At 42.4% G+C, this 67,400-nt stretch overlaps 2 protein-coding genes across 3 annotated transcripts; one reads left to right on the top strand and one right to left on the bottom strand.

Moving 5' to 3' along the window:
* The first annotated feature begins 13,724 nt into the window (after window positions 1-13,724).
* Window positions 13,725-33,580, top strand: CLBA1 (clathrin binding box of aftiphilin containing 1). Of its 2 annotated transcripts, XM_083357386.1 has the most exons (7): window positions 13,725-13,765; window positions 20,908-21,577; window positions 23,960-24,108; window positions 26,390-26,519; window positions 30,541-30,651; window positions 31,687-31,799; window positions 32,381-33,580. In XM_083357386.1, the coding sequence occupies exons 2-7, from the start codon at window positions 21,101-21,103 to the stop codon at window positions 32,400-32,402; spliced, it is 1,002 nt and encodes a 333-aa protein (XP_083213512.1). In that variant the 5' UTR covers window positions 13,725-13,765; window positions 20,908-21,100; the 3' UTR covers window positions 32,403-33,580. The 2 variants fall into 2 exon arrangements, with proteins under 2 accessions (XP_083213512.1, XP_083213511.1); XM_083357385.1 differs by having other exon boundaries at window positions 31,687-33,580.
* A 7,662-nt stretch (window positions 33,581-41,242) lies between these two features.
* Window positions 41,243-59,768, bottom strand: LOC310637125 (SERTA domain-containing protein 2-like). Its single transcript, XM_083357406.1, has 2 exons — window positions 59,477-59,768; window positions 41,243-42,108 (listed from the first exon to the last, which is right to left on the bottom strand). Exon 2 carries the CDS (start codon window positions 42,102-42,104, stop codon window positions 41,250-41,252), a length of 855 nt encoding a protein of 284 aa, XP_083213532.1. The 5' UTR covers window positions 42,105-42,108; window positions 59,477-59,768; the 3' UTR covers window positions 41,243-41,249.
* Window positions 59,769-67,400: the final 7,632 nt, after the last annotated feature.

The raw sequence follows: 67,400 nt of genomic DNA, 5'->3' as shown, positions 1-67,400 counted from the left end.
AGAAGAGGGAGTCAAGCTATTCTCCAAAGCACCTGAAAGCAGGACAAGAAGCAACGGATGGAAACTAATCAAAGAGAAAAGCAACCTAGAACTAAAGAGAAATTTCTTGACAGTCAGAAGAATTAATCAGTGGAATAACCTGCTTCTAGAAGCTGTGAATGTTCCAACATTGGAAGTTTTTAAGAAGAGACTGGCCAGCCATTTGTCTGAAATGGTATAGGGTTTCCTGCCTGAGCAGGGGGTTGGACTAGATGACCTCTAAGGTCCCTTCCAACTCTGTTATTATTGGGCACTCCACCCAAAATATCTAAATAAAGTTCATCTTCAGAGGCTGAGTTTGTCATGGTAGGTAGGAGAGTTGTTGTTATTATTATTATCATTATAAACAAGGCAATGGAAACAGCAATGGGCAAAAACTATGAGCTTCGGTAGGGGCAAAAACTGATCATTCATTGTGATAGGAAAAATCAATGATTTTTTTATTAAAAGTGGGAGAGACCATATTGGAGGGCAGCACATATAAAAACATTCTAGGTATCTTGATGGATCACTGATCAAACTGTACTTTGTCCAACTGTGGAAATCTCATTTTAGGAAGGGCATTGATAAACTGGAGCATGTCCATAGGATGAAACTAAGATGAAAAAAGGCATGGAAAAAAGCATCTAATTGTTGCCAGGGTGGTTCTCCCCTGGACAGAGTTAGTGCACAATTTGGGAGTCCTCTTGGACTTGCAGCTGCTGGTTAAAGAGCAGGTGACAGCATGTCTGCGATGGGATGGGTGACTTTGTACATATTAACCTTGTGTGCCAATTGTGCATATTTCTGGATGACTGATAATCTAGACTGGGAGACCTGGCTCATTGTCATTCATGACCTACTCACTTCCTGGCTAGATTACTGCAACATGTTTTACAGGGGACTTTCCTTGTAGATCATCTAAAAATTACAGTTGATAAAGCATTGCCCAGAAATGTAGAGCATCCTGAGTATGGTATGGAGCTGATAAGAACTTGATCCTTGAATGTGAGACACTTTTATTTTTGCAAAGGGGCTTTTTCACCTACCCCAAAATATGAATCACTAAGAATTTAGTACAACTAATATACGGGGGGAATGATATTCTAAAGGACAGGGATCACAACTGTAAAACTCCCTTGATGGGCCTTGCCAGACCAGCATTCCTGAATTGATGGGACCTGGAACATGTCTTTCCTGCTGGACCTAATGGGAATGGGGCAAAACAGTTCCTCAAACAGCAGATCAATGAGAAGATTTGAGATTTGAGTGTAAAATGGTCTTCCTTTCACCGCTAGATGGTACACTTTTACTAAACTCTTTGCATCATATTCTTGGCCAAGAGCAGAAATCTTGCCTGTCTACTGACAGAGGCTATTCTGCATCAAATAATGTAGTCTCGCCACACTAAACAAAGGCGTTGGTGTTCTAAAGAGCTAAATTTCTTCCCTTCAAAATCATCTCCTTTGTCTGGAAGGTAAGGTTGGGATGAGGAGTGTGAGATTAGTATTAAATTTAAAACAAGAAAAAAACAGAGCCATACCTATTTCTGCTAACAATGCTTTATTCAGATTTTATTTCTGCAACGCAAGCCATAAATGTGCAACTTTCAAGAGCAAATGTGGTTGCCTCTTGTTTATTTTACTCTGTTGCTATACATTCAACTGCAGTGAAAATGATATTGCTCTTTTCTTTAGGTGCCTTTGAGGAGACATATCATCTTTGTGTCATACAACATACCGTATATACTTGAGTATAAGCCGACTCGAGTATAAGCCGAGACCCCCAATTTCACCCCCCAAAACTGGAAAAAGTTATTGACTCGAGTATAAGCCGATCCGCCGTTCTGCAAGCCTCTGCCGCCAGCAGAGGCTCGATCCGCCATTTTGCAAGCCTGAATACACAGGAATACCCTGTGTAGCCGCGGCTCGTCGGCAGGTCTCCGTTCCTCCTGCCGACCTTTGGGGAGGTTTGGGCGCCTCCCCAAACCTCCCCAAACCTCGGCAGGTCTCCGTTCCTCCTGCCGACCTTTGGGGAGGTTTGGGCGCCTCCCCAAACCTCCCCAAACCTCGGCAGGTCTCCGTTCCTCCGCGCAGACCTGCCGACCTTTGGGGAGGTTTGGGCGCCTCCCCAAACCTCGGCAGGTCTCCGTTCCTCCTGCCGACCTTTGGGGAGGTTTGGGCGCCTCCCCAAACCTCCCCAAACCTCTGCAGGTCTCCGTTCCTCCGCGCAGACCTGCCGACCTTTGGGGAGGTTTGGGCGCCTCCCCAAACCTCCCCAAACCTCGGCAGGTCTCCGTTCCTGTTTGGGGAGGTTTGGGCGCCTCCCCAAACCTCCCCAAACCTCGGCAGGTCTCCGTTCCTGTTTGGGGAGGTTTGGGCGCCTCCCCAAACCTCCCCAAACCTCGGCAGGTCTCCGTTCCTCCGCGCAGACCTGCCGACCTTTGGGGAGGTTTGGGCGCCTCCCCAAACGTCCCCAAACCTCGGCAGGTCTCCGTTCCTGTTTGGGGAGGTTTGGGCGCCTCCCCAAACGTCCCCAAACCTCGGCAGGTCTCCGTTCCTCCGCGCAGACCTGCCGACCTTTGGGGAGGTTTGGGCGCCTCCCCAAACGTCCCCAAACCTCGGCAGGTCTCCGTTCCTGTTTGGGGAGGTTTGGGCGCCTCCCCAAACCTCCCCAAACCTCGGCAGGTCTCCGTTCCTCCGCGCAGACCTGCCGACCTTTGGGGAGGTTTGGGCGCCTCCCCAAACGTCCCCAAACCTCGGCAGGTCTCCGTTCCTGTTTGGGGAGGTTTGGGCGCCTCCCCAAACGTCCCCAAACCTCGGCAGGTCTCCGTTCCTCCGCGCAGACCTGCCGACCTTTGGGGAGGTTTGGGCGCCTCCCCAAACGTCCCCAAACCTCGGCAGGTCTCCGTTCCTGTTTGGGGAGGTTTGGGCGCCTCCCCAAACCTCCCCAAACCTCGGCAGGTCTCCGTTCCTCCGCGTAGACCTGCCGACGTTTGGGCAGGTTTGGGCGCCTCCCCAAACGTCCCCAAACCTCGGCAGGTCTCCGTTCCTCCGCGCAGACCTGCCGACCTTTGGGGAGGTTTGGGCGCCTCCCCAAACCTCCCCAAACCTCGGCAGGTCTCCGTTCCTGTTTGGGGAGGTTTGGGCGCCTCCCCAAACCTCCCCAAACCTCGGCAGGTCTCCGTTCCTCCGCGCAGACCTGCCGACCTTTGGGGAGGTTTGGGCGCCTCCCCAAACGTCCCCAAACCTCGGCAGGTCTCCGTTCCTGTTTGGGGAGGTTTGGGCGCCTCCCCAAACCTCCCCAAACCTCGGCAGGTCTCCGTTCCTCCGCGCAGACCTGCCGAGGTTTGGGGAGGTTTGGGGAGGCGCCCAAACCTCCCCAAAGGTCGGCAGGAAGAACGGAGACCTGCCGAGGTTTGGGGAGGTTTGGGGAGGCGCCCAAACCTCCCCAAAGGTCGGCAGGTCTGCGCGGAGGAACGGAGACCTGCCGAGGTTTGGGGAGGCGCCCAAACCTCCCCAAACAGGAACGGAGACCTGCCGAGGTTTGGGGAGGTTTGGGGAGGCGCCCAAACCTCCCCAAACGTCGGCAGGTCTGCGCGGAGGAACGGAGACCTGCCGAGGTTTGGGGAGGTTTGGGGAGGCGCCCAAAGCTCCCCAAACAGGAACGGAGACCTGCCGAGGTTTGGGGACGTTTGGGGAGGCGCCCAAACCTCCCCAAAGGTCGGCAGGTCTGCGCGGAGGAACGGAGACCTGCCGAGGTTTGGGGAGGTTTGGGGAGGCGCCCAAACCTCCCCAAACAGGAACGGAGACCTGCCGAGGTTTGGGGAGGTTTGGGGAGGCGCCCAAACCTCCCCAAAGGTCGGCAGGTCTGCGCGGAGGAACGGAGACCTGCCGAGGTTTGGGGAGGCGCCCAAAGCTCCCCAAACAGGAACGGAGACCTGCCGAGGTTTGGGGACGTTTGGGGAGGCGCCCAAACCTCCCCAAAGGTCGGCAGGTCTGCGCGGAGGAACGGAGACCTGCCGAGGTTTGGGGAGGTTTGGGGAGGCGCCCAAACCTCCCCAAACAGGAACGGAGACCTGGGGAGGTTTGGGGAAGCGCCCAAACCTTCCCAAACGTCGGCAGGTCTGCGCGGAGGAACGGAGACCTGCCGAGGTTTGGGGAGGCGCCCAAACCTCCCCAAAGGTCGGCAGGAGGAACGGAGACCTGCCGAGGTTTGGGGAGGTTTGGGGAGGCGCCCAAACCTCCCCAAACGTCGGCAGGTCTGCGCGGAGGAACGGAGACCTGCCGAGGTTTGGGGAGGCGCCCAAACCTCCCCAAACGTCGGCAAGTCTCCGTTCCTCCGCGCCCTGCCTGCCTGCTTCTTTCCGCTGCGGAAAGAAGCAGGCAGGCAAGGCGCGGAGTTTGGGGAGGTGCGCGCGCACCTCCCCAAACCTCCCCAAACTTCGGCAGGTCTCGGACGGCGGTGGCTTGGGAGAGGTGCGGGCGATCCCGGAAGCACCAAAGCCTCGGCCGCGCACAAGTCCTCGGTAAGTTTTTTTTGTTGACTGGAGTATAAGCCGAAGTGGAATTTTTCAGCCCAAAAAGTGGGCTGAAAAATTCGGCTTATACTCAAGTATATACGGTAATCAGAAACCTTTAAACTAATGGCTTATTAAATATTACCCAGTGGGCTGGGTTCCCCCAACATATTAAGCTGTAAGCCATAATCTACAAACTGCATGGGATGAATTTACATGCCAAGCCATAAACAAGTATTTCATATTACGGTTATCATGTTGTATGAACTCAGTCATTAAAAAGCAAACACGTAAGAAGTTGAGCTTTTCCTTTCACTATATTAGGTCTATAGTGTACTAAGCCATGGTTTGTTTTGCTTATTAAACTCAAATTGATTGATATATCACTCTATGTCAACACTGAACAAATATAGTTTGATGCAATTTTCCCTGCAGGTACTACATTCAGTTATACGTGTATATTGACCTAATTCCCATATCATCCCAAATTAGAATGCAATTTGACTTAACTGTTGCATGTTTGTGAACAAGATGACATTGCTTAGTATGCCAACTCAGTCAATTATGACTTAATCATAAGTGACTTCCGGCGCGACTTAAAAACATATCTATTAGAGCAGTCTGACCTGGTCTGATGGGTTAGGGTTGGGATTTTAATATGTTTTAATACTGTTTTAAACAGGGCTAAATATTTAATCGTTTTTTAACTTTTGTATTCCGCTTTTTTATATTTATTGCCCTGTACGCCGCCCTGAGTCCTTCGGGAGAAGGGCAGTATAAAAATATAATAAAATAAATAAATTAATTAAATAATCTAGCACTTGTGTGAATTCAATCACATACATGCTTGAATAGATATGTGTATTTTATGTTTTTCCAGTTTAGTAATGAACTATAGTTTCCTCTGTCGCACAGTGTCACAATGCTGGGGGTTTTTTACCTGAAGCTGGGTCTTTCTTTCTTCTTCCCCTCCTTTGTGCTGATACTAGAGTACAAAGCAGCTAAAACTGCTCTCCCAGTCCACTGGCAGCAAAAGAGTTTTAGAAAGCACAAACTGTAAATCTGTGCATACTGTTGTTGACTTGGAGGTACATCTCACTGGCCTAGTTTGGTAAAGTTAAATTATGTTGTGAAGTGTTGGATTGGATTGTTTAACATATTCTATGAATACAGCCATTCTTAGATAATGGCTGTTTCCATATATCTAATCAGTTATGGTGTTACTTAATGACTAAATATATACAGATTAACCTTGTGACTGAAGTAAGAGCAAGACTAGGAGAATGAGTGATTGAATCCGGGTCATGGAAAATGCTTGCATGTGATGGAATTAGTGATAAGGTAGGATAAAACTGTTTTGCCCTCTAAGTAGGATGGAAAGTCTTTTTCTATGAAGAGCTTTTGACCAATGGAAAAATTCTATTAGGGCTGCTGCAAGTGAATGGAGTCAGAGCCAAACATGTATGGAATTTGCAGCATTGTCCAGCTCTTTCACCATGGGCCTTCCCAATCATATACTACTTTTCACGGACATACATGAATTTGAAGAGAGTATAGTTTCTAAGCAGAAGGCAGTTATTATGAGTATTCCCTATCCTGAGCCATAAAGTCATGTACTATAGATGCTAATTCTTTGTTGATCGTGTAATTATTTAGCTATATAGCACTTTAAAAAAGGGAATTCTTCTCTTCCACTGTGTCCTTATGTAGATTTTGCTGAGCTATATTTTTATGTTACTTTGTGTACTGTGTACTTCCTTTCAAAAAGCAAATAATGAGCTCGCAGGGAAAAAAGAAAAAAATATAATAAAAAATGAGGAATGGGGGTCAAATAAGATCTAATGTTTACAGTTGGATTAAAGAAAAAGAGCAAATGCAGCACAGGACATATATGGGACAATTCATTCTGGGCAAAGAAAGACACAGCTTCAGGCAAAAAAAACAACCCCAGCACTGTGATATTGTGCAACAGAAGAAACAACAGTTCATTACTAAACTGGAAAACTGTTCAGAGAGTGCTGTATACCGCTATAGAGTGGTATATAAGTGCTATTACTATTAGATAAGCTTAGCCCAGAAAGGTAGGGAGGAATGAGAAAAAAAGGCAGTGACAAAATTTAAATGAAGAGTCAGTGTCAATGAAAAAGAATTCCAGACACCATTTACCCGGAAAAGAGGGACGCACTTCCTCATCTTAGCAAAGAGTTGGTATATCAAATTCCTGGGAACAGGAAAACAAACTCCTGGGGTTAGAGAAAAGATTCTGGAAGAATGAGGATGTTGGTTGATGAGGCAAACATTTAAAGTAGCAATGTGTAAAATCACCGTTGTTCAAGGCAGATAGCCCAGTAATTGGTAAGATTATAAAAAAAGATCCAAAATAAAAGATTCCAGTGGAGCTTCTCTATTCAGATGTTGTGAGAGTCAGATGAGTGATTGAAGAAATGAGTATGTGAGTGAATGCGAAGACAAAGAAAATTGTATTTCAATAACCTTTTTTTTAACCAATGGACAGTTTTGCGTTCATAACTTGCTAAAAGATTTTTTCTAACCAGTGCTTAAAAAAATAAAATAAAAAGGAGCCTCACTGATGATTATTGTATGCAAATTAACCTTTCATAAATTCCCACGTTCTTACTTGAACCAAACAAAATGACCTTCTTCAAAATTCCTGGGCCACTTGAGCACAGTTCACGCTTAAGACATAGAAGAATGCTAGGTTATGGGTGAGTCTTTAAACCAAAAGGTAGTCAGAATATGAAAGGAAAAGTGTGTTAACAGTTGAAAATCGGCCTACTTTGACTTTCTTGGGTATAAGAGAAAGGGAAAAAAAACTCTGTCAGGCTTTTAAGATTGATGTCAGTCCTTTAAGGTAGATCAGGTCAGGAAACGGGCAGCACAAAAAAATATTTGATCTCTGTTTCATTAATATACTGTGGGCTACAATAACTGAATCTTGAAAGCCTGGCAGTTTCTCTTTCCTGCCTTCTTATACTGAAAATAGTTCAGGTGGGCAGTCTTTTTTAAACTGCTTCCTATCTTTCTGGTTTAAGTTGACGTTTTTGTAACAGTCTCTACATATATTCTTCAAAGCTATCTCCTCTACGCCAGTATTTCTTAAACTATTCCTGCCAGGAAATCTTCCCACTTTTAAAAATTATGGAGGACCCCAAAGAACTTTTGTTTGTATATAACATATTTACTGGTATTTACTGTATTAAAAATGAAAATTGATGCATTCATACAATATATGTTTGCTGAATAATTAAGAATAACATTAAACTATTATATATTAACATAAATATTTTTCATAAAAATGTCATGGATTGTAAAAATAATGACATTGTTTTAATTTTTTACAAATAACTTTATATCTGGTAAATAATTTTGTGGCTTTCTGAAATGGTCTTGGGGGACTCACCAGGAATCCTCAAACCATACTTTAAGAAACATTGCTTTTAGGCTGACCAAGAAAGTTTCTTTTCAAATGACTGAAAACTGTTGAGGACAGAAGTTTTATTTATTTTTTTTAAATTTTTTATCATGTCTATTATTTTTAAATAACTTGAAGTGGCAAACATACCGTATATACTTGAGTATAAGCCGACTCGAGTATAAGCCGAGACCCCCAATTTCACCCCCAAAAACTGGAAAAAGTTATTGACTCGAGTATAAGCCGATCCGCCGTTCTGCAAGCCTCTGCCGCCAGCAGAGGCTCGATCCACCATTTTGCAAGCCTGAATACACAGGAATACCCTGTGTGGCCGCGGCTCATCGGCAGGTCTCCGTTCCTCCTGCCGACCTTTGGGGAGGTTTGGGCGCCTCCCCAAACCTCGGCAGGTCTCCGTTCCTCCTGCCGACCTTTGGGGAGGTTTGGGCGCCTCCCCAAACCTCCCCAAACCTCGGCAGGTCTCCGTTCCTGTTTGGGGAGGTTTGGGCGCCTCCCCAAACGTCCCCAAACCTCGGCAGGTCTCCGTTCCTCCGCGCAGACCTGCCGACCTTTGGGGAGGTTTGGGCGCCTCCCCAAACGTCCCCAAACCTCGGCAGGTCTCCGTTCCTGTTTGGGGAGGTTTGGGCGCCTCCCCAAACGTCCCCAAACCTCGGCAGGTCTCCGTTCCTCCGCGCAGACCTGCCGACGTTTGGGAAGGTTTGGGCGCCTCCCCAAACCTCGGCAGGTCTCCGTTCCTGTTTGGGGAGGTTTGGGCGCCTCCCCAAACCTCCCCAAACCTCGGCAGGTCTCCGTTCCTGTTTGGGGAGGTTTGGGCGCCTCCCCAAACCTCCCCAAACCTCGGCAGGTCTCCGTTCCTCCGCGCAGACCTGCCGACCTTTGGGGAGGTTTGGGCGCCTCCCCAAACGTCCCCAAACCTCGGCAGGTCTCCGTTCCTGTTTGGGGAGGTTTGGGCGCCTCCCCAAACCTCCCCAAACCTCGGCAGGTCTCCGTTCCTCCGCGCAGACCTGCCGACGTTTGGGGAGGTTTGGGCGCCTCCCCAAACGTCCCCAAACCTCGGCAGGTCTCCGTTCCTCCGCGCAGACCTGCCGACCTTTGGGGAGGTTTGGGCGCCTCCCCAAACGTCCCCAAACCTCGGCAGGTCTCCGTTCCTGTTTGGGGAGCTTTGGGCGCCTCCCCAAACCTCCCCAAACCTCGGCAGGTCTCCGTTCCTCCGCGCAGACCTGCCGACCTTTGGGGAGGTTTGGGCGCCTCCCCAAACCTCCCCAAACCTCGGCAGGTCTCCGTTCCTGTTTGGGGAGGTTTGGGCGCCTCCCCAAACCTCCCCAAACCTCGGCAGGTCTCCGTTCCTCCGCGCAGACCTGCCGACCTTTGGGGAGGTTTGGGCGCCTCCCCAAACGTCCCCAAACCTCGGCAGGTCTCCGTTCCTGTTTGGGGAGGTTTGGGCGCCTCCCCAAACGTCCCCAAACCTCGGCAGGTCTCCGTTCCTCCGCGCAGACCTGCCGACCTTTGGGGAGGTTTGGGCGCCTCCCCAAACGTCCCCAAACCTCGGCAGGTCTCCGTTCCTGTTTGGGGAGGTTTGGGCGCCTCCCCAAACCTCCCCAAACCTCGGCAGGTCTCCGTTCCTCCGTGCAGACCTGCCGACCTTTGGGGAGGTTTGGGCGCCTCCCCAAACGTCCCCAAACCTCGGCAGGTCTCCGTTCCTGTTTGGGGAGGTTTGGGCGCCTCCCCAAACCTCCCCAAACCTCGGCAGGTCTCCGTTCCTCCGCGCAGACCTGCCGACGTTTGGGGAGGTTTGGGCGCCTCCCCAAACCTCCCCAAACCTCGGCAGGTCTCCGTTCCTGTTTGGGGAGGTTTGGGCGCCTCCCCAAACCTCCCCAAACCTCGGCAGGTCTCCGTTCCTCCGCGCAGACCTGCCGACCTTTGGGGAGGTTTGGGCGCCTCCCCAAACCTCCCCAAACCTCGGCAGGTCTCCGTTCTTCCTGCCGACCTTTGGGGAGGTTTGGGCGCCTCCCCAAACCTCCCCAAACCTCGGCAGGTCTCCGTTCCTGTTTGGGGAGGTTTGGGCGCCTCCCCAAACCTCCCCAAACCTCGGCAGGTCTCCGTTCCTCCGCGCAGACCTGCCGAGGTTTGGGGAGGTTTGGGGAGGCGCCCAAACCTCCCCAAACAGGAACGGAGACCTGCCGAGGTTTGGGGACGTTTGGGGAGGCGCCCAAACCTCCCCAAAGGTCGGCAGGTCTGCACGGAGGAACGGAGACCTGCCGAGGTTTGGGGAGGTTTGGGGAGGCGCCCAAACCTCCCCAAACAGGAACGGAGACCTGCCGAGGTTTGGGGACGTTTGGGGAGGCGCCCAAACCTCCCCAAAGGTCGGCAGGTCTGCGCGGAGGAACGGAGACCTGCCGAGGTTTGGGGACGTTTGGGGAGGCGCCCAAACCTCCCCAAACAGGAACGGAGACCTGCCGAGGTTTGGGGACGTTTGGGGAGGCGCCCAAACCTCCCCAAAGGTCGGCAGGTCTGCGCGGAGGAACGGAGACCTGCCGAGGTTTGGGGAGGTTTGGGGAGGCGCCCAAACCTCCCCAAACAGGAACGGAGACCTGCCGAGGTTTGGGGAGGTTTGGGGAGGCGCCCAAACCTCCCCAAACAGGAACGGAGACCTACTGAGGTTTGGGGAGGTTTGGGGAGGCGCCCAAACCTCCCCAAACGTCGGCAGGTCTGCGCGGAGGAACGGAGACCTGCCGAGGTTTGGGGAGGCGCCCAAACCTCCCCAAACGTCGGCAAGTCTCCGTTCCTCCGCGCCCTGCCTGCCTGCTTCTTTCCGCTGCGGAAAGAAGCAGGCAGGCAAGGCGCGGAGTTTGGGGAGGTGCGCGCGCACCTCCCCAAACCTCCCCAAACTTCGGCAGGTCTCGGACGGCGGTGGCTTGGGAGAGGTGCGGGCGATCCCGGAAGCACCAAAGCCTCGGCCGCGCACAAGTCCTCGGTAAGTTTTTTTTGTTGACTGGAGTATAAGCCGAAGTGGAATTTTTCAGCCCAAAAAGTGGGCTGAAAAATTCGGCTTATACTCAAGTATATACGGTACTTAATATTCCTACCTCCTCCTATTTTCCCCCAGCAACTCTATGAGGTGCGAGTGAGTGGGCTGACAGGATGGGGGGAACAGTTCACCGAGTACCCAAAGATGCTTTTTTTCACAAGGCAACTGGACTTTGTTTTTTCTTTGAAGAATTTCACTTCTGGTCCAAGAAGCTTCTTCAGCTCTGACTGGATGGTGGGGAATGGCAGAATTTATACTCCTTGCAGACAGCTGATCACTTGCATTCATGAAAAAAGCACTTTTGGGACAACCATGACCTGGATGACTGAGAATCTCCATAGACAGGTCACTGAGTAGCTGGGGTTTCCTAGCTCTGGAGATTCTCTAGTTTTATTTCTCTATGTAAGATAATTGGACTGAATGACTGACTGGCTTCTCTCTAATTTATTCATTTTACTTTGGAGCTGTTTAATTTTGTTCTGTGTTAGTTTGATTCTGCCTTAGGTTCTGTGTCAGTTCTGGGAGCTACACTTTTGGAAATCAGAAACTGGAACTATGTCAAAGAAAGATAAATATAAATCCTGTACAGAGAAATTAAAGGACCTGTGAAGGTTCTATTTTCACTTTTTAGACACTAGGTGTTACAAGGTTCCCAAATAGCTAATACCATATGTTTATGAGAATACAGGGATGTGGTGGCTCAGTGGGTTAGGACGCTAAGCTTGTCGATCAGAAAATCGGCAGTTTGGCGGGTCGAATCCCGAGTGCCGCGTAGCAGAGTGAGCGCCTGTTACTCGTCCCACCTTCTGTCAACCTAGCAGTTCGAAAGCACGTAAAAATGCAAGCAGAAAAATAGGGACCACTACGGTGGGAAGGTAACAGCGTTCCGTGCGCCTTTGGTGTCTAGTCATGCCGGCCACATGACCATGGAGACGTCCTCGGACAAACGCTGGCTCTTCGGCTTTGAAACGGAGATGAGCACCGGCCCCTAGAGTCAGAAATGACTAGCACGCATGTGCGGGGGAACCTTTACCTTTACCTATGAGAATACAGAATGATGGACTTAAAGATACAGAAACAAAATGTTATGTAGCAGGTCCTTCGCCGAGGCAAGTGAGTTCAACAAAGCTCATGGTTTATTGCTTGCAGGATCTGAAGTGAGAATTGGGCTGCAACTAGCAGCAATTTATAGCCTAGCCCCTAGGCGGCAGCCAATAGGTTTAAAGCAACCATTGCCGCCTAGGAACAGCCAACAGCAGTACTGGAGACCTGGAGTCTGGGTAGCTGGAGAGCTTAGCTGCTCCAGCTAACCAGTGGTATTACAATTGAGCCCAATACATAACACAAAATTCTGACTAAAATTAGATGGGGGAAAACCAAACCATTTGGGGCGTGGTTTGACAGCAGAATCAGTTCCTGAGGGAGGCTGTGATCTCCCCTTCACTAGATATTTTCAAGCATAAGGGGGTATTTGATGTTGGGTATACAGTGCTTGAATCTGAGTCCCTGAACTGGGGAAGGAAAGATGTTCTAGGTCACCTAAATAATTCCTTTAAAGTTTAGAATTTGGTTATGGGCATTTCTTTTTGTTACTAAAGCAGGTTGACATAAGCAACCCCAAGGTTGCCATGGAGCTAAAGAATCAGCTGGGAAAGCCACGCCCCCCGGAACTTTTCTGAACATGAGCTCATGCTTTGTGGACGAAAACAATAGAGCAGTGTTTCTCGACCTTAGGAGCAAGATGTGTGGACTTCAGCTCCCTGAATTTCCCAGCCGGCTAGGGATTTCTGGGAGCTGAAGTCCACACGTCTTCAAGTTGCCGAGGTCGATAAATACTGTTAATAAAGGCGACACTTCCGGGTTCCTCTAGCAACCCCAACCATAATCCCTTCACTCGCCCGAAAAGGAACGAAGCACACGAAAACAATGGAAAAATTCTCAATCTCTTTGCTGCCACCAAGCCGCACTCTGAGGTTTGGCAGCTCAGCTCTGATTGTCCTGATTTTAGCTTAGGCAAAAGAAAAGAAAAGAAAAGAAAAGAAACAAATAAACTAAGACGATGATAACCTCACTCAGGCTTGTACTTTAATTTTTTTTTTAAAAAAAACAAACCTCAGAAAAGCGTTCTGTTTGGTGCGTGACCCTCAAAAGAAAGCCCCAGCGGTGACTTCCGCCGGATAGTAAAACACTAGCTCAGGGGTCTTCAAACTTGGCCCTTTTATGACTTGTGGACTTCAACTCCCAGAATTCCTCAGCCAGCAAAGCTGGCTGAGGAATTCTGGGAGTTGAAGTCCACAAGTCATAAAAGGGCCAAGTTTGAAGACCCCTGCACTAGCTCTTGAATGAGACTCCTGGGGAAGCTAGAAAGAATCCATCCTGTACCCCAATATTTTAAAATAGTTACATGTTTCTATTTCATCTCTGTGGCAAGGCAGCTGGTAGAGCACAATGCGAGGAATCACCGCCCCGAAGAGGTAAACTCAGCCCGCGGCTTTACTCCCTGCTCCGCTCGTTCCCTTCATTCACCCGCACCCGCAGGCCGAGCCTCCCCGAGTCGCCTTGTTTTTCCCTCGAGTGTCCAAGGAAAGGCTCAAGTACGCCTTCTAGCTCCGCCTCCTCTGGCTAACGAGCCAATCAGGCTTCTCCCGCTGCACAAACCGGCACCTGCTTGTTCGCCCCCGCTCCGCCTTCGTTCTAGTCGGCGCCGGGCCGCCGCCGGTTGGGGAGGCAGGTACGCGGGCTGGAGCAGGTAAGGCCTTTAACGGCTTGTGGCTGTTTTCCGCCGTTTTTCGTGTCGCTGTTCCCCTCAGCTTTGGTATTCTGGGACCCGTTCGCCTCTTTAAGCTCGAGAGCCCGAGCACTTTTCTAGGAGGAAACGGCTTTTGGGATGACCAGAGAGGTGGGAGAAAGGAAGCTTGTTGTCAGGAGGAAGGGATGTTTTGCATCGGTAAGTGCGAGACACTTAGCGAAGCGACTTTCTTACCCAACCCTCGTAGATTGATGTGCTTTGTTATTTCATTTTATCCTCAAAGCAATCTTGGTTGTGGATGAATAGCTGCCTTAGCCCAGGGGTAGGCAACCTCGGCTCTTTTATGACTCGTGGACTTCAACTCCCAGAATTCCTGAGCCAGCTATGCTGGCTCAGGAATTCTGGGAGTTGAAGTCCACGAGTCATAAAAGAGCCGAGGTTGCCGACCCCTGCCTTAGCCTATAAATTGGGGGCTGCATTAGCATTTCGATCCTGACTTTAGGTTCAGGCCTTCTGCTCTGAATTCTCGTATTCAGCATTTATACGATATAATCTTATGTTCCCTTGTTGATACCACAGTGAAGCGGTGCCATATTTTTTTTTAAACTCCCTGAACGTTAGCACAGTATTTGAGAGGAAACCAATTTTAGTTTGATTAGAAGCATGATTTCCTTATAAATTTCACCTTTCTTTCCTGGAATTTGTCCTTATTGGCTTGTGACGTGAACCATATTTTAAACATAATGTGTTCCGGTATGGATTATGCTGTATATTAAACTGGGTTTATGATCAGGCACATGTACATAACTTCTGCTTCAAAAAATAGTATCTCATTGGGTGATGAATCTACGGGCAGCTTGCAGATAGAAGTGATAGCAAATTCTGAGTATTATTTAATTCATATTTCGGAAGGCAACTGAATTCTACAGTAAACAATAACACTAGAAAAGAAAATTGTTTTTAATAGACGTATAATGTGGGTGAGCTTTGAGGGGAGATGCTTTGGTCCTTTTATAGCTGCTGTATTTTTAGCTTTTCAGTTCTATACCCTCAAGAATTAAGATGCACTCATTAACGGTGCTTTTTGTATTTGTTTTAAAAATCAGTGGGTGCTTTTCTACTTCGCAAATCCTAAAAGAACTACTAAACCTAAATGATCAAATATTGACTTCATTAAAATTTCTTCAATGCATATCCATAATATGATGAAATTAACACTTTCCAGTTAATTCAACATTTGTTTTCATTGTGTATCTCCTAGTTTAAAACATAATGACAGCGTGTGAAGCCAGTCAGGAGAGAATAGAACAGTATTTCTCAATCTCTGTTATTTTAAGATGTGTAGGCCTCCAGAATTCCCCAAATAGCATGGTGTGACTTAAAAAACCTCTAAAGAAAAAGCTCTATCCATTTAGACATGTGGCCCTCCAGATGTTATTGGATTGCAGTTCTTGTAATTGTTCACCATTGGTCAAGATGGCTAGAGCAGATGGAATTTCAGTTCACATCTGGAAGTGGCACTCTGTAGTGGTTTCCTGATCTTGCCTAACCACTTTATTCAATGTCTTCCCCTCCTGCAGCTTCCCTCAATCTTGCTAGGCAAGATATTCTTTTTACCCACTCCAATACTGTAGAGAAGATGGAAGCTTGCATTATATTGTTTTCTGACTTTTTAAACTAATATGAATTATTATTAAGAAAGCATTCATCCATGTGATTGGTAGCACACATTGGTATGATCACACTGTTTTTATTTTAGTACAGATTTCTGCATATCTACCCACCATGCCCTACTTTAAATCACAGTCGTTAACACCTCCAGTGTAAAGTATAAAGTGGGTGCTACTTTATAAAAGAATGTGTTGCTTCCCGGGTAACAAGCAGCAGGACTGATATCTAAGCTGGAAGGAAACTTTCACCTTTCTTGGAGGCAACATCAGTGTTTAAGATTTTTTGACTGAATTTTCAACTTCATACACACATATTTTATGAATAATTGGATGAGGTTTTTGTTAATTCAAATGAACCATTAGCTCATTAGACATTCCGAAGATTTTGTATAGAATCTTCTATAAGTTTATTTTCTTAAAATAAAGGTATGCTATTTTTTGCTTGATATCTGCTGTTTGGTGGGGTAAATGAGTAATTCTCCAAAGCAAAGAAATATTATCTAACATTGTCTTAGAGCAGTCATGTCAGATACAAGGCCCTGGGGCCGGATCTGGCCCGTGAAGTGGTTTCATGTGGCCTGTGAATCCACCCTGGAAACGGAATGGGCCCCGCTGCCTTGGCCCTAGCCCAGGCCGGCCGGGAGCCAATGTACAATTTTGTGGTGGTCATCTATGCTGAAATGCATTCAGTCTTAGCTCCACAAGGCCATCTGGAAACAGCAAGGGACCGGCCCGTCGCGTCGGCTCCACCCACTGGGCGCGCGCTGGGCAGGTATCACCCTTTGTGAGGAATGAAGAAATGCACCATTGCCTGGAAGTGGCCAGCACATGGCCTTGCCTACTTTGGGCAGGCTAGTGGCTGGGCAGCATTGCTCCTCTTCAGATTCAAGCCACCCGGCTCAGCCTCTCAGCACTGTGAGGAGAGCTCCCCACTGCCTGCCAAAAACCGGGCAGGCTGGGGGCTGGGCAGTATTGCACAGCTAACATTGACTCTCATGCTGTTCATGGCATCCCCTTCCCCAGAGCCCACCAAGCCTGATATGTGAAGTAGGCGAGGGCCATGTGCTGGCCACTTCCAGGCGATGGTGCATTTCTTCATTCCTCATGAAGGATGACACTTCCCCAGTGCGTTTCTTGCCTGTTTTTCTCCCTCCCTCATCTCAAATATTTTCCCACCACTCTAAGGAAGGAAGGAAGGAACGAAGGAACGAAGGAAGGAGAGGGAGGGTCTGAGGGAAGTCCTGCCTTAGTCCTTCCCTGCTGCCCTTTCACCATCCCCTTGCCCCCTCCTCCTGGCCTATCCTGGGGGTCCCCCATCCTATTGCTAAGGAAGCTTTGGATACAAAGCCAGGTCTCTTCACATGGAGAGGGAGTAGGCCTCCCTCTTTACTTTGCCCTCATACCCATCATGAGCAAACAGGCTAAGGAGAGCAAGCACAGCAGCAGCAGCCTTGACAAGGTAAGTGCAGCTGGGCGCCCCCTTGGGAAGTGGGGCTGGGCTTAGTGCTGCGGGTGCTTGAGGGCTGGGCTGGGCATTTGACCCCCCACCCCCCTAGTATGGCCTGAGAGGAACAGTGAGGCTCCTCCAGTGGACCATGCCTTGGCACTTGTCCCGGTCCCATCTCCTTCTGCCAGAGACCCTTAGAGCTGTCCCACTCCTTCCCAGGCCCCCATAGGTACCCATGACACAAATGATGTAGAGCTGGCCATGCCCACCCAGTAGGCCACATGCACTCCAGCCATGCCTACCCAGTAGGCCGTGCCCACTCTGGCCACACTCACCCGCCCCCCTGAGGGCAACCGCAATGCTGATGCAGCCCTCAGTGAAATTGAGTTTGACACCCCTGTCTTAGAGCTTGTTATTAACAGTGATAGCAAAATACCTTTCTTTTTTTCCACTGAAAACTCTTTTATCATTGCAAGTTGCCAAATTGTTATTTAACGTTGATAATCCTTGGATTCATTTATACTTTACAGTGTTCTATGTGTTTATAGGAGAATGATTCCATCATTTAAACACCTAGTAATTTGGTTGAAAAACTTCAGGGGATAGCCACTTAAAATACATTGAGCGTATAAATGTTTCACTATCCCAGAACCAAATATAAGCTCATCTATAAGGCAATGACTGAATCTGCACAATGCACTAACCCTTTAATTGAGGGTTGTTGAATGAAATAAAGTGATCTGATTTATATATAATGTTGTACTAAGAATACAGTGGCTGGGCCATGTTAAATCAGAAGCAGACAAATCAGATATGGCTTAATGCAATGAAAAGATATCTCTGCTTGTGCAATTAATAACATTTTTTCATGTACTGTGGAAGAAAACAGCCTGTGGTCCTTCAGATATGAAAGAATTATGGTTTGTTGCAGATACAGCCACTGATTTCACATGAGATTATTGTTAGAATAAATGGCAGGTCTGTGAATTGACTAGATTAAGTCTTTTTTCCAGCTCAGAAAAGGTACTCGGCCTTAAGTAATTAAGATTTTTCAGTGTATTTTTTGGAGAGTGTTTGGAAACACTTCTGTTCTTTTTATTCAGTTTTATTTCTGTAAATCAGATGTCTAGATTTGAATAGCTATTATGCTTAGATGAATGAGTAAATTCCATCATGTAAAAATACAAATAAGAAAAATAGGAATGCTAGCTTTCAAGATCATATAGCCTAAGAAGTATGTTGCTAATCTCTTTAATTTTCTAGATCATATCTTTTATTATATATTCGCCCAGTTATCTTCTAAATACAAGTTTCAGAACTGAATGCAACTGACCTGTTCCTAAAGAATCTGAACACCAGTATATTATCTGATTTTCCCATGAGAAGCGAAACGTCTTCAAAGAAAAACAAAGTCCAGTTGCCTCATGAAAAAGCATCTTTGGGATGATTTTCCCATTGTACTAAATTGTAATTTGCCTAACCATGGTTTACTGAATAAACAAACATTAAACTGCCAGCAAAACGAGCAAGCAAAATATGTGAACCATTGCTTTCCAGATCTAATTAAGACAAAGATATGTGGGTACACACCCTCACACATACTTTGGGCATATTCTTTTTTTTAAAAAAATAATTTTATTCAAATACAAATAATACAAACATAATACATATAAGTATAAATAAAAAACAATATAAAAATACAAATGCTACAGTGCATTCCCCCCCTTGGAGACCATTTTTATTACCTATATTTCTTCTCATATAACAAGTAACAATATACAATACATTTCAATTGTGGCTTTATTAGTTCTTTAAGCAATACTCGTCCTTACAGAATTTATGGGATGAAATATGGTTTTTAGCAGAAAATTATCCTAGGTGGCAAGGACTGCAGTGTTGTTTATTGAAATCAAGTCCCATTCAGCAGACTTAACTCTAGGTAAATATGAAAAATGCAGTCTTCCTATAGTGGAACTACTTTAACCACCAAAAATAAAAAATTTAGTGCTGCTCTGCTCCGTAGATCTTTTTGCACCCTCAATATTTGCTGTGGGTTTCTTTCTTTAGTACAATGTTTCGCAACTTCTGGAAATTGAAGTCCACACATCCTAGAGTTGCCAAAGTTGAGAAACAGCTTTAGTCTGTTTTAATGATACACAGAAGGTTTTGGGAAGAGGGCGTGGTATTTCTCTTCTACTTCCAGAAAGAAAGATAGTTGTTATATCAGTAGAAGGACTTACTGGATTTTATAATAGGAATACTCTGCACAGAACGTTTGAAACTGAGATTTAGAAATGAAGTCTTCCCAGGATGAATAGTATACGGTAATCTTTAACTGATTTAGTGTGAAATAAAAGTACTGAGGTGTAAATTGCAGTGAAAATAAGGTGATTTCTTACAATTCATGTATATACATAATTACATAATATGTAATATGTATGTATTATTCAATTCCTTTCTATCATTTCCTCTGTGCATGTGTGCGCGTGCGTGTACCTTTTAGTCACCATTGGCTCTTGGTGACTTCCTGGATTAGTCTGTCTTGGCAAGGTTTTTGGAAAGTAGTTTGCCATTGCCTGCTTCTTTCTAAGCCAGGGGTAGGCAACCTTGGCTCTTTTATGACTCATGGACTTCAACTCCCAGAATTCCTGAGCCAGCCATTATTATCTGATTATCTGAGCCATGGCTGAGGAATTCTGGGAGTTGAAGTCCACGAGTCATAAAAGAGCCAAGGTTGCCTACCCCTGTTCTAGGCTAAATGTGACTGGACCAAGGTTACCCAGCTGGCTTTGAACTGAAGGCAGGACTAGAACTCACATTCTTCTGGTTTCTAGCATGGTGCCATAACCACTACACCAACTGCCTATTATGATTACATTTTAATCTGACTTACAATTTAAAATCTGATTTTATTGAACACTGTTCTGTTTGAGGCAGGTTCTGCATATCATATCTTTGGGACACTTTTCAAATAGATAAATTATTACTATGCACAAAGAATGTCAAAATGTCTTAAATTGCCTTGTATAAACACCTGAGATATTTTTAAAAGTGATTTAGTGACTGTTAGGCAAGAGGTCAAGCATGCATTTGAAACGAATTTGGTTCTTTATATATGCACTGTAGTTGTTTTATGTGTGATATTCCTTATTATCAGATTAAGTTATTTTGCAATAAAGTGCAATAGTGTGCAAAGGATTATTTGAATTATTCAGCAGGTAAAGGTTTTCTTTCTTGTCTTTCTAAAAAACCTATATGACAAATATATTAATTGCAAAGGATACCTCAATATTTTTAGTGTTACTTACAAATATAATTATTAAATTATTATAAAAGCATTTCATTGTTAATTTTAGCATATTTTTCCTGTGCAAGGAAAAACACGGGGTATTTAAACATGTCTAAAAACAAGAGTAGGCATGTTCTATAGCACATTTATTTGCTCCAAGCCTTGCAAAAACCTCTAGACGAAACATATCTTGGGCATATATAGTCCTACTTACGGCCATTTATATAATGATTGTTTGAGGTTGGAACTGTGCTGAAAAGGGCAACTTACAGTTGGTCATCACATTTATGACCATTGCAGCCTCTCCACAGTTACGTGATCAGAATTTGGGCACTTGGCAACTGTCACGTATTTATGATGTTATTTATGATGGTTGCAGCATCTCATGATCATCTTATTGCCATTTATGACCTTCTCAGAGGACTTCCAACATGCAAATATGATTCGCTTAACAATCATGGCAAAAAAAATTGGTAAAATTAGACACGACTCACTTAATGATTTTGTCATTTTAATAGAAATTCTGTTCCCAGTTGTGGTAAGTCAAGGACTACATGCAAAGCAAGTGGCATAGACCTGGGCTGCTTCAGGTTAAGGTTTTTTTTTTAAAAAAAAAGTTTTTAAGCACATTGGAATTTATTTGGCAAAGCATGAACCTTTCTCTTGCCTGACAGCTTATCTTTTGTGAACCTTACCTTATTACCAGGGGTCTTTATTTATAACCTTTCTTTTGCAGACTGAAATCTGGATTTAATGCAAGACTGAAAACAGGCATTGTTGATGCTGGTTTGCTTCACAACATTATTGCAAACTATTCGAGATACAAGGAAGTGTTTCACTGTACCTTCCTAATGTTAATGGATTTATTGTATCCCAGTAACATTTTTGTTGATGTTAATAAGTGATTCCTCCTTGTTACAATAGCTAAAATGCAAGGGCAGAATTTACTGCAAATAAATAGTAGTGTGGAAGGAGAAAACCAGTCATGTTTAAAAGCTCTCTCTGCAGAGAAGTATGCCATGTCACCAAGTGAGTACAGCTGTAGAACTGGAAGCCATCATTTAAACCAAAACAGAAATCTGGATGCATCCCTAGAAATGGAACTGGTTCAGAAAAAAATTCACAGCAAGAGTGATGATGGAACAATTGATGAAGGATCACTGGAGACTCTTCAGGATATCAGCACAGTGGAATCCAGCAATACTTGGGGTGATTTTGAAGGTTTCAGTGAGGTCAAGCTGGTGAACTTGAGTAACATTCCAGAACCTTTGGAGAAGATAAATGAAAAGGTGTCACATACAAATGGTATGGATATCAATGACACTCATTCCACTACCTCATTCAGACAAGTTCTTTCCAAAGCAGTTGGATACAAAAAAGAAACAATTGCTAAAGCTACAATGAAGGTAAATATTGACATGGCCAATCAATTTTCTGCTCAGGCTCCCTTTCTTTTTTCTCATGTTTAACACTGTATTTTTTATAATACAGACATTCAATATTTGTCATTGCACTAAGACAACATATTAGTTCACGATGCAGTTAAGTGTATGTTTATTTTACTTTTAGTATAGCACAACTGAGCTAAATGTGATAAAGCATTGCTCTTCATTAATCTTGAAAATATACATAAGCTCATATGTATACAGGTAGTCCTTGAATTAGGACTGTAATGTAGCATGCTCATTATGGTTGCTAGTCATGAGGGTTGTTAATACCTTGCTTAATGACCTTTACCCCTGTTCTCCCCAAGGCTGTTGTTATGTGGATCATAGGGTCCTCAGGGCTGGGAAGGCCTAGCCCTAGGCCAGCTCACCTGCTCTGGGTCTCCCAAGACCTCCCCCACTCCTTGGAGATACCCTGTACTCCACTTCCCACCCTTTGGGATCCCTGCAGGCCTTGGGCTTGCTTCCCATCCAGCCATTCAGGACTTGCAGGACTAGCCTTTTCCTCAACCACCTCCAAGGTTCAGCAGCATCCAACTTAGCTTTCTGTTTTTGCAGCTTTTGAGAGAGGTGCCCAGCTGATCTGATGTGAAGCTCAGCTTTCCTACAGAGGCAGCAAGCAGGTGCTCTTCTCACAATCCCTTGCAAACCTCTGTTTTTAAGGGAAAATGGAGCCCCCTTAAAAATGGAGCCTCCTACAGGATTGCAAGAAGAGTACGTATTTGCGAGGCTACCACTGGGCCATCCCTTGCTGAAGGATCCCTGGTGTGGAATTTGTTAACTTCTCAGCTACATTGTGTCAAAGTCTTTATGATTCTTTCCTCCATGACTCTAAGACCTTTTTCCAGAGAACTCAGCTTTCCTCAGTGTATATGCAAACTTAGGCTAGTTAGCTCCATTGTACATTGTTATTGTTGTTAGTTGCGAAGTCATGTCCGACCCATTGTGGCCCTGTGGACAACGTTCCTCCAGGCCTTCCTGTCCTCTACCATCTTCTGGAGTCCATTTAAACTCACGCCTACTGCTTCAGTGACTCTATCCAGCCACCTCATTTTCTATCTTCCCCTTCTTCTCTTGCCCTCAATCTTTCCCAGCATTAGGTTCTTCTTCAGTGAGTCCTTCCTTCTCATTAGGTGGCCAAAGTATCTGAGTTTCAACTTCAGGATCTGGCCTTCTAAAGAGCAGTCAGGGTTGATCTCCTCTAGGACTGACCGGTTTGATTGCCTTGCAGTCCAAGGAACTCGCAGGAGTCTTCTCCAGCACCATAGTTCAAAGGCAATTCTTTGGCGCTCAGCCTTTCTTATGGTCCAACTTTCACAGCCATACATTGCAACTGGGAAAACCATGGCCTTGACTATACGCACTTTTGTTGGCAGGGTGATGTCTCTGCTTTTTAGTGTGCTGTCTAGATTTGTCATAGCTTTCCTCCCCAGGAGCAAGGGTCTTAATTTCTTGGCTGCAGTTCTCATCTGCGGTGATCTTGGAGCCCAGGAAAATAAAATCTGTCACTACCTCCATTTCTTCCCCATCTATTTGCCAGGAATTGAGAGGGCTGGATGTCATGATCTTGGTTTTCTTAATGTGTAAATGTACAATGGTTTGGTTTTCATTAAGAAAACCAAACCATTGTACATTACACATACTGAATTTGGCGTTTGGAAGTATGCTTGCCTTTTTCTAAAATCCAAGATGTCCTTGAATATAATAAGGGGAAATGAGAACTCTTTTCTTATTAAAATTATAGTAGAATAAAACATAGAAATATAAAAATCACATAGTTTGGTGGCAAATGCAGGAAAAGTGGAGAAGGTGAAAAGGAAAAATGGTACCAAAATCCTAGCACTGAAATCATTAATTGTACAGAATTTATACCTTAGTAAAATACCAAGAATCTTAGTATGTCAAGCTGAACCTGATTTACAAGCAATGTTGGTTGTGGTTCTATGAGAAAAATAAATGCTTACATATAAGAATTTCTGCTGAAAAATACAGCACCAGGTATAGAGGGATATTTTGTAAAGAAGGGGTCATTAGATGAGAATGTGACTAAATTTCTATAGCATCCTACATTTTGCTGAAGAATAAGGAACTTAATGCTGGATTGTTGGTCCTGTAGTACATTAGATTTTCAGGATTCCCCCCCCCTCTCCTGAATAGTTAATTGGGAATCCACATGACTTTTAAATCTTTGAAATGAGTCTAAAGTTCACTGTTGAAGATTTGCAGAAAAACGTTTCCTATGGAGAAGAAGGAATAACCTGTAGTTTTTAAAGTTAATAAACTTTGTTTTTCTTCTCTATAAATCAACATACTACTGCATTCTTGCAATATATACTTCTTTAGGTTGTCATCAGTTCTGAAGATACTGTTAAACAGAGTTTTCCTGAAATCCCAGTACCACAGTGCTGTGATAAAATAAGTACATTGAAACAAGTGCTTCACCCAGAAAGAGAAGATGCAGACATTCCTGAATGTACAGAGAAACAAGCTTGGTAAGATTTCTTTTGTCATTAATAATGCATGCATTTACAGAAGAAGATCAGTTTTCTGAAAATGCCAGCAAATGTAATATTCAGAAAAGAATTTAAAATTCATTTAAAAACTGGAAGATGGTGTTTGTTTATTTACTGTTATTTTAACCCAATTTTCAGACAACTCTTTCTGCTTGCATAATGAAGTAAGGGTCTGTTCTCTTGTCTTAAAAACTAAATAGAAAAGTCACACAAGCCACTATAAAGTCGAGAGTTATCTGAATATGTTAGCGGTTTAGCCAATCTTTCTTCACTTGCATTCTTGCTGGAAAACAATGGGTGGCCTTTATTTATTTGTATCCTGTCTTTATTATTATTTTTTTACAAATAACTCAAGGCAGCACACAATAGCCAACAACTTTCCTCCTCCTATCTTCCCTACAACAACAAATCTGTGAGGTGGATTGGGCAGAGAGAATGACTGCCTCAAAGTCACCCAGCTCCTTAGCTGATATACAAGCTTGAAGCATGCTGTCCTCCAACTTTTTAGTTTTCAAGTAACACTCAATAGGAGTAGAGCAGAGGTCTTCAAACTTGGTCCTTTTATGACTTGTGGACTTCAACTGCCAGAGGAGGAATTTTGGGAGTTGAAGTCCACAAGTCATAAAAGGACCAGGGTTGAAGACCCCTGTAGTAGAGCATTATATCTTACAACAAAGGGATGAGAAATGCTCCCTACAAATACTCCTTTTTTGGCCGATAAGTGAAAGATCAATACTGTCTCGATAAAATGACAGTATTTTATTAAATTAATTCAGAAGTCATAAAACAAACAGGTTTCAAAACTCCTGATCTCTTTGGCAAGCAACATATAGGGAAGGAAGATGGGAGGAGGTTGCCAACACTCAAGTGAGTCTCTATTTGGTATTGTGATTTCAGATTGTACCTAAAGATGCTTCCTAGGATTACTGAGATGAAAACACATAAAAAGTAGCTGATATTTTGGTTTTAAATGTATAACATTCAGCTGCGGGCAAATATACAAGGTTTGAAATCCTTAGTAGTAGTCACTTGGCGCCAAATCTGGGCTATGGGGGGGGGGGTTTATCAAAAACATCCCAACAGAACTATTTCAAAAGTTCTTGGGTGCATCTAGCGGTGTGCAGGGGAGCATTATTGTGAACCAACACCACACCACACAGAAAATCCCACCAAATATGAAGATGCTAAGGAAGTACTGCTGGTGAAGTTCATGGAGCATCATTCAACCATCAATTCAGAAGTCGACTGTGAAACATTGCAAAAACGATGAGCCATCCATAACAAGCCTCGGGGCATGCTGACTTCTGGTGTGGTGTTGGTTCACAATAATGCTCACCTGCACAGTACCAGACGCAACCAAGAAATTTTGAAGCAGTTCCTTTGGGATGTTTTTGATCACACACACCCCTCCATAGCCCAGATTTGGCACGAAGCGACGACTTCTAAGGAATTTCAAACCTTGTAAGACGTTATGAAATGTGCCCCAATTGCAATTGTAGCAATTATGTCAAAAAGTAATGTAATGTAGTTTTCTAATGTGTTATGATAAAAGTTCTGTATCTGCAAGTGTCTGTCATTGATAACCAAATTAAGGTTTATTTCTGAATTGCCATCATATGTTACTTTATCTTAGTTTTCCCAAGATTACTAAGAATTGTAGAGTCTTATATCCCTTTATAAAACTGGGATTCATTGAAAGGGGCTTTATGTCTGATTATTTTTTAAGTAACATAGAATGAAATGTTAAATTTGCTGTCAGAAATTGATGTTCTTTTGATTTAGTTAATCATGATCCACGTCTTCTGTTTGGTAAGAGTTCATATTTTTTATTTTATTTTTTATTTTAATTCCATTTATATCCCGCCCTTCTCTGAAGACTCAGGGTGGCTTACAAGCTTAGCAGTAGCCTTCATTCTATGTATATGCCTGCTTATTAGGGCTTTCATACACCCCCCCAAGCGGCATTATTACAAAGTCGGCTTAATTGCCCTCAACAATCTGGGTCCTCATTTTACCTACCTCAGAAGGATGGAAGGCTGAGTCAACCTTGAGCCTGGTGGGATGCGAACCTGCACTAATTGCAGGCAGCTGGTGTTACTTAAGGAGGCATTAGCCCACTGCTCCACCAAGGCTACATACCTAATATGTAACTTAAGTATGGGCAATATGTTTGCTATCTTTATAGAGCTGATCTGACATGCAAGCAAGAAATATGGTGGATGTTTACCTTGCATTAATCTGAATTGTATTTCCTTTAAAGCCTTGACTCAGCAAATCTATGGAAAACTCTTACTCAGTGCAATAGCCCTTCTGATTTAAGATGCCATCAAAATGAATTTCATTGTCAAGAAAATCTTTTAGCTGTGCTTGGAATCAATGCTAATCAAAAGGTAGTGTTCAGTAATACTTTCTAGAACATTCATAGTATTTGTATTTGTATCTTAATAGATACTTTGCTATAAGGCTATTGTTCAACTGAATCTTCATATTTCACTTGTTAGAAAATATCCTGTATGTATGTTTCCATAAATTTACAGAACTAAAAGTTTATATCAGGTTTTGATGGGTTTTTCCCCCTTTTTTACAAAATGAATACTGGAATTTGTTGATGGTTCAGTAAGAGCTCAAAAATGATGGGTGGGAATAAAAACTTTGTGTTTCTGTCAAAAGATTTGAACTGTGTGATGGCACAGCTGAGCCCATCAGGTGAAAGATCAGAGGTCTCAGGCTCTGCTTGTAGATACTCTGAGTCTACATACACTGCTCCTTCTAAAATTACGTATAAAAAACTACTGCATAATTCTGACTCTTAACGAAATGAAAATGATATGATCTGATACCCCAAACAACACAGAGGGTTAGTAAATTTATAAAAAGTACTCTTTTTAAATACTCTTCTAAAAGCTAAGGAATTTTCTTCTTTTTTAAACTGATTTTCCCCTTGTTCATGTTTGCATAGCAGCCTTTCTATCCTCCTCATTTTTTTTATTTATTTTTTTTAATTTTAATTCCATTTATATCCCGCCCTTCTCCGAAGACTCAGGGCGGCTTACAAGCTTAGCAGTAGCCTTCATTCTATGTATATGCCTGCTTATTAGGGCTTTCACACACACCCCAAGCGGCATTATTACAAAGTCAGCTTATTGCCCCCAACAATCTGGGTCCTCATTTTACCTACCTCGGAAGGATGGAAGGCTGAGTCAACCTTGAGCCTGGTGGGATGCGAACCTGCACTAATTGCAGGCAGCTGGTGTTACTTAAGGAGGCATTAGCCCACTACTCCACCAAGGCTCTTCGGTGAAGAGATACCTGGGATGTAAAGTTAGGTTTTAAACTTAGCTAAGAAAAACCAAATGTACAGGTATAGATTAGGTGAAACATGGCTCAATAGCAGTAACTGTGAGAACGATCTTGGAGTCCTAGTGGACAGTCATTTATATAGAGCCAGCAGCATGTGGCAGCAGCCAAAAAATCCAATGAAATCCTAGGTGACATTGAAGGAGGGATAGAATCAAGTTCATATGAAGTATTAGAAGTGTTTTGTAAAGCCTTAGTAAGATCACACAATACTATATCCGGTTTTGGTCGCCATATTATAACAAAGATGTAAAGACTGGAAAGAATGCAGAAAAGAGCAACAAAGACAATTAGGGGGCTGGAGGTTAAAACATATGAAAAACAGTTGCAGGAATTGGGTATGTCTAGTGAAAAGAAGGACTAGTGACATGATAGCAGTTTTCCAACATTTGAGGGGTTGCCACAAAGAAGAGGGGGTCATCCTGTTTTCCAAAGCACTGGAAGGCAAGACAAGAACCAATGGATGGAAACTAATCAAGGAGAGAAACAACCTAGAACTAAGTAGAAATTTCCTGACAGTGAGAACAATCAGCCAGTGGAACAGTTTGCCTTCGGAGGTTTTGGGTACTCTATCACTGGAGATTTTAAAGAAGATATTGGACAACCATTTGTCTGAAATGGTATAGCAAGGTGTTGGATGAGAAGACCTCTAAGGTCCCTTCCAACTCTGTTATTTGTTATTCAAAAGATGTTTAAATCGGGTAATAAGCGTTTGCCCATGTAACACCACTATTTTCAGAAATCTACTGGTGGGCTTTCAATTAAAGTGTTGGTAGTTATCTCTGTATCTATATCTCCTGTCTTGGGCCACAGGATCACAAACATTAGTGTGTTTTGCAAATTTTACTAGCATAGCAAATTCTCAAACAAATAAGCAGGAAAGGAAATGAACATGAACAAACACACAGATAAGAAATCGTGGCCCCCAAAGTCCATCAAGCTTGTCTCAGCAAGGGACAGCAGAGACAATAGTGGTCCTGTGAAGTCCAAGGGTCCAAATGTCATAGCAGATTTGTCAGCCAGTCTGGGACAGAGTCACAGTCACAAGATTTCAAGATGAAAAGCAAGGCACAGAGAGACTAGGTTAACAGATAACTGAGGGTTTGAGCTTGCTGCTCTTCTTAAAGAGAAGCAACCCCGATGTTGCTCGTTTGGAGGAACGAGGGTCCTTTCTTATGAGAAGCCCCACAGATTGCCTTTGCTCTGCTCTCCCACACAGCCAGATCTTGCTCTGAGAGGGCACAGCAGCTCAGATTCCTCATTTCTCAAGACCGGCAGCTGGGTACTAGGTGGTGCAGTCTTCTGTCTGCAATTGCCCAAGAGGCAGTTCATTTGGTAATTCTGGCTGCTTGTTGTCAGTTTCCTCATCAGAGTTTGAGCTAGTCATGACACTATAAAACTTTACATGGCTTAGGAGCTGGGTGTCTTTGGGATCACCTGTGCCCAATGGGATCTGCCTATTCTATACAATCAGAGGGCTCTTTCAGTGTGCGCTCCTAGAGAGTAGTCTTGTCAGAGCCCCCAAAACATTTCTTACTGTGGTATCTCTCTTCCTTCTTGGCTGAGGAATTCTGGGAGTTGAAGTCCACAAGTCATAAAAGGGCCAAGTTTGAGGACCCCTGTTTTAGAGCAACTCCAGTTCTTTTGGAATTTAGGAAGGGCATTAAAATCTGGTTGTTCTAAGAAGCTACTAGGGGAGGGGTAGGCAACCTTGCCTCTTTTATGACTCGTGGACTTCAACTCCCAGAATTTCTGACCCAGCCATGCTGGCTCAGGAATACTGGGAGTTGAAGTTCACGAGTCATAAAAGAGCCAAGGTTGCTTACCCTTGACTAGGGAATGATGTGGATGTCATCTGCTTGCAGTGTATTTAAAACAGTGTGGTTAGCAGGTTAAAATAACAGGAATATTCAGTCGTCATGAATGCTACTGTGCCATGGCAAACATTCTCTGATATAATTTCTCATGGTGCAGTAGCATTCATGATGCGTAAATATTGCTGTTGTTTTAACCTGCTAGAGATGGAGTGTATATATGCTACAAATTTTATTAGAGTATTAGATATTTTACAATATTAGTTTTTTAATCTCATTTTTGTTTTTGGTCAACTCAAGGCAGTGTACAGTATGTACATAATATTCATGCTCTCCTTTTCTCCCTTAACAACAATTTTGTGACATGGTTGGGGTGAGAAACTGACCCAGAGTCATTCAGTCGGTTTTCATGCCTAAAGGAAGAGAAGATGCATAATAATAATAATAATAATAATAATAATAATAATAATAATAATAATAATAATAATAATAATAATAATAATAATAATTAAAATAAAAAATAAAAATAATAAAAATAAAAAATAAAAATAAAGTTGGAAGGGACTTTGGAGGTCATCTAGTCCAACCCCCTGCTCAGGCAGGAAACCCTATACCATTATCCAGCATTTAGCCACTACCAAACTGGGTCTCCATTGAAATGGCTTATATACTCACTGTGATATAAACCAACCAATAAATAACAGAAACACACATACAAGTAAGGCTTGTTTGGGTATTTTATATGAACATAGCAGTTGTGTTTTGTGCATGTAAAATTATATATGAATTCAGCCCTTATGTTATAATGTAACATTCCCTTGAGGAATGCAGTTGGAGAAAAACTGAAAATTATATATATTGCTATTTTCCTAAAAAATATAAGGCAAAGCAAAACAAAACCTCTCTACGAAGATCACTTGGGAAATATTTTTATCTATAAAAATGATTGGATATCAGGCTCCAAGTTCCAGAGGAGATTTTACTCTATATTGCCACTGGCGCAATTTTTTCTCTGGTTTTCCCTTTTTGTCATCTACTGAAATTTTCTGTACTTCCCAATGTTGCAATTGTGCATATATTTCCTGCCTGTGCTTTACAACATTGTGAAATTCACAATGGCAGTACTTCATCTTGAAGATTCTAGTTTATAGGGCCCAATATAGGATCAATCTCAAGATGATTCACACAATGCATTATACGATAAAGTCACAGTTCTTTACATGATATTCTTGTTTATTAGGCTGTTCCAGAATTTAAGGTCAGTATTTTGGAAAAAACTAACAGAGAAAATGAAGATTCCGGTGTCGACAAATTCAACCTTAGCACTTGTAAAGCACTAATTCAAACCAAGGTAAGAATAGGAATGAAGTGAGCTTATGAAGTCTTGTTTCTTCATGTTTCTTCTGTTTTCCAAACCTTATTGGCATATAAGTATGGATTAACACTAGGCAAACAGTCAAGCAGAAAGATCCCTAATCAAGGAATACTGTAATCAGGGAACTACCAAAGAGAAAACCACACACAACAACATTGGCAGGGCAAGTTATTGTATATAAATAGGGAGCAAACCCCATTCACTCGCACTGACAATGCTTGGTAATGAAACATCTGCAAACAAACCAATTTGAGAGAACACCAAGGACTCCACACATATTGGCAGCCTTAAATACAGAAAACATTTTTATGCCTGGGGTTTCTTTTATTAGTGCTATACAGACTTGATTTTCACAGCCAAAACTTATATTGATTCTGGTGGCTGAAGCACGTGCCACTCACTTCTTACAGGGAGCAATAGGAAGCATTTCACTGGTTATCTTTATAGTCTTAAGAGCCCCTGCACCCTTGTATACGTTAAGCTCTATGGACTTTGCAAATTTCTCTTATGTGAGTAAATGAGAGAAGCCCCTATATTTAATGTCCACAGAACTGACACCTGGCCCTGCATGGCCAGGAAGCAGCATCTAGAGCAGGGGTGTCAAACTGCCGGCCTGTGGGCAAGACGTGTCATGAAGAAACTGCGCCCATCCCATTGCCGACAATGGCGAAAAAGCTCCGATACGTCGCGTGACGTCATGTGACGTCGCGAGTTTGACATGTCTGATCTAGAGGCATTTGCTCTTATACATACCTGTTCTATTGCATTTGGCAATTAGTATGTTTCAGATAATCAAAATCCCAGTTTTAAGGACCCTTCAATTGTTCAATGGGATTTGATGTGAGTAGAGATAGAATATGTTCGTGTAGTATTCACAGAAAAAAACTTGGGGTGGGATATCTCTTAGGATGCATTTGTCATCAAACTATTATTAGCAGCAGATCTATGTCAAATATATGCTGGCATGTAATAGATCAGTAGTATACAGTTACTTTCTTTTGTTTTGCACAGCTATCTGTAACTCCTGAGCCAAGACAGAATCATCTGTTCACTTATAACTTGTTCCTGAAGAAGACTCCATCCAGTGCAAATATGCAATATATAACAGTTTCACAAAAAAAGAGGTTTTTTACTGCACAAAGTTTAAGAATGAAAATATTTAGCAGTAATGTTTGCTAATGGAAATGTTTGTCATTGTATCACTTTTGTAAACAAATTTTAAAAAGAAATGTCTTTTGGGGGAAATGTGCTCCATCCATGTATTTTATTTTATAGATATGAGTATGGTTTGGGTCATGATGTCACTAATGGATAAATCACTAAATGAACAAACCAGAAGTATGCTTTCAGAGATGGCAAATGTGCTGTGGTCACTCTTGCTCTTTTGCTGACATTTTTAAAACCCTTTTAATTGTGCCGTTTTAGAAACATGTGTTGTGCTATTTGTGTGCCCAATCACTCTTCCTCTAAACTCTTTGAGACAGATATGATACCTAGAATACATAGTGTATGTTCCTGCCTGTTACGTTTGCTTTTTTTTAATCGGCTGCAATTCCACTAGTAAGTCTTACCAACTATCCTGGCAGGGAAATGTACTAATTTGTGTAACGGCCCATTGTCTACTCTTGTAAGTTTGCATTTGATTTGATTTTTTTCAAGAATTTTTATATCTATCCTTAAATCTTGATCTAACCTCTTGCTGTAGAAAGGCACGCTGTGGCTCGTGAACCTGTTTAATGTGACCTGAAGATCCTCCCATCATAATTTTTATGTTGTAATGAGATTGACTAGCTGTGCGCCCTAAAATAGGCATAATACACTTAAGCTGTACAAGAGAGGTCCTTCTCATTACATACATGCGAAGAAAAAAATCTGGAAACGTTTGGTTTGTGTTGCTCAACTGTCCTGTTGTATAGCATTGAAAGCAAATGCTTATTTTGTTATTCTTGTTTTAACATATTTGAGTAGCAGGCAAACTCAATGGCTGATAGCCATTTATGAGCATGTGTGCACATTGAAATAAGTTGCTTCTGTTAGCACTGCAGAAATAAGGGAGCATTCACTTTTTGCTGTTTTTCCCCAAGCAATCCTGGTACCTGCTGTCATCATTTCTATACAGCTATATTTCCTATTTTTCATATTGGAAGCCTGGCTTTTAAAACTAGCACTTAGTAAAAAAAAACTAGTAGTTTAGGTTCTTTTTATTAAACTTCAGGGTACCATTTCATATTGCTAAGCACATTGATTTGTGCTTTAAATTGTAAGCCGCCCTGAGTCTTCGGAGAAGGGCGGGATATAAATGGGATTTAAAAAAAATTAGTCTGCTGATTTTGGTACAGAGAGTCTGGCATACTGATAACATTTCTTGAAGTAGGTGAATAAGTCCCTTGTATTCAAATTGGTTTGTACTTGTACATCTTGCTACTAGAGCTAGATACTTCAGCATCTCCCTTACTTTGATATCCCGGTCATTTTAAAACTGAGAAATGGTTACAAAAATAGATTTTTCAGTATGGTGATAAATATATGGGAACTCATGTCCTTAGTTTCTATTATAATGAACAATCAGGTACTATAACTCTAACCTATTGAGCACTATTTTGTGTACTACGATTCACTTTTAGAATAATAGTTCAGTTAAACTTGCAGTTGCCTTTGTGTAAGACAAGGGTGAGAAACTGTGTTGCACTAGACGTTCCTGAGCTACAACTCTTGAGGGTCCCTTGCCATCAAAGGGTTCTTCAACCCTGGTTTAGTAGCTGTTTAGCAACAGATGCATCAGTTATGCAGACATGTTCCTACCACTGTCTGAAGGCTTGTAACAATAAATCTAAAGTTGATAAAACTAACAAATCTCTATTGACTTCTCTGTGTGTAACACTGAAACACTCACAATCTGGGCCATTCTTATCAGTTGTCTCTGATGCAAGTGCAGAAATCCTGTTGATTACATGTGCAGGTGAGTTGGCACTTAACTTCAAAGGGCCCTGGATGGAATCAATTATTTGGACCCTGAGTTCAGGCCAGGTCCAGACTGGTGTATAGTAAGATGGCATTTGTTGTGTTTGAAGATGATCTCTGCAGGCTTGGGACTGGTGATGCAACTGACCTGGCTCTCCTGGATCTCTCAGCGGCTTTCGATACCATCAATTGTGGTACAGTAAGTTTCTAAACCAGATTAATTAAATAAATTTACATGCTGCCCATCTTCCCATCTGAAGTTTTGGGTGTTGAGAGTGGAAAATGCTGTTTTGCAGTGTTTCTTCACGATCAGTTGAAGTCAGTGGTGGTGATGGGGAGAGGTCATGGCCTATGCCCTGCAGTGAGGGGTGCTCAGGGCTCTGGCCTCACATTTCTCCACATTTAAACTGCTGGATGAGGTCACCCATACAAGGAGTACAGTATTATTGGTATGCTGATGATACCTTATTACATATTTTCACCCTGGTCCGACCAGGTGATACTGTTGGAGTGCTAACCAAGTGCCTGGGGGCTGTGAGGTTTTGAATGTGGAAGAACTGACTTCAACTTAACCTTGATAAGATTATTATGTGTTTCTATCCAAATACTATTTTTACAAAATAGGGTGACTTTGGGTTTTTGGCTCCTCGGGGTCAGGTAATATGTCTGATTTGCACAGATCTGCCTTGTGTGTCAATTGCATTTTTTTTGGATGGAGACACCTAGTTCACAAGTACTTCTTGGCCACTTTATTAAATTTAATATGCCACCCATCTCACTCTTCAAGGAGACTGAGCACTTCTTATTTGGAATGCTGCAATGTACTGTATATGGGACCACCCTTGAAGGCCACCTGGAATCTATATCTGGCCCAGAATGCAAGAACACAAGCAGTGTGGGTCCCCTTAGGTTTGTTCACATTACACCATTACCTGAGCTACACTGGTTCCCATTAAAAACCTGTATGCCCATCCTACTAGACTGGATAGAGTAGGTTTTTCTGAAATGTTGCCATGTACAGTTGAGGGATCTAGAACTGCCTTTTCTATAGGTGCTCCTTCCTTGTGGCACACAGGCTTCCACTCTTTTAGCCTTCTGGAAGGCCATCAAGACCTGGCTCTTTACTCCGGTATTATGGTCCAATGTTGGGAGTTTATGCATGGCTGGTGGGGAAACCAGACTGTTGGGAGTCATGGTGACACAGTGGTTAGAATCTGCAGTATTGCAGTAACTCTGCCCCCTGCCAGGAGTTCAATCCCGACTGGCTCAAGGTTGTCTTCAGCTTTCCACCCTTCCAATGTCGTTAAAATGAGGACCCAGATTGTTGGGGGCAATATGCTGGCATCTGTAAACTCTACAGAGTGCTGCAAAGCACTGTGGTGGAGTGGTATATAAGTCTTAAGTGCTAGGAGATGGCAAGTTTTCTAGTTTGCAATCTTATTATTGAGGGACCCAGACTAAGATGGGCAGCCATACAAACCTTTTAAATAAATAATCTCATCTCCCCAAGTGGCTTTCTTGTGCTAGCTCAGATTTAAAACCCATTCTTTACCACCCAAATAGGGAACTTATGTGATCCCTTTAACTGAAAAAAATGAGGCTTGGATAAGGAATTTCTGCATGTAGTCTAGTCTAGCATAATTTACTGTTTTCAACTTGTACCTAAAATTTGTTTGCAACTGATGATTGGAATCTTATAAACTTATGCCAACCATTATCAATTAAGAAAGTAACAAATGTTATCTTGCACAACTTGAAAGCAGAAGTAAAAGTCTTACTTTGAACAAGTTTGACATGTTAAAAAGAAATCATTTGTCCTAAGATGGCCAGTCAACCACTGACAGTCACTGCACATATTCCTGCTGCTAGTCTGTTGCTTAAAATAACATCATACTTTTTTTCTTGCTCTAATGTAAGCTCTTAGGTGGTGAATTAAAATTATGAGGTGTAAAATAAGGACATTTATGGCCAGTGAGCAAAGTTATGGTCTTCACACCATCCCTGCAGTTGTGATCAACACTTGGAGGCTCAGCTTATGACAACGTTGTAGGAAGCTGCAATCACAATAATAATTTGTGACCTTCCCTGCTGGCTTCCACAAGCAAAGTCAATGGGAAAATCTGCAGGGACTGTGAAGCTCTACTACTCCTGCCCATGGCACTCTCCTACACTCCTTGCCTGCGATTCCTAGTTTTTCCCACCTAAGGAGCTGCATGGTCCCGAATTACAACAGCTGCCGGAATTGCCATTGCTAAGCTATGCAGTCATGTAACATCCAACTTTGGCTGCTTTAGTGATGGAAATTCCAGGCTTATTTATGCCATAACCTGAGGACTACCCACTTCACAAAAGAAATACAACTTTGAAACTAGGTGGGGCCTCTTTCCTTTTCTGAAGCTAGAAGTTGACCAGAGGCTTCTATGTCCTGAAAAAGTGAAAAACACAATGCTTATGGCTTTATGTTCAAGCATTATTTCTGCCAGTGTTTCAGGTAAGATTGGAAACCACTTTGGAATGTATTCTGAAGATGAGAAGGATGTGAAATCATGATTAAGAGAAGAATCGACATCTTTACCTTCCAGGACAGCTTGTACATAAGACCTAACCTTTATTTCAAGCCAGAACTCCTTTTGCGATGCCTAATCAACAGTTGACAGCCACTGGTCTATTACTTGTGCAGTTTAGATACTTGATTGTATCTTTAACCTTAAGCACTGTAAATGACAACAAATTAGGTATGACTATTTATTAAGGGAATTTTAAAAAATATTTTAGCCACTAGTCTGCTTTATTATAGTGCAGAGGGCCCTTACCATTTTTAGATTAATTTTTTTTATTACAAAGAAGCATTATGCACAAACTGTATAAATTCTTTTTACTTAATCCTTTTTACATAAAGGATAGAAAATGTTTTGCAAAAGGGCCTGCTATGGTTTAGATGTAACTGCAAATCTCCTATGCATATAAATACATTTCACCTGCCAAAGTATGCATTAAGTAAATGGCTTGGCATTAATTGTAGAATCCAGCTCTATCATAACTCAAGTGGGGTGCAAGGTGAAGAACGAGTAGTAAATAAAAGAAACAATTACAGGTTTTCAACAAAAGACTGCATTTGATGCTTGCTGAAGATTAAACATAAGGCAAAATCTTAATGTTCCACTGATGTTTGGAGGATTCCTTTTGTACAGTAGAAAGAATGAAGAGAAATAACATTGATACAGGATAGCAATAGCCACGATTACATCCGGATGATCACTACTCTTATGAATGCATCAACCATATTCTAACATTGCAGTAGTTGCTTTGTCAATAGGCTAGTAGTTTTTACTCTAAATTTATTTATTTATTTATTTATTTATTTATTTATTTATTAATTATGGGACTTATATGCCGCCCTATCTCCCAAAGGACTCAGGGCGACTAACAACAATAAAATACAGAATACAAATATTAAAAAAAAAAATAAACTATCACAAAGCCCCACTAAAACCAATAAAAACATTAAAAACATAATTAAAAACCCTTATCATCAGTCCAGGTCGGCCTGTTGGAAAAGGTATGTCTTGAGGTCACAACGAAAGGACCAGAGATCTGGGGCCATCTGGAGCTCCCGGGGGAGCTGATTCCACAAGGCAGGTGCCCCCACAGAGAAGGCCCTCCCCCTGGGGGTCGCCAACCAACATTGTCTGGCAGACGGCACCCTGAGGAGACCCTCCCTGTGTGAGCGCACAGGGCGATGGGAAGTCGTTCCTGGCAGCAGACGGTCCTGTAAATATCCCGGGCCTAAGCCATGTAGGGCTTTATAGGTAAGAACCAGCACCTTGAATCTCACTCGGAGGGCAACCGGTAACCAATGCAGCTCACGCAGGAGGGGTGTAATATGGGAGTATCGTGATGCTCCCATCACAACCCACGCGGCCGCATTCTGCACCAGCTGAAGCCTCCGAGTGGTCTTCAAGGGCAGCCCCATGTAGAGAGCATTGCAGTAATCTACACGGGAGGTAACGAGCACATGAGTGACCGTACGTAAAGCATCTCGATCCAGATAGGGGCGCAACTGGCACACCAGGAGAACCTGGGCAAATGCCCCCCTGGCCACGACTCCTATGTGATCTTCTAAACTGAGTCGTGCATCCAGGAGGATGCCTAAGTTGCACGCCCTATCAACGGGAGGCAACACCTCTCCCCCCATTACCAAAGATGGTAGATCTTGGACTGCACGAGATGCTGATATGTAAAGCCACTCAGTCTTGGCCGGGTTGAGTTGGAGCCTATTTTTCCCCATCCAGATTCGTACCGCTTCCAGGCAACGGGACATCACGTCGAGGGCATCATTGGGTTGGTTCGGGGTGGAGATGAAAAGCTGGGTATCATCAGCATATTGGTGATACCTCACCCCGAAACCATGGATGATCTCACCCAGTGGCTTCATATAGATGTTGAACAGGAAGGGAGAGAGGACCGACCCCTGAGGCGCCCCACAATCAAGGGGCCTCAGGGTTGACCTCTGTCCTCCTGCCAACACCATCTGTGAACGGCCCAAGAGGTAGGAGGACCACCGTAAAACGGTGCCTCCCACTCCCAACCCCCGGAGACGTCGCAGCAGGATACCATGGTTGATGGTATCAAAAGCCACTGAGAGATCTAATAGGACTAGGACAGAGGAATAACCCCTATCCTGAGCCCACCAGAGATCATCCACCAGTGCGACCAATGCCGTCTCCATGCTGTACCCGGGCCTGAAACCCGATTGGTACGGATCCAGGTACTCAGTTTCCTCCAGGACCAACGGGAGCTGCCGTGCCACCACGCTCTCAACAACCTTCGCAAGAAAGCGGAGGTTGGAGACAGGACGAAAATTATTCAAAATAGCTGGGTCCAGAGCAGGTTTCTTGAGGAGGGGCCTCACCACCGCCTCCTTCAAGGTGGCAGGGAAGCACCCCTCACTCAAAGCAGCATTAATCACTGCCTGGAGCCAGCCTCGTGTGACCTCCCGAGCCGCATAAACCAGCCAGGAGGGACACGGGTCCAACAAACACGTGGTGGCACTTAATCTACCCATGAACCTGTCCACTTCATCTGGAATCACAGGGTCAAACGCCTCCCAAATAATATTGGCCAGACCCGTCACTTCTCCCTCATCAGATACTGCCCAATCGGAGTCCAGACCGGTCCGAATCTGAGTAATTTTGTCCAGCAGGTGCTGACTAAACTCCTCGGCCTGTCCCCATAAGGGATCTTCCCCTGTCCCGATTTAAAAGGGAGCGGGTCACCCTAAACAGGGTGGCCGGGCGATTATCTGCAGATGCAATGAGGGTGGTGAAGTAAGCATGCTTCGCCACCCCCATTTCCACAAGGTAAGATCTGGTAAAGGATCTTAACTGTGTTCGGTCAGATTTGGACCGACTGGATTTCCAAATGCTCTCTAGGCCCAAATAGTTATTTAGTCTAAGACATTCCCAAAATGTAATGCTACTTATATTCAATGCAGCAACTACATCAGGGGATCCGAATCTCATTGGACTTCAAGTTGAGTAGTGGATTGGTTCCAACACCACAAAAAATGGGAGATGGAAATGAAAGGTGCTATTTGTGCAGCTACTGTTATGTAACAATAAGATGCTCAATGGAGGGTTAGCCCCAATAGATTATTTTAAGGAATCCAACCTGCTAGGTAATTTCCATGCCAAGAACTTATCACCAAAAAATGGCTATACTATAAGCAGCCTCTACTGCAATTCAGATGAAGATTAGCCAATGTGTATTCTATAGTTCATTTTTAAAAAGTACCTCCCATCCTCCTAGAAAACCTAGTTATAAATATTAAGGTAGGTATTTTTTTCTGCTGCAAACAAAAATCAGATACTGTGAAAATGCAACTAAGTGTGGATGTTTTACTTCCAATGCTGGCAAACTTTCAAGTTTGGAAGCAATGAATAGTAGGTGGATAGGTACACACATAAAAGTCTACGTGGTAGTAGATAGAATAGTAATATTTTTCTGTTTCTCCCACTTTTTTACTTATCTACATCTGTTGTGTTGCTTGCTCAATGAATGGTTTATTGTATCATTTTCAAATTTACTGGATTCCCCAGGGATGCAACGTTAGAAAATAACTGTCTTCAGTATGAAGTGAACAGTTGCTGCTTCTATGACCATGGAACAGCACAGGCTCATCGTTGGAATGTCAACATTTTGGCAATACAGAGCTGTCCCCAAATGGTGCCAGCACTAAGAGAGTCTGCCAAATAGCACCAAAGCTGGACTAGGACAGGCTTTGTACACAATGAACAGAACACTTCAGCATATTATGTGCAAATGTCAAACCTATCTTAAGTTGTGGCAAAAAACCTATTCTTTAATTTGAAGTGTAATTCTTACGTAGGCAGACTACTAACTCTCAAATGGCAGCATGGCTTCTACTCAATTAGAACTTTATTTGGCCAAACCAAGATAAAAACTGCCACTAAGAAGATACAACCCACTGCAAGCACTTTGGACGACTAAAGTTCCATTTTAAGAAAAGGAAAAGTACAAAATCAGAGCGGTGCTCAGGCAAGCCATATTCAACTCTTACAGAGCTGCCAGCAGACAGAATTGCATGGTATACCTCTGATAACACAGTATTATAAATTTCCATCATTTAGATTTTATGTATTTCCTTATAATGTAGGATGTGCAAAAGTGGCCTGCTTAAGTGATATATTGCACATAAAATCTAACATTCTGTTTCAGAGAATTAAAATAGCTCAAACTATACAGAAAATACTAAATTGTAAAAAGCCATATTACCTCCAAATTGATGCACATAATACTGACAAAATTCTAAAATTTGACAATATACATATAAATTACAGTTAAATACCATAAAAATTAACCAATCAGCAAATTGCTGTTTGCTTCTACCACCAGAAATATCATCCAAGAAAACTAAAAGATCTGCAGTGTTAGACAAAGCAAAGAGTTAAAGCATTTCTGCTAACAGAGGTAGTGCCAGCCACATCCAAACAGAAATTCATCTCCAATCTAGAATATTGTAATAAAATGTAAAAAGACTATAAAATTTACAAAAATAAATAATTTTAAATGTTTTATAAAATGCAAGAGATTTTGCTGCCAAGTATCTAGAATCTTCAATCAAGGGGAAGAGATCTATAGTTCCTTAAATACTTTAAAAATATACTGTACTGAGGCTGCAAATCCAAGTAGCAATTTCAGTGGATGCCAATAATGTAATTTAATACTAAAAATAAATCTTTAGACTTCAGATGATGTTTCCCCTTATGAAAATCACTGTTCTGCAAATCCTTCACAGATTAAAATTGCACATTAAAAAGTTAGAAACACATGAGATATACTCATGTATAGCCTAAAAAGGTTAAAAAGATTGCACAATTGATTTAATAAATACTCCATTTTATCTAACAGGCTGTCACCTTTTTTTTTTGGCTTATAGGAATTTTAGGGAGGTTTTGAGAACCATTGAAGAAAAATGACTTTAGCTGCCTTTGTGGCATAACACTTTGAAGTCTGCTCTCCCTTTGGGACTTATCTTTAAACCAGCATTGTATGACAACTTAGGAAAATGTATCTTTGGGCTAGCAAATCTGTCAGGACCCTACGAGTATTTCCATAATATGGTCTAAATCTGTGATATCACTTCTGCATATTGGACTGTTGTTTGCTGAGGAAGAATTGCAAGAAGAGAACGTCTTCAACATTTCTTCTGTTGTTGCCACAGACAGTGTTCTTGGAGGAGTTGGTGAGGAGCAATCAAAGTCTGAATCATACATTGAAGTGTCAATATCTTCAAATATGTCATCAATAGCTAAGTCCTTCAAGTAACTAGTTGAATTTGAAATTTCAAAGCAACCAAATGCACATTCTACTCCTTTCAAGTCTTGTCTATCTTCTTCTAACTTAAGAACTGACATTTCAGAAGTCTTGAATTGATCATCTCCAGATCCAGCCAAGTAAGAAGGTGGACTCACATCTTCCATGAAGTCCAAATCTTTTAGAATAGAGGAAATGGCTGATGACATGTCATTATCTGAAACCATCAACAAGCTATTTTCAATTGGACTTTCCATAGACCGTGGTTCGTAACCGTATGATTCCGGTTGAATAATACCAGGCAGAAAATGTGAAGGCATTCCAAACAAATCAAAACCTAAGTAATTAGAAGGGGTGGTACTTAAACCACTGCACAAGTTAACAGACTGTTGGCAAGTTTCTTGCCTCATCTCTTCTTGGATTTGTCGGACTGTATTGGCTATAAGCACAGAACGATGTAAATTTGGTTCCACCAACATCTTATATGTCTGTAACTTGGCAAGGCAAACATTGAGCACCAACTGACGCTTGAGTGGGTATGGCAGGTTTCGACTGGAATCAAAGGCACTTGACACACCAGCCATGTTCTCTTCATAATCACTCAGCTTGCGTTTCAAACCTTTTCCCAACATGAACCTGAAATTAAAAAATGAACCAATGAGCATTTCTGTTTTTATAGTATTTATCTATTTTTACCCATTCATTTTCTATTCACTTATTATGACCTTAGAGATGGGTTCATATACATTTTCAGAAGGCTTCCCCTTGATACATAATTCAGAATAGTTATATAACATTAATACACTGCATCTTTTTCATTTAGACTGTGGACTAATAGAATAGAATTTAAGGAATTTTAGATTTTTAATTCCAGAAAAAAGCATTATAAAATTTCCATAAAAAACAAACAGGAATTTTGGCTAGGATCTTGTAAGCCAGAAGAGTTTTTAAATGTTTAGCAGCATGTAATCAAGAGCAAATGAAATCCTACAAACCTGTTTCCGAAAAATTGGTCTCTTTGTTCTTCCTCTGACAAGCAGAGGAACCTCCCCCCCCCCACTCCCCGCATATTGTGCTAATAAAAATGCATATGGTTAATTTTCATAAAGCATATAAGATGCAGGATCATAATAACTTCTTTCACAAGTTCTGATTTCAAAGCCAATATAAAAAGATCGAAAATTGCTTCTTCCCCTCCACTTTACCAAAAAGATAAAACATCAACAATCACTTTTGCTTATTTGAATTAAAATAGTTGGGGTGTTGGAGAGAAGATGGGCTCTTCAATGAATACTTTTTAATATTGACCATGCTCATTTTCTTGACCACTCCCCATCCAACTCAGAAGGTAGACTTTGAGTCTTGATGCACACTGGAAAAAATGTTTAAACAAAGTTGTTACTTGTTCTAGCTCTTCTTACAGTATATATTTTATTTTAAAACTGCAGCTTGGTTAAAGGCTTTAATAGACATTGGGGCTGAAGCAACAAATACAGCTAAACAGACAAATATTTTTCAAAGCAGTAACTTTTCCTCATGATTATAACTACACAGTCTTCTGAAAAGGGCTTTTAGCAACTCCTGGCATATTTAAAAAAAAAACACCTCTCTTGAAGTAAAAAAAGAAACAAGGTAGAAGCTGCATACAAAATATAGCTTCTGGAACTCTTACCAGCTCTTTAGTAAGAGCTCCATTCTGGACCATGTGCCTGAAAATAATGGAGGCCTTAGAATGGAGCAGCAGGCAACATTCCAGTCCACAGTCAAATTGTTTTTCCCACATGGATGGATATATGGTAATGGAGAATTTTTTCCCCTTGAATTTTCTTTTACCCAGCTCAGGTCTATACCTTATCCTTCTGTTGTTGTTGGCTTCCTCTCCTATACCAACTTCAGTTAACTTGCTGGCAAGTCTTGAGCCCATTCAAATAATTGATTTTCAATATTCCATTGGGCTGGACTGAAGAAAATGAGAATGAGTTGGAGTAGCAATCCTGCCAAAACTTCTCACTGAAGGACAAGAAAGCAACTTAATAGCCTTCCTCTGGGCCAGATGCATAGGATTATAATTACAGTTACCATCATCAGAAGCCAGCAAGCCTCTTACAACCCCACCCCATCCTTGGCATACTATTTCTATGGATTTTATTATATGATTTACCTCTGGTGCATGGCTATAAATCCATACCAGTTGTAGAAGAACTTTTTACCAAAATGGCTCATTTTATGCCTTGCAAAGGTTTGCCCACCACCAAAGAAACAACTCAACTCTTTTTTGGATCACATGGTGTCCATACTTGTATCAGACTGGGCCAGTCAATTTACTTCCAGGTTCGGAAAGGCACTGTTACAATTTTTGAATCTCCAGGTTAGCTTGTCCTCAAGCCATGAATGGTAAAGCTGAGAAACCTAACCAGACGCTCCAGCAATACTTAAGATGTTACTACACCTGCAGTGAAGGTAACTGGCTCTCATTGTTTTCCCTAGCAAAATTTTCTTACAATAACACTCTACACAGATTGATTACTATGATCCCCTGTCAAGCTCTGCATGGCAGACACCCGAGGGTTTTACCAGTGGCTTTGAGGAGGGAGGGCACCATCCCAGGGGCACTTAATTATTTTGCAGGAGCAGCTGGCTGCCCAAGCACCATTGGAACAGCAGCTGGAACAGTCTAAACAGTCTCACAAGAAGGCTGCAGGTGCCCATTGATAGAAAGGGCTACCAATTGCTATAGGAGACAAAGTGTGGTTCTTTACCAAATTCTTTGTTTCTCCTAGGCCAGGGGTAGGCAACTTCGGCTCTTTTATGACTCGTGGACTTCAACTCCCAGAATTCCTGAGCCAGCACACCTGGCTCAGGAATTCTGGTAGTTGAAGTCCACGAGTCATAAAGGAGCCAAGGTTGCCTACCCCTGGCCTAGGCCCTCTAAGAAGATGGATACCAACTTCAGAGGGCATTTATGGTCCTCTGGCAGATCAATCCTGTGGTATTTCATTTGCAATTGCCACCCTCCACTCAGTTTTTCACCATTTGCTGTTAGTCAAACAAAAACCTCCTAGAATCTTATGCTCAATAGCACCTACAGCCACTGCCAGTAATTAGGGGTGGTGGTGTCAGGAGGAATACAAAATAGAAGAAATTCTGATCTCTAGGCAAAGTGGCAAAAGCACACAGAATTTGATGCAGTGGAAAGGGTACCCAGAATCCAAATGTTGATGAGAATATGCCAGATATGTCCATTTCCCTGACTTGGTGCAGCAATTCCACCAATAATACTTCCCTGAAAAGCCACAAACTTCCAAACTCCCAACTCTGTGCCCTACACCACCCAAAGAATCTAAGTGGAGGGGTTTACCGGACGGAGTGCATACCTCCAAGGAGAGACTGGACGGTCCAACCATCCAGTTCTGGCCTTCACTTCTCAAGGGAAAATTTTATTTTATTTTTTTTAATTTTAATTCCATTTATATCCCGCCCTTCTCCGAAGACTCAGGGCGGCTTACAAGCTTAGCCGTAGCCTTCATTCTATGTATATGCCTGCTTATTAGGGCTTTCACACACACACCCAAGCGGCATTATTACAAAGTCAGCTTAATTGCCCCCAACAATCTGGGTCCTCATTTTACCTACCTCGGAAGGATGGAAGGCTGAGTCAACCTTGAGCCTGGTGGGATGCGAACCTGCACTAATTGCAGGCAGCTGGTGTTACTTAAGGAGCTAGTCATCTAGATGTGTTACAGTCATCTATGCTAGTCATCTAGTCATCTAGATGTGTTACAGTCAGCACCACCTGCTTTAAAGTATTCTTTAGATGAGGGGGAGGTGGTCTCCTTTTGAAACAGCTTCGCTTCCACCCCTCCCAAGTTCCTGTGAGAACTCAGATGAGGAAGAGGCCATGGAGGAAGGGGAAGGCTATTTTGAAGATCCTATGGAAGAAGGGGAGGGCTGTTTTGAGGAAGGGGTGATGTAGGAGACTGGCAGAGCCAAGGAAAGGAGTCAGACAAGGAAACATTTTAGAGTTTTAGCTTTACCTAGGGCAAACCATCAGTTGAGAAGATTCTTGTGCAGAGCTTGAGCAATAAATAAGTAAATTTGAACCCTTCACCTTTGGACCCGATTCTTTGTGCCTCACAATTAGGTGCCATTTCAGATTATTTCTGCATATCACCACTCCCAATTTTTTCAAATAAGCTTTCAGTTTGGGGGCAGTTTTCAAAACTCTGTACTGTTCCTGTTTACACAGGAAAAAAGGTAAGTGCTATTTTTTCATATTTACAATCTAAGTAACTGACAAGAAAAATGGTATAGACTAACAAATAATAACAACAACAATAACAACAATTGCCTTGGAGGTCTTCTAGTCCAGGGGTGTCAAACTCAATTTCATTGAGGGCCGCATCAGCATTGCAGTTGCAGTTGTTGCAGTTGCAGTTGCAGTTGTTAGGCATATGGTGTTAGCCTACAATGTTGGGTTGAAAATATATTAACCATAATGCTATGGCTTTAAGATGTTAATTGGCCAATGGGTGTGTAAGTGTTCTCATGGCCATAAGAGGAAGCTAGGAACGTAGCTTCTCTCTCTCTCTGAATTCACTGATCTCTACTATTACTGTTTTTGGTCTGCTGTTGGTTTACTACTGTTGTAAACCGAACTGTGTATTGACCTCTGGACCGGTAAGAAGACTTTGTTGTTTGGACTGTTGCTATTGTTTATGACCTGGACTGTTTATTTTTTTGACTGTGCATTTTTGTTCTTACACCACCTCAAAAGTAAACTACTTTTTGTTTTTAACAACTCAGTGTACTCTTACTGTGTGACTCTAGCTGCTCTCAGTACCATTCCTTGTCTGTGCAACTCTTTGGTAGCACAAGGAGACCTCTGCACAAACAAAATTCCTTAACAGTAAGTGCTATTTTTTCATATTTACAATCTAAGTAACTGACAAGAAAAATGGTATAGACTAACAAATAATAACAACAACAATAACAACAATTGCCTTGGAGGTCTTCTAGTCCAGGGGTGTCAAACTCAATTTCATTGAGGGCCGCATCAGCATTGCAGTTGCCCTGGGGGGGGGCTGTGGCCAGGGTGGGCACGGCCTACTGGGTGGGCGTGGCTGGAGTGCATGTGGCCTACTGGATGGGCATGGCCAACTCTACATCATCCGCGTCAAGGGTACCTATGGGGGCCTGGGCAGGAGTGGGATAGATCTGAGGGTCTCTGGCAGAAGGAGATGGGACCGGGGCAAGTGCCAAGGCATGGTCCACTGGAGGAGCCTCACTGTTCCTCTCAGGCCATGTGGGAGGGGGGGGCTGGATGGTGGCATGGAGGTCAAATGCCCAGCCTAGCCCTCAAGCACCCACAGCACTAAGCCCAGCCCCACTTCCCTAAGGGGGCGCCCAGCTACACTTACCTCAAGGCTGCTGCTGTTGTGCTTGCTCTCCTTAGCCAGGTTGCTCATGATACGTACGAGGGCAAAGTCAAGAGGGAGGCCCACTCCCTCTCCACTTGAGGAGACCTTGCTTTGTATCCAAAGCTTCCTTAGCAATAGGATGGGAGACCCTCCAGGATAGGCCAGGAGGAGGGGGCAAGTGGATGGTGAAAGGGCAGCAGGGAAGGACTAAGGCAGGACTTCCCTCAGACCCTCCTTCCTTCCTTCCTTCTTCCTTCCTTCCTTCTTCCTTCCTTCCTTCGTGTGGTGGGAAAATATTTGAGATGAGGGAGAAAAAGAGGCAAGAAATGCAGCTGGAGAAGTGTCATCATCGCCTACTTCACATATCCGGCTTGGTGGGCTCTGGGGGAGGGGATGCCATGAGCAGCATGAGAATCAATGTTACCTGCGGAATGCTGCCCAGCCCCCAGCCTGCCCAGTTTGGGCAGGCAGCAGGGTGGTCTCCTCACAGTGCCGAGAAGCTGAGCCGGGTGGCATGAATCTGAAGAGAAGTGCAACGCTGCCCAGCCCCTAGCCTGCCCAAAGTAGGCAGGGCCATGTGCTGGCCACTTCCAGGCAATGGTGCATTTCTTCATTCCTCACAAAGGGTGATACCTCCCTCGCTGTTTCCAGATGGCCTTGTGGAGCTAAGACTAAATGTGTTTCAGCATAGATGGCCACCACGAAATTGTACATTGGCTCCCAGCCGGCCTGGGCCAGGGCCAAGGCAGCGGGGGCCGTTCCCTCACTGTTTCCAGAATGGGTTTGTGGGCCACATGAAACCACTTTCGCAGGCCGGATCCGGCCCCCGGGCCTTGTGTTTGACGTGTCTGTTCTAGTCCAACTTCACGTGATCTTGATTCTATCCCTGTGTTAATGCAGCCTAGCACTGTGTTGGCTTTTTTGGCAGCTGCAGCACACTCCTGGCTCATATTTAAGTGATTGTCCACTAGGACTCGGAGATCCCTCTCATAGTTACTACTATTAAGCCAGGTACTACCTATACTGCACCTGTGCATTGGGTTTTTCTTGCCTAAACATTAAGCATGGACTAAAAGCTCACACGACTAATCAATGAAGTCTCTAACACAATATGAAGTAAAATAGCACATAGGTTTCAAGGCCCAAAGATGGCAGTCCCGTGATGAAGAAACAATACCACCTCCCTGAGTAGGATCCAGATAAAGGAAAATGTCAGAACTGCATAGACTTGCCCATGTAGTTGCTAGGAGATAAGACTAAGGCACAATTAAATGAATAAATTCCACAAGGATAGGTTTCAGGAAGATCTATATTAATATGAATGCTAAAATAACAATTAAATTTAGCATCTCCCGGCCCATCTGAATGTGGTCTGCAAAAACCAATCAGGCAGCAAGACAACCCTAAAATTTAATTTACCATATACCAAAACTCTTACACAATCACTACTTAAAGATATAGTAGTTTAAGTTATTTAAAGGGGTACACTCTTACCAGTAGCTACACCTTCTTAATCATACCTCAGAAACTTAGATGGGAGACTACTAAGAAATGCTAAGACTGAAACTGTACTAGGGCACAGTATTGTGAGTTTACCTGGAGAGTTTAAACCTATGACTTTTATCTGTATCTTTCCTGTGTTGTACTGGCTCTCTCTAAGAGGCAACTTGTAGTTAGATTTCTGTCCAGGCTTAACTCTTTTAAAGAGAGGTTGGTGAGAAGGGTGTCAACAGATCCAGAGGATCCTGGAAAAAGTGGATCATCTGGATTCCTTTCAGTCAGGTTTTAGACCAGAACATAGTATAGAGATAGCATTGATCAGGCAGGCAGGATGTGTTTGTGTGTGTGTCTGTGTGGTTGAACACACATATTCGTCCTGGCTCTGTGATCCTTCTGTTGCTTTTGATAGCATTGATTGTGGTATCCTCCTGAACTGAATGTGAAGATTTGGGGGGGGGGGTGTTTCCTTTCTCTGGGGGTGATTCCAGTTGGTGCTGACAGAGGAGAAGAGGCCAAGCATGCAGTCTCTCACATTGGGATGCCTAAGGGTCTGATGCTCTTGTCCCTTCTGTTTAAAATCTGTAGGAAACCACTGGATGAGGTACAATTCAAGGTACTGGTTACGACCTATAAAGCCCATCATGGCATGTGGTCTGACTATCCTGAAGGTACTGTATCTTGCCCTTCCAGATCCCTTTACAGGTAGTCCTCGAGTTACGAGTGTAATGGAGCCTACTCTCTTCCTCGTTTAAATGCACGCGGCTCGTTAAGTAAACATGAGGTATATCAGGGTGGGGAAGGCCATGGAGGGCCTAGTGATGGAACGGGCCCTCAAGGCCTCCCCAACTTACTAAGATACCTCATGCATCCCCCCACCTTCCTGCAACGCGGGAGTCACCTATAAAAGGTCTGTCTCCTCTCTGCTGTGGTTCCTGCTGCCACTCCAATCTGAGGCTAGGGGACACGTCCACAGCCCCCCCCCATGGCCCGATCCGGGCTCTGGAGGCCTTTTCCAAGCCTCCGGAGACTGCATCGGGCTGAAGGGTGGTTAAGAAAGCCTCCCCCAGCCTCAGATACGGGCCACAGCAGCCTGGAAAAGGCCTCCGAAGCCTACATCAGGCTGCGGGGTGTGTGTGTAGAAGGGTTCCCCTGGATGCAAATCCAGGCCTCCGGAGCCTGGAAAAGGCCTCCGGAGCCTTGATTGGGCTGCAGGGGGGAGCACAGAAGCTTCCAAGGGCATGATCCAAGCCTCGGGGGGGGGGGGGTTTCCTAGCCGTTTGTGCCAGGAATGGAGGTTGGAGGGGACTTTGGCATGCCTCTGGAGGCTGGATCCAGCCCTTAGAGGACTGCTCCAAGCCGCTGTTGCCTGGAACGGAGCTTCCAAGGGCCTGATCCAAGCCTCCGGAGGCATGCAGAAATCCCCACCAACCTCCGTTCCTGGCGCAAATGGCTGGGGAATTCTGGGAGTTAAATCCACAAGTCTTAAAGTGGCCAAGTTTGAGGACCCCTGCCATAAGATGTCCAGAGTTGGGTGGCCTCTAATTTGAATGAACAGATGAGTCATCAGAAACTTTTAAGAGAATCTCAAATGGTAATAAACATAGTATTTAGTATCAGCTCTTCTGATGTGTTTCATTCATCCTTTAATTAAAAAAAAAGTGATCGGGGTCTGTCTAGATTTACCATGGCTTTCCTCCCCAGGAGCAAGTGTCTTTTAATAACTTGGCTGCAGTCCCCATCTGCGGTGATCTTGGAGCCCAGGAAAATAACATCTGTCACTACTTCCATTTCTTCCCCATCTATTTGCCAGGAATTGAGAGGGCCGGATGCCATGATCTTGGTTTTCTTAATGTTAAGTTTTAAGCCAACTTTTGCACTCTCCCTACTATTATGATACACAGATTATTATACCCAATGAGCAAACCTGAGTGAGAAAAAAAATCACTCTTCATCCCATAGGAAAATATTTTGCAACTTATAATAAGCCAAGGTTTTCAATCAATCCTAGATGAATAAAATTACAGTAAAATGTAGGTTTTTAAACTGAACAAATACTTGATCCATCTCTCAAAATATTTTAATTTTTTAAAAAACAATTGTCTCCATGGGACAAAATAATTACTAGTTCATTGAAGCATATTTATGTATATTATTACATTTCATAATTGTTATACAGTTGTAATAGTACTATTTGGAATACATAATGTCAACATTTTATGAACCAGTAATACATTTCAGTAATTCTTGCTATTATCTCCTTTTTGTAAAATGCATCAATTAGAACATATTCCAGGGAATACTATGGGAAAAAAAGTAAATGCAGAAATTAAGAGTTCCCATTAGTGTTGCTCTGACTTCTATAACCTGAATTATGTATTTATCTGAGCCAACCACTTTAAAACATAATAAATGGGAAATTAATGTGTTTTCTGAAAAAAAGACAGATAAGTTATATTTTGTGTTTATTGTTGATGTAAAAACACAGAATACATAGGTAGCATACAATTACTATTAAATAATTTGAGCTGTAAAAAAAACAAACTGAAATAGCTATTTGCCTATGATTTATATTGTTACTGTTGCTCATAAATCTGAAAATTATATTTGCAGATATTAAATTTGATTAATGAAAATCAATTACCTGTTGACTTAAAAATGAGCATCATGTTCAAAACCTATGAGTCACATAAATATTATTTTAATTTCTAAAAGAAAACAGAAATGAACAAGATGAGTGTCATGGCTTAAGAACAGCTTGAAAGCACACAATACAGACTGTAGAAACAAAGCAAGTTTGAATCTGACTAGTGTCTATATGAGAGATCACCAAAGAACTACATGTATGACTGTTTGTCTGAAAAGAGACAAACAGCCTAGAGTGCAGGCATGTCAAACTCACAATGTCACGTGACGCTGTGCGATGTATCAGGACTTTTTCCCCATTGCCGACAATGGGGTGAGCGTGGTTTCAGCATGACGCATCCGGCCTGTGGGCCAGCAGTTTGACATACCTGGCCCAGACAGAAAAAATCAGTCTTCTTCTTCTTCAATGGAGCTAAATCAGCAAAACAATAACATGCTAACTAATTTTTTTGCAATAAGCAAAGAAGTATCAATTTACACATACAGTATATACAAAGAATTAGGTAGTTCTTGTTTTACTGACTGCTTTGTGTAGCAACCATTCAAAATTACAGTGGTGCTAAAAAAAATTGTGACCAATCTTTGCATTTAAGCTGTCACAATGTCATACGATCATCACTGCAACACTTTGCAACTTGGCTTGCAACAAGCAGAGTTAATAGAGAAGAGCACTTCATTTAATGACCGAAGGGGAAATAAGATCATGCAGTCAAAAGCCCATCACAATCACATGATTTTCCATTTAGCAACTTCAGGCCATAGCAACCAAATTGCAGGTCCCAATTATAGTAGCTAAGCAAGGGCTACATGTAAACAAAATGCACTTGACATTCACCTGAACACATGAAGGCTTGAAAGTACATAAAAAGATGTCCCTGCCCAAACTCTCTTTAACTCCCACAGATTCACTGGGAGATCTGAAGGAAAACAAAGCTGTATGCTTCCCATCTTGCCAGTGGTGACTCTAGTGGCTTACAGACATTCAATTAAAATGCACTACAAAACAGTAAAATAGTAAGGATCATAAGTTTAAAATTCAATTAAAATTAACCAGGGTGAAGAGGGAGGGAACGAAGTATGCACAAGAAGGAGATGGGGTGTTATCTACTCCATGACCCATCTCCAAAGTTGTTAATATGAAAATATAGCTCCTCGTATAATCTGGGACTTTAATCAGGCAGAGTTCCAAATAGGGCAGAAAGCTGTACACATAATTCAAGTGAATGTGAATATAGTTCTATTTCAGTCTCTTTTTTGGCACTGGAAAGATTAAAGGACAGGGTAATCTAGTGTTACTCATTTTCAAGGGATCTTACATTCAGCAAACACCTGTATAATTCTTCGATGTTTTTGTCTATGCACTTAAAATAACATTGGTTAAGAAGAAATTCCAGTCAGCACTCCTTGAATTGTTTCAAATGAAGAGTTCAGCTGCTCTTTTGTGGCCACATGAAAAGATTTCAAAAGTGCTGCATGTGCAAAATTGTTATGAATCAATGCAACAACATTGAATTATTTCAAATGCGTATCACAACAGAAAAACAAAAGGCAGCATATGAAGTTATTGCAGCAAGGACAAATGCAAGAATATTTTATTTAATGCCTAAATTTCTTTGGCCTACTAATTTTTCTGTGACTGTATATACTATATATATGTATGACAACACAAAGTTAAAATTACAACTTAAAATTACATTATGATCTAAACTGATCCTGTTAAGATATATTAATGATCACTTAATCCAGTTATTTAGTCTGTACAGCAATCCAAATTCAAAAAACAAAATGTAATTCAGAACTAAATCATATATACATTCATGCACTATTATCCCCAAATGGCCAACTATTTCTTGCTTCAGACAGCAAGATGGGTAGCATATATCTATGAATTTTTGGCTATGCCATTATATTATGATCCATTTTGCTCTTAACAAAACAGATATTTAAATAATTTTAGCTTAAGATACACTGTCATTAATATAAATGCTTCAGTTACTGTATACTAGAGGACAGATAGCATGAAAACATTCATACTTTCCAGGAGTACTTTAACACATTAATTTATGTATGATTTTACAAGAAGCACCTTCACCAATGAAAACTTTCTGTTGAAAATAAACTGACAGTTAATTTGAACTGGATAACCAATACTGATTTGACAGCGTACGAATACTTTTTATCTATATAGATTTAACATAAACCCACGTTGAATGGGAGCAATTGCAAGAAAATTTGTACACTGGTAAACAGCAACAAAAATTCCATGGAAGATTTCAATATATGTTTACAGCAGTGAGATTACTGTATGCACAGAGATGGGAAGTTTCGACCATACCCACTATGGAGAAATGGTTAGTAAAACTGACAAATTTTGCTGCAAGATACATTGATTATAGAAAAGACATCTATATTTACTGGCGACTGGAAGCTCCTATGGCATCTTTGCATAAAAATTTAAAAAATGAATTTGTGATATATGGTGTTGATGGATAGATTATAGAAAACCAGATAGAAAAAGCAATAAAGGTAAAGGTTCCCCCGCACATGCGTGCTAGTCGTTTCCGACTCTAGGGGCCGGTGCTCATCTACATTTCAAAGCCGAATAGCCAGTGCTTGTCCAAGGACGTCTCCGTGGTCATGTGGCCGGCAAGACTAGACGCCAAAGGCACACAGAACGCTGTTACCTTCCCACCGGAGTGGTCCCTATTTTTCTACTTGCATTTTTACGTGCTTTCGAACTGCTAGGTGGGCAGAAGCTGGGACGAGTAACAGGTGCTCACTCTATTATGCAGCACTTGGGATTCGACCCACCAAACTGCCGATCTTCTGATCAACAAGCTCAGCGTCCTAACCCACTGAGCCACCGTGTCCCTTAATGTAACTTTAGAGAGTTCAAAATATATTTGTACTTATAACTGCTGTGTAGAATATTGGAAGCCACCTGTTGCAATTCCTTTCTTTTCTATTTTTTTTCTTTTTCTTGTAGTTTATTACTTTTTTACTTTTCTTTTTTGTTCCTTACTTTATAATAGTTAGATTTATTTTAATGTTTAAGGATTTTAACAAACATTTATATATTGTAAACAGATTTTTGAACTACAATCCTAAATATATTCATTAGGAATAAAGTCTCAGTGAACACACAGGAAATTATACTTAAGTAAACACCTTTAGGATTCTGCTGTAGCCATTTGATGAATCTATTCTCATTCCTATAATTTAGTTAAATCTCATTCCTTTTTTAAAAGCAAATTAAAGAGGAAGAATAAGCCCAAATCAAGAATATATCCATTCATATAACTGTAGGTAGCCCTTCAGTTGTGTACATTTAACAACCATTTGAAATTATGATGGTGCTGAAATATGTGACATTTGACCAGTCCTCATACTTATGACTGTCACAGTGTCCCTGTAGTCATATGATCAAAATGTATTTACAACAGTTGCAGTGTGCCAGGATCCTGTGATCACCATTTATTACCTTCCTAGGGAGCTGCCAACAAGCAAATAAATGGAGGAAGCTGGATTTGCTTAATGACAGCAGCAACAAAGTTGTAAAACTGCATCACATCTGATTTTACAACCTTCAGTGCCCACTGTGCTTGTAAATAAGAACTACCTGTACAGCAGGGATGTCAAACCGCCGGCCCACGGGCCGGACACATCACACAGAAGCTGCGCCCACCCCATTGCCGGCAATGGCAAAACTGTCCTGATACGTTGTGCGACGTTAAGTGATGTCACGAGTTTGACATGTCCCCTGTAGAGGCTTAGAGAACTATCAAAGTACAGCAGCGGGAGGGGACTGGAAACTTTGTTTTTTGTTCTTTATCATTTTTTTTTACTTTTCAAAATGAATACTAGTTGCTTTAATAGATAAATCAACTAAAGTTTTAATGAGAAGTTAAAAATAGCCAACTATATTCAGTATCACTACATTAACAGTACAAAGCTATAATTGGTTTGGGGTTATGCTCCATTTTCCAATCTTGCTATTTTTTTCTCTGACTGAATTTGTTAGCTAATAAAATAGTATATCTGACAATTTGAATAGTGAAATATTTTGGTACCATTGTGTTAAAATGAGGAAACAAGTACTTAGTGCTTGTTCTTACATCTTACTTTAAAGTCATGCAGAAGATGTTCCTTTTACATAAAAAATTATGGGTTCCTTGGCGCTCTCTGAGCTTGGTTATTTTCTTGCAGACATTTCATTAACCCAAAGTAGGTAACATCATCAGTGCTAGACTAGCACTGTGATGTTACCTAGTTTGGGTATGGAAATGTCAACCCTGAGCTACAAATATTTTTCTTTATTGGTACGAAGAGATTTTACTACCTTTTCCCAAGTCATACTTCTATCTGAAAGAAGTAAGATAGCAGCAGTGGAGTGGCTGATGGAGAGGAAGTTTGTATGAGAGGAAGAAGAGAGGAAAAGTAGATTAAAATTTTAGTTCTATCCATTACAACTACTAAGGAAGCATGCAGGCAGCAACCCTGTGAAATCATTAAGCAATCTCAAGAAACTGCATTTTGAAAAACAATGAAGCCTTAAACTTAATAAAGTTTCAGCCAGCATAGTTCAGATATGGTGCAAAGTTTGTCCAAAATAATTGTTTAAACGCACTTCTGATAAGTCAACAAACCTTTTCAGTCAAATGATGCAATTTCAAATAAAAATTAAACAAATATTTGGTTATTGTGACAGTATTTTAGACAGATTAATCCTAAAAATAAATTGTGGCTAATAAGAATTTTCTAATTCATATTTATTGCCTTGTAGATTTTTGTAGCACCTTGGAAATAAATGTATTTAATAATTGATAGCTATACAGTATCGCAAACAATTATATATCAATGTTCCCTAGTAGATAAGTACCACCATTGCTATTCATCATATGTGAAGGTTGCAACAGGGGGGAAAAAAGCTCTAATAGCACAGTTGAAATATCTTAGATTAAGCTGATATAGTTTTAAGTTTATAAAATCTCACACTTGGGCATCATGCAAACCCCTCTACAAAAACCACACTGAAGCCAAAATAAAAAATAAAGCACTGATTTATTCCCTATACATCAGGCATGTCAAACTCCCGGCCCGCAGGCCAGATGCCTCATGCCGAAACTGTGCCCACTTCATTGCCGTCAATGGGGAAGAAGTCGCAATACGTTACACGACGTCACGTGACATTGCGAGTTTGACATGCCTGCTATACATGGATCCTCCCCTTCAAAAATATAGCAAGACCCAGACAAAGCAATGTCTCCAAAATTCTGTACTGTATAAGATGCTATGAGAGTTACATAGGCAATATTTTCAGATTTTATTATTGTTTGCTTTACTTTTTTGAGTGTCTTTAATTTGGAATCTAATTTTTTATCAATTGTAACACCCTATGAGTAAAACAAAACTACAGGCCAGAAATATGTGTCATGAATTGCTATTAGAAATTGCCAGTAATGTTTGCTACCAGCAAAAAGACAAAGAATATAAATGATTAATGTCAGGTATTGCTTATTGTAGAAAACTCAAGAAATTTTAAGAAATGTAATACAAACTTAAATCAGCGTGGTTCTTAATGCATTATTTTAAACTTAGCATTAATGAACTGTTTCTAACTGTTGAAATAAGGAACCAAAGCAGTGTGAAATTCTCCTCTTTTTGCATTTCATTTTGTATAAGAGTTAAGACACAAAGGGCAGTGTATTCAAAATGAAACTAGACAGAAGTTCCTGGAAGCTGTTGCATGCACCTCCCACAATATCAAGATTTAGTTTACAGGACTGTTATTTTCTGGATGATGAAAAATAACTCCCCACTCCAGAGCAACAACTATAACAAAACAACCTCATTACAATTCTGCTCCTAAGGATAAAGCTACACCTCTTTACGAACAAATTTGAAAACTTACTCAAACCACCTCATTTTTAAATGAAAACATTTCTCCTTAAAACTTCTGTTGATAGCAAGCTTCTTACCAAATCCTTCATCCAATTATAGACAGTTTTATTTCAGTCCATACCATAGCTAGGCCCACCTTAAAGTTAATGACAAGATAGTTTTCAGCTAAAGATGAGTCTCTTTATAAAAGTATCCCAATGTACAACTTATGCTGGCATTTCTATTCTTACCTTCTAAAACAGGCATGTCAAACTGCGGGCCCCAAATCCGCACCCACCCCATTGCCGGCAATGGGGGAAAAAGTTGTGATACATCATGCGACTTCACGAGTTTGACATGCCTGTTCTATAACATTCTCCTATGCTTCTGATAGTTTGAAGAGATCTGTAAATATTCCGTGCCATGGAATCCTTTTAACCTTTCATTCTTCCAAAGCACTTCCCCATTTCTTTAACCTAAGCACTTTTTCCTATTGACATTTTCTATCTCTGATCTGACCATTCTTGAGGAGCACTTCACTGTTTTTTTCATTCAGATGCAGTCAATGTTTTAGTCTCAAATAATTTCCACATCTGCTTTCTAGCCAGTTTCTATTCTGTACCTAATCCTCCCACAATTTCTTTTAATAAGCACCACCCAAATTTAATGTATCTTATAGTACTGAACTTCTATTGTAAATGCAATTCTCTTCAAATACACAGTATATAGATTTTTAACCAGTTTTTACATACTGGTCAATACATCCTTCCTCATTTTGAAATACAAATCTCAAACTCTGAATTCCCATTTGTGTGATCACTTCTTCAGAGCAACAAAAATATTAAGTGTTCCTAAATACTCAAATATATAGAAACGTTTTGCATTATTGTGTATTACTTTAAATTCTACTTTTCTGTCAAAAGCAGGATTTAAAGCAGCCACCTCCAAAATACAAAATAAGAATAGGAACATTAGTATTTTGTCATTCACTCACAAAAAACCCAACCAGGCTGTTTCAAATCACCTGAATACAACTTTATTCTCAGTTGCATAAGTTTGGAAGTTATGCTGGGTGTGGTCAGGTTAATACTTGGATGGAGACTGTCAGAGAACACCAGTTATAGCTCTCTGATTAAAGCTCACATTGAAGGATACCCCACCTCTTATACAGCTCTAAATTTATTTCCTGGCATTAACTTTTCCCGTTTTTAATCAATTTCAGATATACTATCTAAACCAGGGATCCCCAACCCCTGGGCCGTGGACCAGTACCGGGCCGTGGCATGCCAGCCACTGGGCCACACAAACAAGCAAAACCCCATCGGATGGATTCAGGCAGCACACAAAACCACGCCCCCTCTGGTCTGTGGAAAAACCTCTCTGCACATAACCGATCCCTGGTGCCCAAAAGGTTGGGGACCTCTGATCTAAACTCAATCTCTTTGTCAAGATATACCCCTCCAAACGTTGCAACAGAATATTTGTGAAGTACCCTTCCCCCATTGCTGGATTCAGCTTCCAACCCCCTTCATACTGTATTCCTAACACTCAATGGTTGAAGAAAGGCCTCAAAAGTAACATATATTATCTATGTATCTTTTATACAAGATCCTAAATAGCTAAACCAAAGCATCACTTTTCAGACACAAACCTTGGCTGATTCTATACTGCTTTCAGTCAAATAAATCTATGAAATAAATCATGCCCCACCCACTTTTCCTAAAGCCTTCATTCAGCCCCACAAGCCTGCCACAAAATTGTTCCTCATATTCAAATACTACCCAGAGCACCAGCAGCTTCTTCCTTGCCATCTCTTCAGTGGGCTCCTCAATTCCTTCCACTTGGCTTTTTCTCCTGTTTTAGCTGCAGACTCTTTGACACCCTCTCCACCCCAACTTTAATTTCCTCTTATTGGCAGCTTTTGTGAATCTCAGTCCGATACCCACCATCATCTTGCTCTTATCCATCATTCTCTCCAAGACCTCTTCCCAGTCTTCCTTATGTAACTGTTCCTTCCCTAAACCCGAGCCCTCCAAATGTGATCTACAGCCCCTATATTATCGCAATCAAAAGATGGCAATTATAATTCCAAACATCTGAAAAATGTTTAGGGGGAAAAAAAAATCCCCCAGCTCGTTAGACGGAGACGGTGCCTGTGTATATATTGGGGTGGGGTGGGGGGTGGGGAAACGGGACGATTTGCTTATTTCCTTGCCCAAGCAAGCTTCTCCCAGACGATTCACATCGTCGTTTGTAAGGTACCCCTCCCAGGCCCCCCAATTCTTAAGTTTTCTGGCCGAGATACCTCCCCAATCATAAGTTTCCCCCGCCACATTCGCCAGCCCCTATTTCTTTACCAACTCCCCGAGATACCCAAATAGAGATCTCTTATAGTTGTAAACTCCTGACCTCCATCTCTCAATTTAGCCCAGCACACTCCTTCCTCGCCCTGCAGGACCGCCACCAGCCCGCACTTGGCTTCTCCCCCCTTCCCGGACGCCCGTTCCCGAGTCCATCGTTCCCGCGATCTAGAACCGAGTTCAGCCAGCCAGGGTCTCGCTTACCTGCTAGGGCTCCAGAGTGAGTCGAGGCACACACGGGATCCCCTCTCCCACGGCTGGGCGGCGCGGCGCTGGCTCCCCACCCAGCCAGCCGGGGATCCCTGCTCAGGGATGGCCAAATGCTTGCGTGCTGAGAGGAGGAAAGAGGAAGAGGAGGAGGAGGAGGAGGAGGAGGAGAGGGCGGTGGCAGCAGCAAATGAGCCCCGCCCCCTCCCCGCCAGATTTCGGCGACAACAAGAGCCGTTCCTCCCCCCCCCCCCCGTGCAGGAATAGCCCTGGACTCCGAGGAAGGCGGGGCGTGCGTGCGCCCACTCTTCCTCGTCCTTCTCGAGCGCTCCTAGCTATTGGCCAGCCCCGCCCCACCTTGCCCAGCAACCGATTTTTACTGGCTTTCAGTTCGCGGGGTCGACTTCGTCTCTAGGAGAGAGAGGCTCTGAGTTGAAGAGGGCGGAGCAAGACTCGGGCGGCGGTCCAATGAAATATTCACCCGCTACTTCTTCCTCCCTCCTTTTTTTTCTTTTTCCTTTTGCTCAGCCACGGCTTCTTCTAGAACAGGGGTCGGCAACCTCGGCTCTTTTATGACTCGTGGATTTCAACTCCCAGAATTCCTGAGCTGGCTCAGGAATTCTGGGAGTTGAAGTCCACGAGTCATAAAAGAGCCGAGGTTGCCGACCCCTGTTCTAGAAGGTCTTTGCCTCCCTCGGGGAGGACGGGAGCCGTTTTCGTGGTGGTGGAAAAGGGCAAGTGAGGCCTTTTGATAGCCGGATGCGGACGTGTTTCTTTAAAGACAGGCCTTACTTTTTTTCCGGTGGGAGCTCCTCCCTAACCACCCCCTTTAGGAATACCGTACGGCGGTATAGGTAAATAATCCCCATTTATTCAGTTGTTTCTCTCATTCCACTTTAAACTCCCTCTTGTGAAGCGGGCTTTTACAACGAGTTCACTAGGAAGGAACAGCGGGGACGCTGCCTTCGTGCTAAGGTGGCAATCCGGGAGTATCTCGGTCACTGAGCCCTACATGTAGAAAGCAAACAATATAGCGGGCCTGCGATCCTGAACTCCCAAACTAGCTCACCTCTGGTCTAGCCCAGGGCTAGGCAACCTCGGCTCTTTTATGACTCATGGACTTCAACTCCCAGAATTCCTGAGTCAGCTATGCTGACTCAGGAATTCTGGGAGTTGAAGTCCATGAGTCATAAAAGAGCCGAGGTTGCCTAGCCCTGGTCTAGCCTAACGGGGCTCGCGGTTTCCCTGAAGCTTTGGCGTTCCACAAGGATTCATCTTGAACAGAGTTAATCACCTCAGTCTTGACGTTTTAAGGATGACGACCCCACATCCCATTTCAACTCGGGCGCTGAGGAAAAGTTAGTAATGGCGCCGGTGAAGGGCACACACCCCTTAAGTGAAATCGAACTTATTTGTGCAGGAGGACTCATTGCAGGAGGCAGTTCGCTGTATTTTATGTTTAGCTGCATAATTCTAAAATGCTTTGGGGTAGAATCGGTTTTGGATGGTTTAAAATAACGGTTGGCTTTGTGAGAGCAATTTTTTTCCCCCCTGTGAAACAAGAGTCCCATCGTGACGATGTTTATTCGCAGATAAACTTGTTCTACGTATTACTGAAACGAAGTTGAAACGGGATAAAAGTGCGGGCCACAGAGATTTGCTGTCATAGGTTCGGGTCAAACAGCAGCCTCAGTGTCAGCTGAGGAGAGGTATCTTTAAAAAAACAGCCCATAAATGGGTTGTACACTTGGGGTGATGGAATGTGAGTTCCTATAAATGAAGTTGGTCTGTGGGGATGGGGATTTTTCACATACGCTGCCCACCTATTCCCTGGAAAATCCATTCCTGAGGTCCTGGACCTTGTTTCTAGATGGGTTTTGTTGACTCCCCAACTTCTACTATTCCAGGATTGGACCTCCATGCCAGGGGACCAGTGGGGGAGATGGATCTGAGGACACTTAGAAGTTTATGCAGTGCTTTTTTTCTTAAAAAAAAAAGGTGCCGGAACTCAGAGGTGCTGTCACTGGGAGCGATGCTGGTGTCTTGCTACCCATCCTTTGCACCCCTGCCCCTGCGGCTCGGAGCCACATGCCGCGGGGATTCCCCTCCCCGCAGTTGCCACGCTGCGGCCCGTGCTGAGCCCCCACCCAGAGCTGCTCCGAACCCCGACCCAGAGCTGTGTTCCTTGTGCCAGTGGTCTCTGGTGCCAAACAGCCTCTTTCCAACCACATCCAGAAAAATTTGTAAAAAACATTGGAATTCTCAAGGCCATTTCCCAGCAATCTGTTACTGGAAGGAAAAAGCAATCCTTGCTGTGTTACTGATCCCAGAGAAGCATTTGCACGTATGCAGGTATCCTTAGGATGCCATAGTTATATATGAGAAATATTGGTTGCAAAGTTGGCATTTCTGGATGTAATACAGATATTTTGGACTTATTTTTGTATCTTTGCATGTTTGATATTTTTAAAAAGGCATATGGTACTGACTACACTTATGCACATATGTAACATCTTTTGCTAGGATACATGACCACTGCTTGTCCAGAATGTGAAAAGTGAAAGATTGTGACTAAATAAAATTTTAATGTACAGATAATACCACCATAAATTATTTTAGCTTTTTAAATAAATGTTATTGATGTTAAGCTCACCATGGAAAACATATGTTGTTATGTATATACTAGGTTAATTATTTAAAGACTGAAGTGCAACATAACTAGATTCTAAATCTATTTTTCAAAACACACAACAGTCCAAACAGTAAAAGTAAAGTCCAAATTAAAAATATTTCATTCTTAAGAATTGTTTAATTTAAAGTGGTTTAGTTGTAATAGATGGTTATAGATTCAAAATAGTTTTCAAGAGTATTTACAAAAGATACTATTTATTTTCTAGCATCAGCTAAATTAGACATATTACATTGAGAAAAATGTTTCTCATTTCTTTCCTGTTACCTTTATTGATTTCATTGCAGAGATGTTAGCATAGGAAATAGATTATTTTGTTATCTAATTTTACCTTCCAAAAGACAGAAGCAGATGAAAAATGTGAGGTTCTTTCCTGTTGGCTTTTTTGAATTAACTATCTTAAATTCTAAAAGTTTAGTTCCTAAAGAAGTAACCTTGTAAATAATTTTAATGTCCTCCTCTAGTGCAGGGTAGTCAACCTTGGCTCTTTTATGTCTCAAGGACTTCAACTCCCAGAATTCCTGAGCCAGCATGGCTCAGCTTGGAAACCTCTCTCTTTCCCCTCAGCGTGGCTGGTTCAGGATTTCTGGGAGTTGAAGTCCACGAGTCATAAAAAAGAGCCAAGATTGCCTACTCCTAAAGCCAATAGAGGGAGCTTTTTTGTTTTGCAAAAAAAAAAAGGTGCCAGAATGCCGTTCTGAGCATTCTATGAGAAAAAAAGCCCTGAGTTTATGCATTCCACCACAACAGTGAGTTGTTTCAGGTACTCATAAGCTTCATGTTACCTGTGCCTCAAAGCAGCTGCTGTGTGATCTGAACATGAAATTATTATTTTGAATATTTTGACATGGTTGCAACCTAAGACCTCCATAGGTGGAAGGATCAATTAAGATGGTCTCCCCTAAGCATCTTAGAGATCTTGATAAATTCCTATAGGGTTGTTTGGATTTCCTAGTGACCTGATAGATAAAATAGGATCTTACCAGGGAGGGCAGAAGAATTGGAATTCCCTGCTATTTTTTTATGTGGTAATTGTGGAAATTAGCTGCAAAAATTTAAGGGCTCTTAGGCCTAAATAAATTTGAGAATCAACTAATCCATTTTCCTTATTCATATAATATACTAATCTGTATCCCCATTGTTCATTTTCTTGTGTCATGCAACAGAATTATTCTTAATATGTAATGTAGGAGAAAACATGGCGTTGGTTAGAACAAGCAAAACATTCCTCTCCCTAAATTACCTTCCCAAACAATAGGCCATGCTAGCTCAGTGATAAAAAGAACTTAGAAGGCCAAGCAATGTTGATAAAGCTCAGAGGGAGGCAAGCAAAGTATTTGGGAAACAAAGCCAATATAAGATAACCCTTCCTCCCAAAAAACAATTCTTTAGAAAGATACTATGTATTAAAATACTCTTGTCAATACATCATTGTTTTTGTACTTCTACACCAGACATGTCAAACTCGCGACATCTGTCACATCGTGCAACGTATCGGAGGTTTTTCGCCATTGCCAGCAATGGGGTAGGTGTGGTTTCCCGGTGACGCATCTGGCCCATGGGCCGGCAGTTTGACACCCCTGTTTTACACTGTTATTACATAAAAAATGTCCCATATATGCACCCACATGAACCATGCAAATGTATGTTTAAATCATGCTGTTTAATCATGTTTATTTTTATTTGTATAACCCTATAATATGAAAGGGGTTGCATCTCCAGCTCTTTAGGTTTCATTTATTTGAGTAAAGTAAGAGAGAAATCTTGTGTGGACCCATTGTCCCTTCACTCAAATGGAATGTTCAGAGATATCAATAAATATTCAGATATTAAGAGTGTTCCCACATGTTGTTTTACCACCCCATTTGGTTGTGTTAAATAAATCAACATACAAATCAGCAAATGAAAAAGGGGTTAAGAAATGCAAATTAACATTAGTGACTCATACCCTGAATATTCTGTGATACCAAAGCTTTTCAAGTGTTGACAATAGATGGCTTCCATTTAACATTTCTATTGTTTCATAATGCAGTTATTCCTTAATTAACAACAATTAGGACCAACAATTCCATTGCTAAGCACAAAATCATTGACTGTGACAGGCTTACAACTTAGGGGTTGGGTTGTTAAGAGCTAGGGTTAGGTTTAGGGTTTGCTAAAACACTGTTTGCTAAGTGCAAAATCATGATCACGTACAATTTTATTTCTGCCTTCTGTATTAACTGCTCATTGCAAACTAGTTATGAAGCATACAAATGGCAATTGTGACAGCTGGACTGCGCCAGTTATGAAGTATACAAATAGTGATCGGGTGTCTATAGGATGCTAAAGTGGTCATAAATGCAAGCATTCGTCACAAAGTTACATGTTTAGCACCATCATAACTTCAAATGTCACTACACAAGGCTGTTGGTAAGCAACGGTTATCTATAATCAGATTTTATTCCCAAATTTATCTCCTGCCAATTGCAAATGATCAAGAGTACAAAGCCAACAGTCATTTAATACAGGGCTTTTCAACCTTTTCACCCTTTGTACCACTTTTAGGATATGGCAGCATCCGAGTACCACCAGTCGCCTAGCAAGGTGTCAAAAACTTGATGACCAAAAAAAAAAAGGAAAAAAGTGATGAAGTACAGGTAGTCCTCGACTTACAACAGTTGACTTAGTGATTGTTCGAAGTTACAATGGCACTGAAAAAAGTGTTCCCCAAGCCACAGCCGAGCAAGACACCTGCCTGCCCACCCAGTGGCACTCTTCCTTCTGTCCGAGGTTTCATTATTGTGAGGATTGGCAGCGGGGGTGGGGTGGCGGTTGCTTGGTTTTTATTCCCCCCCTCTGCTGGGTGGTTGCAGCAGGTTTTGGTCACTTCACATGACCCTGGGACACTGTGACCATCATAAATATGAATCAGTTGCCAAGCATCTGAATGTAAATCAGCCCTGCAGCCACTTTTCTAAGATGCTTGTGTACCACCTGCTAGGTGCCAATATACACAGGTGGTACCCGTACCACTGGTTGAAAAGCCCTGATTTAATACAAGTATATGTGAAAGAATTCCAGCCAACAGTCATTTAATACAAGTAGATGTGAAAGAATTTTAGGGCAGAAACAGTATAATGCTGGAGCAGAGGCTTTCAGGGTACACTTGCTCAAGTTCAAATTGTCCAATAATAATGATGATTGTTAACCTGATCATATTTCAGCTGGTCTTTCTTCACTTCTCGTTTGGAGGAGAGATAATAACTACTTGTTAGATAAGTTACTTTCCAGCAATGGGATGTTTGTGTCCAGGTAGTTTAACCCTTGCATTTCAGAGCAATGTGAACTATTCCAACATTTTATGGTGTGGTCCTGTCCCCTGTGATGAGAGACAAATGTTTCTCCAGTTTTCATGTCGGAGGATATTGCTGAGTTAGGAGTTGAGGATGCTAGTTTCACCATGGAGGAAATAGAAGTCATTTAGTAAGGGACAGAGTGCTTTACTAGATCTTTCCCCAGGCTAGCAATTGGGGCTGGTTTGTCCTAGTACTGGCCAACCATTCACAATTTTAAAAGGGAACGATCATGTTTTCTGTTAGGAATAGTTTTGCCCATGAAAATTTCCCTATGTTGGATGAGAAACCAGCATTTTAATGTCTCGGTTCCATCTTTTTATATAGACATAACTTTGTGGATTTGGGATGTGGATCTGTAACTTTATAATCATAGTTTTGCAAATATTATGGTCATCTGACTGCTGAAATGAGCATCCATGCTGGAATCCTACCAGAGGAGCAAGTCCCACTTAGCAAAAAATAAAATAAAATAAAGTTAACAGGTTCTTTGCTACAGTGGCATCCACACAGTGATGGGTAAGATGCTATCCTGGAAAAGTACAGATAGTTATCAACAAATAAGAAAGCCCATTCTTTTTGGATCTATCAGAATGGTATATAAACTCTACTTTCCCTTAAGCTCTCAGAGAGAAACATACAGAGTGCCTCCACATTCTGTATGAAGTTTTACATGACTTCCAGCACCACTTTCCAGGAGAGGGGATGAAATTTATTTTTTAACTTACCGTAGATGGATACTAAAGGTAGTGTATTGTATATAGTCCCGAGTACAATGTTCATAAACATGAGCTGTACTGCATGTAGTAAGATCTGGCTGTGGGCCTCTGAAAATTTCTGTTGAAGTTGAAACTGCCTACTGATGATCAATGTACCATTCCTTTTGGGTGTTCTGCAAAACTTACAAGGGTTCCAGTGCCGAAGACCTAGTGACTGAGAGGGTAACTTCTTTGTGCAGAAGTCAAGAGGAATACAGATATTAATTGTCTTGATGGATAAAAGAAGCATGCTAAGACAAACAAATATTGACCCTCCCCTGTTTTTTGCATGAGATTCTTTGCATGATACAAATCAAATGTGGAGCCTTGGGCATCAGTCTGGATGTTGCCAGATCCCTTCGGAGTCTGCTACACATCTTGCACATAATAGCAGCAGTATTCCTGAGTGCAGGCTCCATCTTGTAGTCATTTGAACTGGATTTGAGTAGGAAATGGAGATTGAATGTCCCCCAGGGGAGAAGGAGCAATGTTATAAGCTGCTGCCGGTTATAAATCTACTTTCCCTTCACCTTCTAAAGAGTAAAGCTGTAAGTGTATGCACTTGGATGCACACCTTCCAAGTGGAAACACAGAAGTTGCAAAATTCTGAGATCAGAAGTGTTGCTGAGGGAACCAGATCTCCTTGGTAGATTTTGTACAGGTATGCCATTTTTGTATATGTTTAATGGCCCAAGAGCCATAAATATATTTATTTATTTTTATTTTATTTTAATCCCATTTATATCCCGCCCTTCTCCGAAGACTCAGGGCGGCTTACAATCTAAGCACAAATCAACTGTGCTTAGCAATAGCCTTCATTCTATGTATATGCCTGTTTATTAGGGCTTTCGCCCCCCCCAAGCGGCATTATTACAAAGTCAGCTTATTGTCCCCAACAATCTGGGTCCTTATATTGTGTAAGTTTAAATGGAGTTCCACTGGCTAGATCTGTAGCTGAGATATGACATACTATACTCTAGGTCTAGGGCCTGAAATGTTGGAATCAGGTAGTCAAGAATCAGTTAATCCCCCTTGCATTTAAGATGTTTCCTGTTGAAAAGTCTGATCCTGCTTACAGTGCTTGTACTCAATATAAATCTTGATTCAATATTTCCAATGGTCAAAACTTTCACCTAAAT

This window comes from Vipera ursinii (genome assembly GCF_947247035.1).
Source record: "Vipera ursinii genome assembly, chromosome: 1".
Taxonomy (NCBI): domain Eukaryota; kingdom Metazoa; phylum Chordata; class Lepidosauria; order Squamata; family Viperidae; genus Vipera; species Vipera ursinii.
The sequence above is the reverse complement of the archived record's forward strand: the minus strand, read 5'-3'. Positions and strand labels throughout refer to the sequence as shown.

Excerpts from the sequence above, each read along its gene's own strand:
- CLBA1 (XM_083357385.1), top strand. The coding sequence starts at position 21,101 with ATGCAAGGGCAGAATTTACTGCAAATAAATAGTAGTGTGGAAGGAGAA. Across the intron at positions 21,578-23,959 it reads TTGCTAAAGCTACAATGAAG|GTTGTCATCAGTTCTGAAGA; the intron begins GTAAATATTGAC and ends ATACTTCTTTAG. Across the intron at positions 24,109-26,389 it reads TGTACAGAGAAACAAGCTTG|CCTTGACTCAGCAAATCTAT; the intron begins GTAAGATTTCTT and ends TTTCCTTTAAAG.
- LOC310637125 (XM_083357406.1), bottom strand. The coding sequence starts at position 42,104 with ATGTTGGGAAAAGGTTTGAAACGCAAGCTGAGTGATTATGAAGAGAAC.